This window comes from Petromyzon marinus, chromosome 24 (assembly GCF_048934315.1).
Source record: "Petromyzon marinus isolate PM22_M1 ecotype Great Lakes invasive population chromosome 24, UKy_Petmar_22M1.pri1.0, whole genome shotgun sequence".
NCBI classification, from domain to species: Eukaryota; Metazoa; Chordata; class Hyperoartia; order Petromyzontiformes; family Petromyzontidae; genus Petromyzon; species Petromyzon marinus.
Genome location: NC_133690.1, coordinates 5,088,477 through 5,160,047, shown reverse-complemented (window position 1 = coordinate 5,160,047; position 71,571 = coordinate 5,088,477). Strand labels below are relative to the sequence as shown.

Here is a 71,571-nt window from a genome sequence, read left to right as displayed (position 1 = left end):
TGTGAGTGCTGGGTGAGGGTTTGGGGCTGGCTGTGTGAGTTCAGGGTGAATGTTTGGGGCTGGCTGTGTGAGTTCTGGGTGAGTGTTTGGGGCTAAGGATTTGATACTCATTTCAGGTCTTAATTGATTGTTCACGCTTACAGTGGCTTTCAGACAGCATACATTAATTTTTCGTGTCCCCCCTCCTCTTTTCAGAACATAGATGGACTAGTCCTTCTAAATAAACTGCCAAATCACTGTGCATGGCGCTGACGGTTTTTTTTATAAATAAATACACCTTTTTAAAATAAATAAATTAATGCAAACCGACGCACCTGATGACGACCGTTTGTGTTATGGTCGAAACGTCGTGAGAATTTTTATTGTTTTATGTATATTTTATTATTTTATTGTTTCCCTTCAACGTGACTTTACCGAAAGAGCTAAGAATATGAGGGAGGGGGGTGTTTGAGAAATGTGACGTCACATCAAAATGGGCAACTTTATAAATAATTATAGACAACACGTTCTGCTTAATTAAATAGACTTTTTTATACATTTTTTCTCCTACAACATCAGAGTGCAGCGCCACATTAAATACGCACTACAATGACAATAGTTTAAAGCGATTTGAAGCATGTTTTATATTTTTATATTTTTGTGACGTCATGTTTGAGGGGGGGGTCTGACTTTTTGCGACGCCGTGTGACGAGGGGGGGTCAAAAATCGTCCAAAATCGCGTGACGTCATTTATGGACAGCCCCTTTTAACTTTATATATATTTTAATTCTCATCGTCGTCGTGTGTGTGGAAATGTATAGCAGCCAAATGCTCTAAACGCGTTTTTCTACGGAATCTTCGAGACCCATAGACCCACAGCGACCCACAGAGACCCATAGAGACCCATAGAGACCCACAGAGACCCACAGAGACCCGCAGAGACCCACAGAGACCAATATACCCATAGAGACCCACAGAAACCCATAGAAACCCACAGAACCACATAGAGACCCATAGAGACCCACAGAGACCCCATAGACCGATAGAGAACCGTAGACCCATACCCATAGAGACCCATAGACCCGCAGAGACCCACAGAGACCCATAGACTCACAGAAACCCTTCGACCCACAGAGACCTACAGACCCACAGAGACCCAGAGACTCGTATAGACCCGCAGAGACCCACAGAAATGCATAGCAGCATCGAAATAATTTAAACGCACTGACATTTTAAATGGACCCGGACCAAATCCACCACGTGGAGAGAGACGCAGACTCGGAATATACAGCAGCAGCAGGCAGGGTCGGGATCGAACCCACGACCTCCTGCACACCTGGCGAGGTAGTCAACATCTCATAGCCACCGTGGTGATGATGAGAGAGACGCAATTTGTACCTCCACACACATGGCACGGTTGACTACGTACGGTGCGAAAACAAGTTCAAGCCAAAGACAAAGATCCCCCGTATAGCCTTAACTGACTGTTGGGGCAATTGCTATTAGCGAGTAGCACCTATGTTGTAGTGGGTTTAACTCTCCAACACACAGTAACCGGTTAGTGCTGTACTAGTAACGAATTGTAAATGTTGTAGTGGGTTTAACTCTCCAACACACAGCAACCCGTTAGTGCTGTACTAGTAACGAATTGTAAATGTTGCAGTGGGTTTAACTCTCCAACACACAGCAACCGGTTAGTGCTGTACTAGTAACGAATTGTGAATGTTGCAGTGGGTTTAACTCTCCAACACACAGCAACCGGTTAGTGCTGTACTAGTAACGAATTGTAAATGTTGTAGTGGGTTTAACTCTCCAACACACAGCAACCGGTTTGCGCTGTACTAGTAACGAATTGTAAATGTTGTAGAGGGTTTAACTCTCAAACACACAGCAACCGGTTAGTGCTGTACTAGTAACGAATTGTAAATGTTGTAGTGGGTTTAACTCTCCAACACACAGCAACCGGTTAGTGCTGTACTAGTAACGAATTGTAAATGTAGTAGTGGGTTTAACTCTCCAACACACAACTTAGTGCTGTACTAGTAACGAATTGGCCACGTTCTGTTGATGTGACACAAACCCCCCATGAACATATACTGGCCTTTCACGACATGTGGCAATTTTAGATTCACCCCTCAAATGATGACTAAACCCATCGCCAGGGCAAAGCGGCGATTCCCCCACCCACAACCCACCCCTGCCCACCCACTACCCACCACTACCCACCCCTACCCACCCACTACCTACCCCGACCCACCCCCTACCCACCCACAACCAACCCCTACCCACCACCTACCCACCCACTAGCCACCCCTACCCACCCCTACCCACCCCTTACCCACCCCCTACCCACCCCCTACCCACCCACAACCCACCCTTACCCACCCACAACCCACCCCCTACCCACCCCCTACCCACCCACGCGCGCGCGACAGTGATGGAGATGCCGTCTCCTGCTCCTGCTGCTCCTGCTGCTGCTGCTGTCTCTGATGCTGGGGGTGGTGCCGATGACCCCGCGTGGCCGAGCCGAGCGGCGTGCCTGTCGCTCGCCCTCTGCGCCTTCCAGGCGCGCGCGGCCCTCGCTCTGTCGCGGGTGGTGGGAGGCCGCCTGCAGCTGCCGCCCGCAGAGCGATGGGTCGTGGCCTGGCTGCTCTATGACGCAGTGGTTCACATCACACTGGTGAGTGAGTGGGTGAGTGGGTGGTGGTGGTGGTGTAGTTACACTGCAGCGCCACACCTATTTACCATCATTAGGGGAAAGAACGGTGATCCAATCTCCGACCCCCCGCAAGGAACAGGTTTGCAGATTTTGCTGCGCATTTCTGTGAAGTCCTGGGGGTGGGGGAAATCCCTCAGCCAGGAAAACATCGTGAGGCACAAAGTGAGGATGACCCTGCTGAGGCTGCAGTGGTTAAAATATTGGAAGAAGTCACCCCCTGTGAGTGGCTGGCTGAAGAACCATCTGTTGAGGAAGTGCTGATGGCGATCCGGAGTCTGAGACCAGGAAAGGCACCGGGTAGAGATGATCTCCCAATCGAAATGCTGAGGGAGGGTGGCGTTTGTGCACAGACTGTCCTACATGACATCATAACAAACAGTCTGGACCACTGGACCAGTTCCGCAGGACTCGAAGGATGCCCTGGTGGTCCCCATATTTAAGAAGGTGAGACCACACAGACTGTAACAACTACAGAGGCATCTCACTCCTCAGTGTGCCAGGAAAGGTCCTGGCAAGAATTATTCAACATCGCCTTGCCAGGCGCGCTAAGGAGAGGCTTGTGGAGCCCCAATGCGGTTTCAGGAAAGGGCGGTCCTGCACAGATGCCATATTTTCTGTCCGTTTACTACAGCAGAGGTGTAGGGAATTCCAACAAGACCTACATCTCTGCTTTATTGACCTGGTCAAAGCCTATGATACCACCAGTATACCTGGGCTCTGGGTTGTTCTTCGCGCTTTCGGAGTCCCTAACCGCTGCTCACGATCATTAAGGACCGTCATGATGGTGAGCGGGCCCGGATAAAACTACGTGCCGGGAATCGGAGCCATTCCCTGTTCACCTTGGGGTGCGACAGGGATGTCCTCTGGCTCCAATATTATTTAACATCTATTTCGACCACGTAGTTCGTGAAGCCTTCAGTAGCTGTACCGGAGGAATTTCCATCTGGTACAGATACAATGTGAGGCTGACCGATGCCAGGGTACGGTCAAGGGATGGCTCCCTATTGGTCAACCACGTTACGTATGCCGACGACCTGGTAATTGCGGCTCACTCAGAGGAGGAGTTGGAGGCGCTGCGGCTGAAACTGGAGTGTGCCACTAAGAGGTGGCGCCTTACCATCAGCCCCACCAAAACGAAGAACCTGCCTGGGTATTTTGTACCATCGGACACTCCACCCCCACAATTCCCAATATGTGATGGGGCAGTTGTCGAGAGAGTGGAAAGTTTCCCATACCTGGGCAGTGTGCTCATGACCGGCTCCGGTTTAACAGCAGAGGTCTCACTCCGAATCAGTCGAGCGGCAATATCTTTTAATTGGATGCGTAACGCTGTGTGGAAGCTACGTGGTCTGTCGCTCCGCACGAAGCTTCGGGTCTTCTCAGCCACAGTCATTCCCTGTGTTCTCTACGCTTGCGAAACGTGGACCCCCCTAATGGAACATCTTCGTCGGTTAGAAACATTTAGACTGGCCTGCCTACGATCAATCTTGGGTTTAACCAGGCTGGATTGTGTGAGGAGCTCACAAATCCTCGAAAGATCTGGACAAAGTCCCATCGGTGAGCACCTCCGGCAAGCAAGGCTGCGTTGGCTGGGCCATGTTGCCCGCATGTCCAGCCACCGCATGCCTAAACAGCTTTTGTTCTGCTGGATCGAGGGGGCTAAACGGGCGCGGCATGGGCTAGAGAAGAGATGGAGTGATGTGGTACAGGAGGATGTGGAGCTGGTACCAGCGGTGTCAAGATCGGCCTCTGTGGAGGAGGCTCGTGAAGGACGCTACTGGGCAGTTGGAGGCAGTCGCTCACAACAACGAGCGGAGCGCCGGGTGGCTAAAGCACAGCAAGTTGGCACAGTAGGGGGCACAGGTGGTGCATGAGCCAGTCATCTCGGTCATCTCAGTCAGTATACCCGTGGCACCTGCTGGGTATGCCTCATTACATCCTGCCAGCGGGCGTTCGACACTTCACGTGGTAGCCTCAAGGTGCACATAGCCTGGCACAAGCGTCGTGGTGACGTCACCGCCACTGAGTGGCGAATGGCGGTTGTCGTTATTGATGATGGTAATGGTGGTGCTGATGGTGGTGCTGATGGTGGTGATGGTGGTGGTGATGATGGTGGTGGTGGTGATGGTGAGTGATGGTGTAGCTACGCTGGGTGAGTGATGGTGTTGCTACGCTGGTGATGGTGTAGCTACGCTGGTGATGGTGTGGCTATGCTGGGTGAGTGATGGTGTAGCTACACTGGGTAATGGTGTAGCTACACTTGTGATGGTGTAGCTACACTGGGTGAGTGATGGTGTAGCTACACTGGGTTATGGTGTAGCTACGCTGGTGATGGTGTAGCTACACTGGGTGAGTGATGGTGTAGCTACACTGGGTGATGGTGTAGCTACACTGGGTGAGTGATGGTGTAGCTACGCTGGTAATGGTGTAGCTACACTGGGTGGGTGATGCTGTAGCTACACTGGTGATGGTGTAGCTACACTGGGTGAGTGATGGTGTAGCTATGCTGGTGATGGTGTAGCTACACTGGTGGTGGTGTAGATACACTGGGTGAGTGATGGTGTAGCTACACTGGGTGAGTGAAGGTGTAGCTACACTGGGTGAGTGATGGTGTAGCTACACTGGGTGAGTGATGGTGTAGCTACACTGGGTGATGGTGTAGCTACACTGGGTGAGTGATGGTGTAGCTGCGCTGGTGATGTTGTAGCTACACTGGGTGAGTGATGGTGTAGCTATGCTGGTGATGGTGTAGCTACACTGGGTGAGTGATGGTGTAGCTACGCTGGTGATGGTGTAGCTACACTGGGTGAGTGATGGTGTAGCTACACTGGTGATGGTGTAGCTACACTGGGTGAGTGATGGTGTTGCTACGCTGGTGATGGTGTAGCTACGCTGGTGATGGTGTGGCTATGCTGGGTGAGTGATGGTGTAGCTACACTGGGTAATGGTGTAGCTACACTTGTGATGGTGTAGCTACACTGGGTGAGTGATGGTGTAGCTACACTGGGTGATGGTGTAGCTACACTGGGTGAGTGATGATGTAGATATGCTGGTGATGGTGTAGCTACACTGGTGGTGGTGTAGATACACTGGGTGAGTGATGGTGTAGCTACACTGGGTCAGTGAAGGTGTAGCTACACTGGGTGAGTGATGGTGTAGCTACACTGGGTGAGTGATGGTGTAGCTACACTGGGTGAGTGATGGTGTAGCTACACTGGGTGATGGTGTAGCTACACTGGGTGAGTGATGGTGTAGCTACGCTGGTGATGTTGTAGCTACACTGGGTGAGTGATGGTGTAGCTACACTGGTGATGGTGTAGCTACACTGGGTGAGTGATGGTGTAGCTACACTGGTGATGGTGTAGCTATGCTGGTGATGGTGTAGCTACACTGGGTGAGTGATGGTGTAGCTACGCTGGTGATGGTGTAGCTACACTGGGTGAGTGATGGTGTAGCTACACTAGGTGAGTGATGGTGTAGCTACGCTGGTGATGGTGTAGCTACACTGGGTGAGTGATGGTGTAGCTACACTAGGTGAGTGATGGTGTAGCTACGCTGGTGATGGTGTAGCTACACTAGGTGAATGATGGTGTAGCTACACTGGTGATGGTGTAGCTACACTGGGTGAGTGATGGTGTAGCTACACTGGTGATGGTGTAGCTACACTGGGTGGGTGATGCTGTAGCTACACTGGGTGATGGTGTAGCTTTGCTGGTGATGGTGTAGCTACACTGGGTGAGTGATGGTGTAGCTACGCTGGTGATGGTGTAGCTACACTGGGTGAGTGATGGTGTAGCTACGCTGGTGATGGTGTAGCTACACTGGGTGAGTGATGGTGTAGCTACACTGGGTGATGGTGTAGCTACACTAGGTGAGTGATGGTGTAGCTACACTGGTGATGGTGTAGCTACACTGGGTGAGTGATGGTCTAGCTACGCTGGTGATGGTGTAGCTACACTGGGTGAGTGATGGTGTAGCTACACTGGTGATGGTGTAGCTACACTGGGTGATGGTGTAGCTACACTGGGTGAGTGATGGTGTAGCTACACTGGTGATGGTGTAGCTACACTGGGTGAGTGATGGTGTAGCTACACTGGTGATGGTGTAGCTACACTGGGTTGGTGATGCTGTAGCTACACTGGGTGATGGTGTAGCTATGCTGGTGATGGTGTAGCTACACTGGGTGGGTGATGGTGTAGCTACACTGGTGATGGTGTAGCTACACTGGGTGGGTGATGCTGTAGCTTCACTGGGTGATGGTGTAGCTATGCTGGTGATGGTGTAGCTACACTGGGTGAGTGATGGTGTAGCTACACTGGTGATGGTGTAGCTACACTGGGTGAGTGATGGTGTAGCTACACTGGGTGAGTGATGGTGTAGCTACACTGATTGGGTGATGGTGTAGCTACGCTGGTGATGGTGTAGCTACACTGGGTGAGTGATGGTGTAGCTACACTGGGTGAGTGATGGTGTAGCTACACTGGTGATGGTGTAGCTACACTGGGTGATGGTGTAAATACACTGGGTGAGTGATGGTGTAGCTACGCTGGTGATGGTGTAGCTACACTGGGTGAGTGATTGTGTAGCTACACTGGTGATGGTGTAGCTACACTTGTGATGGTGTAGCTACACTGATTGGGTGATGGTCTAGGTACACTGGTGATGGTGTAGCTACACTGGGTGAGTGATGGTGTAGCTACACTGGTGATGGTGTAGCTACACTGGGTGATGGTGTAGCTACACTGGGTGAGTGATGGTGTAGCTACGCTGGTGATGTTGTAGCTACACTGGGTGAGTGATGGTGTAGCTACACTGGTGATGGTGTAGCTACACTTGTGATGGTGTAGCTACACTGGTGATTGTGTAGCTATGCTGGTGATGGTGTAGCTACACTGGGTGGGTGATGGTGTAGCTACACTGGTGATGGTGTAGCTACACTGGGTGAGTGATGGTGTAGCTACGCTGGTGATGGTGTAGCTACACTGGGTGAGTGATGGTGTAGCTACACTGGGTGAGTGATGGTGTAGCTACGCTGGTGATGGTGTAGCTACACTGGGTGAGTGATGGTGTAGCTACACTGGTGATGGTGTAGCTACACTGGGTGAGTGATGGTGTAGCTACGCTGGTGATGGTGTAGCTACACTGGGTGAGTGATCGTCTAGCTACACTGGGTGAGTGTTGGTGTAGCTACACTGGTGATGGTGTAGCCACACTGGGTGATGGTGTAGCTACACTGGGTGAGTGATGGTGTAGCTACGCTGGTGATGGTGTAGCTACACTGGGTGAGTGATGGTGTAGCTACACTGGTGATGGTGTAGCTACACTTGTGATGGTGTAGCTACACTGGTGATGGTGTAGCTATGCTGGTGATGGTGTAGCTACACTGGGTGGGTGATGGTGTAGCTACACTGGTGATGGTGTAGCTACACTGGGTGAGTGATGGTGTTGCTACGTTGGTGATGGTGTAGCTACGCTGGTGATGGTGTGGCTATGCTGGGTGAGTGAAGGTGTAGCTACACTGGGTGAGTGATGGTGTAGCTACACTGGGTGAGTGATGGTGTAGCTACACTGGGTGATGGTGTAGCTACACTGGGTGAGTGATGGTGTAGCTACGCTGGTGATGTTGTAGCTACACTGGGTGAGTGATGGTGTAGCTATGCTGGTGATGGTGTAGCTACACTGGGTGAGTGATGGTGTAGCTACGCTGGTGATGGTGTAGCTACACTGGGTGAGTGATGGTGTAGCTACACTGGTGATGGTGTAGCTACACTGGGTGAGTGATGGTGTAGCTACACTGGTGATGTTGTAGCTACACTGGGTTGGTGATGCTGTAGCTACACTGGGTGATGGTGTAGCTATGCTGGTGATGGTGTAGCTACACTGGGTGGGTGATGGTGTAGCTACACTGGTGATGGTGTAGCTACACTGGGTGGGTGATGCTGTAGCTTCACTGGGTGATGGTGTAGCTATGCTGGTGATGGTGTAGCTACACTGGGTGAGTGATGGTGTAGCTACACTGGTGATGGTGTAGCTACACTGGGTGAGTGATGGTGTAGCTACACTGGGTGAGTGATGGTGTAGCTACACTGATTGGGTGATGGTGTAGCTACGCTGGTGATGGTGTAGCTACACTGGGTGAGTGATGGTGTAGCTACACTGGGTGAGTGATGGTGTAGCTACACTGGTGATGGTGTAGCTACACTGGGTGATGGTGTAAATACACTGGGTGAGTGATGGTGTAGCTACGCTGGTGATGGTGTAGCTACACTGGGTGAGTGATTGTGTAGCTACACTGGTGATGGTGTAGCTACACTTGTGATGGTGTAGCTACACTGATTGGGTGATGGTCTAGGTACACTGGTGATGGTGTAGCTACACTGGGTGAGTGATGGTGTAGCTACACTGGTGATGGTGTAGCTACACTGGGTGATGGTGTAGCTACACTGGGTGAGTGATGGTGTAGCTACGCTGGTGATGTTGTAGCTACACTGGGTGAGTGATGGTGTAGCTACACTGGTGATGGTGTAGCTACACTTGTGATGGTGTAGCTACACTGGTGATTGTGTAGCTATGCTGGTGATGGTGTAGCTACACTGGGTGGGTGATGGTGTAGCTACACTGGTGATGGTGTAGCTACACTGGGTGAGTGATGGTGTAGCTACGCTGGTGATGGTGTAGCTACACTGGGTGAGTGATGGTGTAGCTACACTGGGTGAGTGATGGTGTAGCTACGCTGGTGATGGTGTAGCTACACTGGGTGAGTGATGGTGTAGCTACACTGGTGATGGTGTAGCTACACTGGGTGAGTGATGGTGTAGCTACGCTGGTGATGGTGTAGCTACACTGGGTGAGTGATCGTCTAGCTACACTGGGTGAGTGTTGGTGTAGCTACACTGGTGATGGTGTAGCCACACTGGGTGATGGTGTAGCTACACTGGGTGAGTGATGGTGTAGCTACGCTGGTGATGGTGTAGCTACACTGGGTGAGTGATGGTGTAGCTACACTGGTGATGGTGTAGCTACACTTGTGATGGTGTAGCTACACTGGTGATGGTGTAGCTATGCTGGTGATGGTGTAGCTACACTGGGTGGGTGATGGTGTAGCTACACTGGTGATGGTGTAGCTACACTGGGTGAGTGATGGTGTTGCTACGTTGGTGATGGTGTAGCTACGCTGGTGATGGTGTGGCTATGCTGGGTGAGTGAAGGTGTAGCTACACTGGGTGAGTGATGGTGTAGCTACACTGGGTGAGTGATGGTGTAGCTACACTGGGTGATGGTGTAGCTACACTGGGTGAGTGATGGTGTAGCTACGCTGGTGATGTTGTAGCTACACTGGGTGAGTGATGGTGTAGCTATGCTGGTGATGGTGTAGCTACACTGGGTGAGTGATGGTGTAGCTACGCTGGTGATGGTGTAGCTACACTGGGTGAGTGATGGTGTAGCTACACTGGTGATGGTGTAGCTACACTGGGTGAGTGATGGTGTTGCTACGCTGGTGATGGTGTAGCTACGCTGGTGATGGTGTGGCTATGCTGGGTGAGTGATGGTGTAGCTACACTGGGTAATGGTGTAGCTACACTTGTGATGGTGTAGCTACACTGGGTGAGTGATGGTGTAGCTACACTGGGTTATGGTGTAGCTACGCTGGTGATGGTGTAGCTACACTGGGTGAGTGATGGTGTAGCTACACTGGGTGATGGTGTAGCTACACTGGGTGAGTGATGATGTAGCTATGCTGGTGATGGTTTAGCTACACTGGTGGTGGTGTAGATACACTGGGTGAGTGATGGTGTAGCTACACTGGGTCAGTGAAGGTGTAGCTACACTGGGTGAGTGATGGTGTAGCTACACTGGGTGAGTGATGGTGTAGCTACACTGGGTGAGTGATGGTGTAGCTACACTGGGTGATGGTGTAGCTACACTGGGTGAGTGATGGTGTAGCTACGCTGGTGATGTTGTAGCTACACTGGGTGAGTGATGGTGTAGCTACACTGGTGATGGTGTAGCTACACTTGTGATGGTGTAGCTACACTGGTGATTGTGTAGCTATGCTGGTGATGGTGTAGCTACACTGGGTGGGTGATGGTGTAGCTACACTGGTGATGGTGTAGCTACACTGGGTGAGTGATGGTGTAGCTACGCTGGTGATGGTGTAGCTACACTGGGTGAGTGATGGTGTAGCTACACTGGGTGAGTGATGGTGTAGCTACGCTGGTGATGGTGTAGCTACACTGGGTGAGTGATGGTGTAGCTACACTGGTGATGGTGTAGCTACACTGGGTGAGTGATGGTGTAGCTACGCTGGTGATGGTGTAGCTACACTGGGTGAGTGATCGTCTAGCTACACTGGGTGAGTGTTGGTGTAGCTACACTGGTGATGGTGTAGCCACACTGGGTGATGGTGTAGCTACACTGGGTGAGTGATGGTGTAGCTACGCTGGTGATGGTGTAGCTACACTGGGTGAGTGATGGTGTAGCTACACTGGTGATGGTGTAGCTACACTTGTGATGGTGTAGCTACACTGGTGATGGTGTAGCTATGCTGGTGATGGTGTAGCTACACTGGGTGGGTGATGGTGTAGCTACACTGGTGATGGTGTAGCTACACTGGGTGAGTGATGGTGTTGCTACGTTGGTGATGGTGTAGCTACGCTGGTGATGGTGTGGCTATGCTGGGTGAGTGAAGGTGTAGCTACACTGGGTGAGTGATGGTGTAGCTACACTGGGTGAGTGATGGTGTAGCTACACTGGGTGATGGTGTAGCTACACTGGGTGAGTGATGGTGTAGCTACGCTGGTGATGTTGTAGCTACACTGGGTGAGTGATGGTGTAGCTATGCTGGTGATGGTGTAGCTACACTGGGTGAGTGATGGTGTAGCTACGCTGGTGATGGTGTAGCTACACTGGGTGAGTGATGGTGTAGCTACACTGGTGATGGTGTAGCTACACTGGGTGAGTGATGGTGTAGCTACACTGGTGATGTTGTAGCTACACTGGGTTGGTGATGCTGTAGCTACACTGGGTGATGGTGTAGCTATGCTGGTGATGGTGTAGCTACACTGGGTGGGTGATGGTGTAGCTACACTGGTGATGGTGTAGCTACACTGGGTGGGTGATGCTGTAGCTTCACTGGGTGATGGTGTAGCTATGCTGGTGATGGTGTAGCTACACTGGGTGAGTGATGGTGTAGCTACACTGGTGATGGTGTAGCTACACTGGGTGAGTGATGGTGTAGCTACACTGGGTGAGTGATGGTGTAGCTACACTGATTGGGTGATGGTGTAGCTACGCTGGTGATGGTGTAGCTACACTGGGTGAGTGATGGTGTAGCTACACTGGGTGAGTGATGGTGTAGCTACACTGGTGATGGTGTAGCTACACTGGGTGATGGTGTAAATACACTGGGTGAGTGATGGTGTAGCTACGCTGGTGATGGTGTAGCTACACTGGGTGAGTGATTGTGTAGCTACACTGGTGATGGTGTAGCTACACTTGTGATGGTGTAGCTACACTGATTGGGTGATGGTCTAGGTACACTGGTGATGGTGTAGCTACACTGGGTGAGTGATGGTGTAGCTACACTGGTGATGGTGTAGCTACACTGGGTGATGGTGTAGCTACACTGGGTGAGTGATGGTGTAGCTACGCTGGTGATGTTGTAGCTACACTGGGTGAGTGATGGTGTAGCTACACTGGTGATGGTGTAGCTACACTTGTGATGGTGTAGCTACACTGGTGATTGTGTAGCTATGCTGGTGATGGTGTAGCTACACTGGGTGGGTGATGGTGTAGCTACACTGGTGATGGTGTAGCTACACTGGGTGAGTGATGGTGTAGCTACGCTGGTGATGGTGTAGCTACACTGGGTGAGTGATGGTGTAGCTACACTGGGTGAGTGATGGTGTAGCTACGCTGGTGATGGTGTAGCTACACTGGGTGAGTGATGGTGTAGCTACACTGGTGATGGTGTAGCTACACTGGGTGAGTGATGGTGTAGCTACGCTGGTGATGGTGTAGCTACACTGGGTGAGTGATCGTCTAGCAACACTGGGTGAGTGTTGGTGTAGCTACACTGGTGATGGTGTAGCCACACTGGGTGATGGTGTAGCTACACTGTGTGAGTGATGGTGTAGCTACGCTGGTGATGGTGTAGCTACACTGGGTGAGTGATGGTGTAGCTACACTGGTGATGGTGTAGCTACACTTGTGATGGTGTAGCTACACTGGTGATGGTGTAGCTATGCTGGTGATGGTGTAGCTACACTGGGTGGGTGATGGTGTAGCTACACTGGTGATGGTGTAGCTACACTGGGTGAGTGATGGTGTTGCTACGTTGGTGATGGTGTAGCTACGCTGGTGATGGTGTGGCTATGCTGGGTGAGTGATGGTGTAGCTACACTGGGTAATGGTGTAGCTACACTGGTGATGGTGTAGCTACACTGAGTGAGTGATGGTGTAGCTACACTGGTGATGGTGTAGCTACACTGGGTGAGTGATGGTGTGGCTATGCTGGGTGAGTGATGGTGTAGCTACACTGGTGATGGTGTAGCTACACTGGTGATGGTGTAGCTACACTGGTGATGGTGTAGCTACACTGGGTGAGTGATGGTGTAGCTACACTGGTGATGGTGTAGCTACACTGGGTGGGTGATGCTGTAGCTTCACTGGGTGATGGTGTATCTTTGCTGGTGATGGTGTAGCTACACTGGGTGAGTGATGGTGTAGCTACGCTGGTGATGGTGTAGCTACACTGGGTGAGTGATGGTGTAGCTACGCTGGTGATGGTGTAGCTACACTGGGTGAGTGATGGTGTAGCTACACTGGTGATGGTGTAGCTACACTGGGTGATGGTGTAGCTACACTAGGTGAGTGATGGTGTAGCTACACTGGTGATGGTGTAGCTACACTGGGTGAGTGATGGTGTAGCTACGCTGGTGATGGTGTAGCTACACTGGGTGAGTGATGGTGTAGCTACACTGGTGATGGTGTAGCTACACTGGGTGATGGTGTAGCTACACTGGGTGAGTGATGGTGTAGCTACACTGGTGATGGTGTAGCTACACTGGGTGAGTGATGGTGTAGCTACACTGGTGATGGTGTAGCTACACTGGGTTGGTGATGCTGTAGCTACACTGGGTGATGGTGTAGCTATGCTGGTGATGGTGTAGCTACACTGGGTGGGTGATGGTGTAGCTACACTGGTGATGGTGTAGCTACACTGGGTGGGTGATGCTGTAGCTTCACTGGGTGATGGTGTAGCTATGCTGGTGATGGTGTAGCTACACTGGGTGAGTGATGGTGTAGCTACACTGGTGATGGTGTAGCTACACTGGGTGAGTGATGGTGTAGCTACACTGGGTGAGTGATGGTGTAGCTACACTGATTGGGTGATGGTGTAGCTACGCTGGTGATGGTGTAGCTACACTGGGTGAGTGATGGTGTAGCTACACTGGGTGAGTGATGGTGTAGCTACACTGGTGATGGTGTAGCTACACTGGGTGATGGTGTAAATACACTGGGTGAGTGATGGTGTAGCTACGCTGGTGATGGTGTAGCTACACTGGGTGAGTGATTGTGTAGCTACACTGGTGATGGTGTAGCTACACTTGTGATGGTGTAGCTACACTGATTGGGTGATGGTCTAGGTACACTGGTGATGGTGTAGCTACACTGGGTGAGTGATGGTGTAGCTACACTGGTGATGGTGTAGCTACACTGGGTGATGGTGTAGCTACACTGGGTGAGTGATGGTGTAGCTACGCTGGTGATGTTGTAGCTACACTGGGTGAGTGATGGTGTAGCTACACTGGTGATGGTGTAGCTACACTTGTGATGGTGTAGCTACACTGGTGATTGTGTAGCTATGCTGGTGATGGTGTAGCTACACTGGGTGGGTGATGGTGTAGCTACACTGGTGATGGTGTAGCTACACTGGGTGAGTGATGGTGTAGCTACGCTGGTGATGGTGTAGCTACACTGGGTGAGTGATGGTGTAGCTACACTGGGTGAGTGATGGTGTAGCTACGCTGGTGATGGTGTAGCTACACTGGGTGAGTGATGGTGTAGCTACACTGGTGATGGTGTAGCTACACTGGGTGAGTGATGGTGTAGCTACGCTGGTGATGGTGTAGCTACACTGGGTGAGTGATCGTCTAGCTACACTGGGTGAGTGTTGGTGTAGCTACACTGGTGATGGTGTAGCCACACTGGGTGATGGTGTAGCTACACTGGGTGAGTGATGGTGTAGCTACGCTGGTGATGGTGTAGCTACACTGGGTGAGTGATGGTGTAGCTACACTGGTGATGGTGTAGCTACACTTGTGATGGTGTAGCTACACTGGTGATGGTGTAGCTATGCTGGTGATGGTGTAGCTACACTGGGTGGGTGATGGTGTAGCTACACTGGTGAACGTGTAGCTACACTGGGTGAGTGATGGTGTTGCTACGTTGGTGATGGTGTAGCTACGCTGGTGATGGTGTGGCTATGCTGGGTGAGTGATGGTGTAGCTACACTGGGTAATGGTGTAGCTACACTGGTGATGGTGTAGCTACACTGAGTGAGTGATGGTGTAGCTACACTGGTGATGGTGTAGCTACACTGGGTGAGTGATGGTGTGGCTATGCTGGGTGAGTGATGGTGTAGCTACACTGGTGATGGTGTAGCTACACTGGTGATGGTGTAGCTACACTGGTGATGGTGTAGCTACACTGGGTGAGTGATGGTGTAGCTACACTGGTGATGGTGTAGCTACACTGGGTGGGTGATGCTGTAGCTTCACTGGGTGATGGTGTAGCTTTGCTGGTGATGGTGTAGCTACACTGGGTGAGTGATGGTGTAGCTACGCTGGTGATGGTGTAGCTACACTGGGTGAGTGATGGTGTAGCTACACTGGGTGATGGTGTAGCTACACTAGGTGAGTGATGGTGTAGCTACACTGGGTGAGTGATGGTGTAGCTACGCTGGTGATGGTGTAGCAACACTGGTGATGGTGTAGCTACACTGGGTGAGTGATGGTGTAGCTACACTGGTGATGGTGTAGCTACACTTGTGATGGTGTAGCTACACTGGTGATGGTGTAGCTATGCTGGTGATGGTGTAGCTACACTGGGTGGGTGATGGTGTAGCTACACTGGTGATGGTGTAGCTACACTGGGTGAGTGATGGTGTTGCTACGTTGGTGATGGTGTAGCTACGCTGGTGATGGTGTGGCTATGCTGGGTGAGTGATGGTGTAGCTACACTGGGTAATGGTGTAGCTACACTGGTGATGGTGTAGCTACACTGAGTGAGTGATGGTGTAGCTACACTGGTGATGGTGTAGCTACACTGGGTGAGTGATGGTGTGGCTATGCTGGGTGAGTGATGGTGTAGCTACACTGGTGATGGTGTAGCTACACTAGGTGATGGTGTAGCTACACTGGTGATGGTGTAGCTACACTGGGTGAGTGATGGTGTAGCTACACTGGTGATGGTGTAGCTACACTGGGTGGGTGATGCTGTAGCTTCACTGGGTGATGGTGTAGCTTTGCTGGTGATGGTGTAGCTACACTGGGTGAGTGATGGTGTAGCTACGCTGGTGATGGTGTAGCTACACTGGGTGAGTGATGGTGTAGCTACACTGGGTGATGGTGTAGCTACACTAGGTGAGTGATGGTGTAGCTACACTGGGTGAGTGATGGTGCAGCTACGCTGGTGATGGTGTAGCAACACTGGTGATGGTGTAGCTACACTGGGTGAGTGATGGTGTAGCTACACTGGTGATGGTGTAGCTACACTTGTGATGGTGTAGCTACACTGGGTGAGTGATGGTGTAGCTACACTGGGTGAGTGATGGTGTAGCTACACTGGTGATGGTGTAGCTACACTGGGTTGGTGATGCTGTAGCTACACTGGGTGATGGTGTAGCTATGCTGGTGATGGTGTAGCTACACTGGGTGGGTGATGGTGTAGCTACACTGGTGATGGTGTAGCTACACTGGGTGGGTGATGCTGTAGCTACACTGGGTGATGGTGTAGCTATGCTGGTGATGGTGTAGCTACACTGGGTGAGTGATGGTGTAGCTACGCTGGTGATGGTGTAGCTACACTGGGTGAGTGATGGTGTAGCTACACTGGGTGAGTGATGGTGTAGCTACACTGGTGATGGTGTAGCTACACTTGTGATGGTGTAGCTACACTGATTGGGTGATGGTGTAGGTACACTGGTGATGGTGTAGCTACACTGGGTGAGTGATGGTGTAGCTACACTGGTGATGGTGTAGCTACGCTCTTGATGGTGTAGCTACACTGGGTGAGTGATGGTGTAGCTACACTGGTGATGGTGTAGCTACACTGGGTGAGTGATGGTGTAGCTACACTGGTGATGGTGTAGCTACGCTGGTGATGGTGTAGCTACACTGGGTGAGTGATGGTGTAGCTACACTGGTGATGGTGTAGCTACACTGGGTGAGTGATGGTGTAGCTACACTGGGTGAGTGATGGTGTAGCTACACTGGGTGAGTGATGGTGTAGCTACACTGGGTGATGGTGTAGATACACTGGGTGAGTGATGGTGTAGCTACGCTGGTGATGGTGTAGCTACACTGGGTGAGTGATGGTGTAGCTACACTGGTGATGGTGTAGCTACACTTGTGATGGTGTAGCTACACTGATTGGGTGATGGTGTAGGTACACTGGTGATGGTGTAGCTACACTGGGTGAGTGATGGTGTAGCTACACTGGTGATGGTGTAGCTACACTGGGTGGGTGATGGTGTAGCTACACTGGTGATGGTTTAGCTACTCTGGTGATGGTGTAGCTACACTGGGTGGGTGATGGTGTAGCTACACTGGTGATGGTGTAGCTACACTGGTGATGGTGTAGCTACACTGGGTGAGTCATGGCGTAGCTACACTGGGTGAGTGATGGTGTAGCTACACTGGGTGAGTGATGGTGTAGCTACGCTCTTGATGGTGTAGCTACACTGAGTGAGTGATGGTGTAGCTACACTGGTGATGGTGTAGCTACACTGGGTGGGTGATGGTGTAGCTACACTGGTGATGGTTTAGCTACTCTGGTGATGGTGTAGCTACACTGGGTGAGTGATGGTGTAGCTACACTGAGTGGGTGATGGTGTAGCTACACTGGTGATGGTGTAGCTACACTGGGTGGGTGATGGTGTAGCTACACTGGTGATGGTTTAGCTACTCTGGTGATGGTGTAGCTACACTGGGTGAGTGATGGTGTAGCTACACTGAGTGGGTGATGGTGTAGCTACGCTCTTGATGGTGTAGCTACACTGAGTGAGTGATGGTGTAGCTACACTGGGTGAGTGATGGTGTAGCTACACTGGTGATGGTGTAGCTACACTGGGTGAGTGATGGTGTAGCTACACTGGTGATGGTGTAGCTACGCTGGTGATGGTGTAGCTACACTGGGTGAGTGATGGTGTAGCTACACTGATTGGGTGATGGTGTAGCTACGCTGGTGATGGTGTAGCTACACTGGGTGAGTGATGGTGTAGCTACACTGGTGATGGTGTAGCTACACTTGTGATGGTGTAGCTACACTGGGTGAGTGATGGTGTAGCTACACTGGGTGAGTGATGGTGTAGCTACACTGATTGGGTGATGGTGTAGCTACACTGGTGATGGTGTAGCTACACTGGGTGAGTGATGGTGTAGCTACACTGGTGATGGTTTAGCTACTCTGGTGATGGTGTAGCTACACTGGGTGAGTGATGGTGTAGCTACACTGGTGATGGTGTAGCTACGCTGGTGATGGTGTAGCTACACTGGGTGAGTGATGGTGTAGCTACGCTGGTGATGGTGTAGCTACACTGGGTGAGTGATGGTGTAGCTACACTGGGTGATTGATGGTGTAGCTACACTGAGTGAGTGATGGTGTAGCTACGCTGGTGATGGTGTAGCTACACTGGGTGAGTGATGGTGTAGCTACACTGGGTGAGTGATGGTGTAGCTACACTGGTGATGGTGTAGCTACACTGGTGATGGTGTAGCTACACTGGGTGAGTGATGGTGTAGCTACTCTGGTGATGGTGTAGCTACACTGGGTGAGTGATGGTGTAGCTACACTGGTGATGGTGTAGCTACACTGGGTTATGGTGTAGCTACACTGGGTGAGTGATGGTGTAGCTACACTGGGTGAGTGATGGTGTAGTTACGCTGGTGATGGTGTAGCTACACTGAGTGAGTGATGGTGTAGCTACACTGGGTGAGTGATGGTGTAGATACACTGGTGATGGTGTAGCTACACTCTGTGAGTGATGGTGTAGCTACACTCTGTGAGTGATGGTGTAGCTACACCGGCCTGCGATGTTGGTGTTGCTACACAGCACTTGCCCCAACAGTCTGTCTGAGGCTACACGGTGGGGGTGGGGGGGACCTTTGTCTTTGTGCCTGCAGGAGGGTCCCTTCGTCTGCATCTCGCTGGTGAGCTCTGTGGCGGAGTCGGACAGCGTCCACTCCATGCTGTGTAAGCCAACTGCTCACCGGGGTTCACGTCCACGCCAGCTCTCTGTGTTGTGTTGCATTGTGTTTCTAAGTTTACTGTGTGCTTGTTTTCTCGTTCACTCTTACCTGATGACGGTTGCTTGTGTTGCAATCGAAACGTCGGATACTATTATTATTGTTTGATTTTATTTCCTACGTGAATTTACCGAAAGAATCACGGAGCAAAAATTGTTTAGTTTTGTAGATGAGATGTAGGGAGGTCAGTGGGACCTTACCTAGTACGATAAAAATAGTTTAGTTTGTAGATGAGATGTTGAGACCTCAGTGGGACCTTACCTGGTTACAATAAAAATAGTTTATATTCATATTCTTATTTATTTCCGTAAAGTCACGTTATTGTTTCCCTTCAACGTGACTTAACCGAAAAAGAATATGAATTACTGCAGTCACGAAAGCTTTAAATAAAAAAAATAGTTTAGTTTGTAGATGAGATGTAGAGACCTCAGTGGGACCTTACCTGGTACAATAAAAATGACATCTGAAACGGCGCCTTGCGGCGACCGTGCCGACGCCATGCCCCGGTGTGCCGCAGGGAAGGAGTACGGTCGCGCCGACAGCCGCTGGCTTCACTCGGACCCCACCGTGGTGGCGCTCGAGATCCTGACGGTGGCGGTTGCGGGGCCCCTGGCGCTGCTGCTGGTGTTCGCCATCGTCCAGGACAAGCACTACCGGTAGGGGTCATGCCGCTCTACCGGTAGGGGTCACGCCACACTACCGGTATGGGTCACGCCGCTCTACCGGTAGGGGTCACGCCACACTACCGGTATGGGTCACGCCGCTCTACCGGTATGGGTCACGCCGCTCTACCGGTAGGGGGTCACGCCGCTCTACCGGTAGGGGTCATGCCGCACTACCGGTAGGGGTCACGCCACTCTACCGGTAGGGGGTCACGCCGCACTACCGGTAGGGGTCACGCCACACTACCGGTAGGGGTCACGCCACACTACCAGTAGGGGTCACGCCGCTCTACGGGTAGGGGTCACGCCGCACTACCGGTAGGGGTCACGCCACTCTACCGGTAGGGGTCACGCCGCTCTACCGGTAGGGGTCACGCCGCTCTACCGGTAGGGGGTCACGCCGCTCTACCGGTAGGGGTCACGCCGCTCTACCGGTAGGGGTCATGCCGCACTACCGGTAGGGGTCACGCCACTCTACCGGTAGGGGGTCACGCCGCACTACCGGTAGGGGTCACGCCACACTACCGGTAGGGGTCACGCCACACTACCAGTAGGGGTCACGCCTCACTACCGGTAGGGGGTCACGCAGCTCTACCGCTGGGGGGGCGCTGTGGGTGTCACCGTATCCGTGACGACGCTGTGGGGTGTCCATGTAACGACGCATCTCCACCAACACCACTAACCACGTTGTCTCCACCGCGCACTCACTCACCCACACCACCATCACCACCTCCGCCCACACCACTAACCCGCATCACCACTTCCGCCCACACCACCACCACCATCACCGCCTCCGCTCACACCACCACCACCACCACCGCCTCCGCTCACACCACCACCACCACCACCACCGCCTCCACCCACACCACCTCCACCGCCACGCTCCCCCCTCCCCTCCCCCGCCCGCCCGTAGCCACTTTGTACAGGTGTGCCTGTGCGTGTGCGAGCTGTACGTAGCCACTTTGTACAGGTGTGCCTGTGGGTGTGCGAGCTGTACGTAGCCACTTTGTACAGGTGTGCCTGTGCGTGTGCGAGCTGTACGTAGCCACTTTGTACAGGTGTGCCTGTGTGTGTGCGAGCTGTATGTAGCCACTTTGTACAGGTGTGCCTGTGCGTGTGCGAGCTGTACGTAGCCACTTTGTACAGGTGTGCCTGTGCGTGTGCGAGCTGTACGTAGCCACTTTGTACAGGTGTGCCTGTGCGTGTGCGAGCTGTACGTAGCCACTTTGTACAGGTGTGCCTGTGCGTGTGCGAGCTGTACGTAGACACTTTGTACAGGTGTGCCTGTGCGTGTGCGAGCTGTACGTAGCCACTTTGTACAGGTGTGCCTGTGCGTGTGCGAGCTGTACGTAGCCACTTTGTACAGGTGTGCCTGTGCGTGTGCGAGCTGTACGTAGCCACTTTGTACAGGTGTGCCTGTGCGTGAGCGAGCTGTACGTAGACACTTTGTACAGGTGTGCCTGTGCGTGTGCGAGCTGTACGTAGCCACTTTGTACAGGTGTGCCTGTGCGTGTGCGAGCTGTACGTAGCCACTTTGTACAGGTGTGCCTGTGCGTGTGCGAGCTGTACGTAGCCACTTTGTACAGGTGTGCCTGTGCGTGTGCGAGCTGTACGTAGCCACTTTGTACAAGTGTGCCTGTGCGTGTGCGAGCTGTACGTAGCCACTTTGTACAGGTGTGCCTGTGCGTGTGCGAGCTGTACGTAGCCACTTTGTACAGGTGTGCCTGTGCGTGTGCGAGCTGTACGTAGCCACTTTGTACAGGTGTGCCTGTGCGTGTGCGAGCTGTACGTAGCCACAGTGTACAGGTGTGCCTGTGCGTGTGCGAGCTGTACGTAGCCACAGTGTACAGGTGTGCCTGTGCGTGTGCGAGCTGTACGTAGCCACAGTGTACAGGTGTGCCTGTGCGTGTGCGAGCTGTACGTAGCCACTTTGTACAGGTGTGCCTGTGCGTGTGCGAGCTGTACGGCGGCTGGATGACGTCCGCCCCCGAGTGGCTGGCGGGCAGCGCCAGCCTGCGCACCGACAGCGCCGACCTCCTCTGGCTCTACCTCGTCTTCTTCGACGGCCTCTGGGTGCTGCTGCCCATTGTGCTGCTCGCCCAGTCCTGGGGGGCGCTCGCCGTCGCTCACCGGCCGCACGTGGCCAAGGCCGCCGGTGACGGCGGCGGCGGCAAGCGGAAGTGGCGATGAGCCGAGCCGGAAGCCGGTGCTGGCGCGACCGTTGGAGGAGATTTCCCGTAGTCCGTCCGCCCGCCCAATTTTTTTTTGATTGGCGCGAGAGAAATGAAAATTTAAAAAAAGTAAAAAAAACGAGCGATCGAATGCCGACGGGTACCAACCACCCTTCGTCTCCCCAATCGAAACATTTCCCCGCCCCCCCTCCCCCCACCCCAGTGGTGCCCTCGCCAAAATGCACATCGGAAGAGCTGTGGTGAAAGAGAGGAGGGCGGGGAGAGAGGAGAGAGGAGAGAGAGAGAGAGAGACGATTTTGCTGAAAATAACGTGCGCGTTACGCCGTGCCGCATTGCCGCGAGTAAAAAACGCCCGACGTGAATCGCCTCGACATCGTGATGGGACTGTTGTGCTCTTTGTGGTTCTTTCGGTAAAAGTTCACGCAGGTAGGATAAAAAAATTGAAATAGATCTCGACGTAAATCGCTCGCGACAAATTTGTGAGCCACGGCCCTCGCCGAGCTCACGTTTAATGTCGGCTGCCCCGCCCACATTTAATGTCGGCTGCCCCGCCCACATTTAATGTCGGCTGCCCCGCCCACATTTAATGTCGGCTGCCCCACCCACATTTAATGTCGGCTGCCCCGCCCACATTTAATGTCGGCTGCCCCGCCCACATTTAATGTCAGCTGCCCCGCCCACATTTAATGTCGGCTGCCCCACCCACATTTAATGTCAGCTGCCCCGCTCATCTCTAAACCTTCATAAACAGGCGGCCTCAGCAGATTTCCCCCTCTCGGCCCCCCCTGAAATTTTGGGAAAGTCGGTAATCGGGATAACCGGATATCCGGCTGCTGCAAAATGCTGCAGGCTGCCACCTTGTGCTGCCCTGCAGACTGCCACCTTGTGTGCTGCCCTGCAGGCTGCCACCTTGTGCTGCCCTGCAGGCTGCCACCTTGTGCTGCCCTGCAGGCTGCCACCTCGTGCTGGCCTGCAGGCTGCCATCTTGTGCTGCCCTGCAGGCTGCTTGAGCGGCAGCCTTTCGAACTCATCGAACTTATCAGCCACATCAGCGGCTCCGACCTATTAATAAACTCCGAGTTCAAATCCAAGACAATTTGTTTTACGCATTTTGTGGCGCCCACTGGAAAACATTACACTGGATATCTCAGAATATTGAAGTCAACCCCCCCCCGCTCCCCCCCCCCCCCAAAGTCAACATCCTGGCTCCGCCCCTGATCACCGGGCCCCGCTAGCTCGACAGCCTGTCAACTGTACTAGCTAGGTAGTGCCGCTGAGAGTAGGCACGGCTGTGTGTGAGATATACATAAAGAGTGTGCACCCACGTAGGGTGCGTGCAGTCCCCTTCGCGTGCAAGAGTAAAGAAGGCGCCTCCAATGATTCCTGTCTCCGAACTGCGTCACGACACTGACGTAATGACGACTCGACACACTTCCCTTGAGATGGCATCTCATTGAAGACACGTTCACTTGGCATCAGGCGGAGACCTCCACCGCAACAGCCCCGAGTCTCCCGCGCATCTCCCTTATATACCAACACGAGGCCACGCCCCTTTTCTCGATCATTCTCGCCGACTCTGGACGCTCCATCTACCGGGGGACTCCACCGTTCACTTCAGTCACATGACCATGCCCCCCTTCCCGAACCTTCTCGCTGACTCTGGACGCTCGCTCTCCCGGTAGACTCCACCGTTCTCTTCCGTCACATGACCACGCCCCCCCTCATCGATGATTCCCGTAGCTACCGGTCCCTTCGTACACCACGACTGGTTCACTTCACAAGGGCCAATTAACTTCCACAAGCTCGACCGATCCCCACCACGGACGGTGCAACTTAGGCGATGTCTGCAGCTGCACCCGCGGACAATGCCCCGACAGCCCAGAGAGGCACGTGCTGGCACCGCTTTGCGCCCCACTCATTAGCGGCCCGTGGCCCCCGGCCGGTGATTTCCCTCGCCGCAGCACGTGCCTTCGACACCCGCCCCGAGCGCAACCTGCCGCATTTGTTTTCCTCGAAGCCACAACCAGTTCAGCGCTATGGGTGCTCCCGCGCGCACATCGGAGAGGGGACGAAGGAAAGAAACTCGACAACGCATCCAAAGACTCGCCCACACGCGGAAGTGGCATGCGCCGGCCACCGTCACCCCGTTCAGTTTACGGAAGCCGACACAGATGCCCCAGGACTATCGTCTGACTTCTCCATCAGCACCACGGGGGGCATTCCCGCGGAACGGTCGACGGCGGAATTGTGTCCGCCGTCGACAGCGTGCCCACCGCCTGTTCACACGTCCCTCCTCATCCGATGTGAGTTCCGCGAGCAGGGCTGCGGACCCGTATCAATGTGGTGCAGCGATATTTGAATGTGGGTGAAAGGACGGCTGTGGCCCCGGCGGGTACCGTGTTGGCCCATGTGATGTCCGCGGGTCAGATGGAACGTGGGCAGAGGCCCTTCATAACGAGAATCCCGATTTGGCTAAGGCACAACCGGGCGAATTGAAGTCGCAGTCGCTGCAATTTCAGATGTCCCGGCAAGAGCAAGTTCGACATCGGTCGCACTTCGGAAACGGCTCTTGGCCCGCTTTTAGGATCGTCTGTGCCAGGCTAGGTGCAGGAAGAGGTCACGTGACAGACCCAGCAGGTGTCCTGGGTTGACTGCTGTGCCAGGCTAGGTGCAGGAAGAGGTCACGGGGCAGATCCAGCAGGTGCCCATGGGTTGACTGCTGTGCCAGGATAGGTGCAGGAGGAGGTCACGGGACAGACCCAGCAGGTGCCGTGGGTTGACTGCTGTGCCAGGCTAGGTGCAGGAGGAGGTCACGGGACAGACCCTGCAGGTGCCCGTGGTTGACTGCTGTGCCAGGCTAGGTGCAGGAGGAGGTTACGGGACAGACCCTGTAGGTGCCGTGGGTTGACTGCTGTGGCAGGCTAGGTGCAGGAGGAGGTCACGGGACAGACCCTGTAGGTGCCAGTGGGTTGACTGCTGTGCCAGGCTAGGTGCAGGAGGAGGTCACGGAACAGACCATGCAGGTGCCCGTGGGTTGACTGCTGTGCCAGGCTAGGTGCAGGAGGATGTCACGGGACAGACCCTGCAGGTGCCCGTGGGTTGACTGCTGTGCCAGGCTAGGTGCAGGAGGAGGTCACTGGACAGACCCAGCAGGTGCCGTGGGTTGACTGCTGTGCCAGTCTAGGTGCAGGAGGAGGTCACGGAACAGACCCTGCAGGTGCCCGTGGGTTGACTGCTGTGCCAGGCTAGGTGCAGGACGAGGTCACGGGACAGACCCTGCAGGTGCTGTGGGTTGGCTGCTGTGCCAGGCTAGGTGCAGGACGAGGTCACGGGACAGACCCAGCAGGTGCCCATGGGTTGACTGCTGTGCCAGGCTAGGTGCAGGAGGAGGTCACGGGGCAGATCCAGCAGGTGCTGTGGGTTGACTGCTGTGCCAGGCTAGGTGCAGGAGGAGGTCGCGGGACAGATCCTGCAGGTGCCGTGGGTTGACTGCTGTGCAAGTCTAGGTGCAGGAGGAGGTCACTGGACAGACCCAGCAGGTGCCGTGGGTTGACTGCTGTGCCAGTCTAGGTGCAGGAGGAGGTCACGGAACAGACCCTGCAGGTGCCCGTGGGTTGACTGCTGTGCCAGGCTAGGTGCAGGACGAAGTCACGGGACAGACCCTGCAGGTGCTGTGGGTTGGCTGCTGTGCCAGGCTAGGTGCAGGACGAGGTCACGGGACAGACCCAGCAGGTGCCCATGGGTTGACTGCTGTGCCAGGCTAGGTGCAGGAGGAGGTCACGGGGCAGATCCAGCAGGTGCTGTGGGTTGACTGCTGTGCCAGGCTAGGTGCAGGAGGAGGTCGCGGGACAGATCCTGCAGGTGCCGTGGGTTGACTGCTGTGCAAGTCTAGGTGCAGGAGGAGGTCACGGGCAGACCCTGCAGGTGCCAGTGGGTTGACTGCTGTGCGAGGCTAGGTGCAGGAGGAGGTTACGGGACAGACCCTGTAGGTGCCGTGGGTTGACTGCTGTGGCAGGATAGGTGCAGGAGGAGGTCACGGGACAGACCCTGCAGGTGCCAGTGGGTTGACAGCGTGCCAGGCTAGGTGCAGGAGGATGTCACGGGACAGACCCTGCAGGTGCCCGTGGGTTGACTGCTGTGCCAGGTTAGGTGCAGGAGGAGGTCACTGGACAGACCCAGCAGGTGCCGTGGGTTGACTGCTGTGCCAGTCTAGGTGCAGGAGGAGGTCACGGGACAGACCCTGCAGGTGCCCGTGGGTTGACTGCTGTGCCAGGCTAGGTGCAGGAGGAGGTCACGGGACAGACCCTGCAGGTGCCGTGGGTTGGCTGCTGTGCCAGGCTAGGTGCAGGAGGAGGTCACGGGACAGACCCTGCAGGTGCCGTGGGTTGTCTGCTGTGCCAGGCAAGGTGCAGGACGAGGTCACGGGACAGACCCAGCAGGTGCTCATGGGTTGACTGCTGTGCCAGGCTAGGTGCAGGAGGAGGTTGCGGGACAGATCCTGCAGGTGCCGTGGGTTGACTGCTATGCCAGTCTAGGTGCAGGAGGAGGTCACGGGACAGACCCTGCAGGTGCCCGTGGGTTGACTGCTGTGCCAGGCTAGGTGCAGGAGGAGGTTACGGGACAAACCCTGTAGGTGCCGTGGGTTGACTGCTGTGGCAGGCTAGGTGCAGGAAGAGGTCACGGGACAGACCCTGTAGGTGCCGTGGGTTGACTGCTGTGGCAGGCTAGGTGCAGGAGGAGGTCACGGGACAGACCCTGCAGGTGCCAGTGGGTTGACTGCGTGCCAGGCTAGGTGCAGGAGGAGGTCACGGGACAGACCATGCAGGTGCCCGTGGGTTGACTGCTGTGCCAGGCTAGGTGCAGGAGGATGTCACGGGACAGACCCTGCAGGTGCCCGTGGGTTGACTGCTGTGCCAGGCTAGGTGCAGGAGGAGGTCACTGGACAGACCCAGCAGGTGCCGTGGGTTGATTTCTGTGCCAGGCTAGGTGCAGGAGGAGGTCACGGGACAGACCCTGCAGGTGCCGTGGGTTGGCTGCTGTGCCAGGCTAGGTGCAGGACGAGGTCATGGGACAGACCCAGCAGGTGCCCATGGGTTGACTGCTGTGCCAGGCTAGGTGCAGGAGGAGGTCACGGGGCAGATCCAGCAGGTGCTGTGGGTTGACTGCTGTGCCAGGCTAGGTGCAGGAGGAGGTCGCGGGACAGATCCTGCAGGTGCCCGTGGGTTGACTGCTGTTCCAGGCTAGGTGCAGGAGGAGGTCACGGGGCAGATCCTGCAGGTGCCCGTGGGTTGACTGCTGTGCCAGGCTAGGTGCCTGAGGAGGTCACGGGACAGACCCAGCAGGTGCCGTGGGTTTACTGCTGTGCCAGGCTAGGTGCAGGAGGAGGTCACGGGACAGACCCAGCAGGTGCCCATGGGTTGACTGCTGTGCCAGGCTAGGTGCAGGAGGAGGTCACGGGACAGACCCAGCAACTGCCGTTGGTTGACTGCTGTGCCAGGCTAGGTGCAGGAGGAGGTCACGGGACAGACCGAGCAGGTGCCGTGGGTTGACTGCTGTGCCAGGCTAGGTGCAGGAGGAGGTCACTGGACAGACCCAGCAGGTGCTGTGGGTTGACTGTTGTGCCAGGCTAGGTGCAGGAGGAGGTCACGGGACAGACCCAGCAGGTGCCCATGGGTTGACTGCTGTGCCAGGCTAGGTGCAGGAAGAGGTCACGGGACAGACCCAGCAGGTGCCTTGGGTTGACTGCTGTGCCAGGCTAGGTGCAAGAGGAGGTCACGGGACAGACCCAGCAGCTGCCGAGCATATTCACGGGAACGCGTGCGTGTGTGTGCCTGTGTGTGTGTCTGTGTCTGTGTGTGTCTGTGTGTCTGTGTGTGTCTGTGAGTGTGTGTGTCTGTGTGTATGTCTGTGTGTGTGTGTCTGTGTGAGTCAAGGCCTATGCTACCATCAGTAGGCCTGGGCTCTGGGTTGTTCTTCGTGCTTTCGGAGTCCTTGACCCTCTGCTCATGCTCATTAAGGACCTTCATGATGGTGAGCGGGCCTGGGTAAAACTACGTGGTCGGCGTCAGAGCCATTGCCTGTACACCTTGGGGTGCGACAGGGATGTCCTCTGGCTCCAACATTATTTAACATCTATTTCGATCACGTAGTTCGTGAAGCCTTCAGTAGCTGTACCCGATGAATTTCCATCTGGTACAGATACAATGGGAGGCTGATCGATGCCCGGGTGCGGTCAAGGGATGGCTCCCTATTGGTCAACCACGTTACGTATGCCGGAGACTTGGTAATTTCGGCATACTCAGAGGAGGAGATGAGATGCTGCTGCTGAGACTGGAGTGTGCCACTAAGAGGTGCGGCCTTACCATCAACCCCACCAAAACTAAGCAACTGCCTGGGTATTTTGTACAATCGGGCACTCTACCCCCACAACTCCCAATTGGTGATGGGGCAGTTGTGGAGAGAGTGGAGAGTTTCCCATACCTGGGTAGTGTGCTTATGACCGGCTCCAGTTTAACAGCAGAGGTCTCACTCCGAAACAGTCGAGCGGCAATATCTTTTCATCGGTTGCGTAACGCTGTGTGGAAGCTACCTAGTCTGTCGCTCCGCACTAAGCTTCAGGTCTTCTCGGCCACGGTCATTCCCTCCCTTCTCTACCCTTGCGAAACGTGGACCCCCCTAATGGAACATCTTCGACGGTTAGAAACATTTAGGCTGGCCTGCCTACGATCCATCCTGGGTTTAACCAGGCTGGATTGTGTGAGGAGCTCACAAATCCTTGAAAGATCTGGGCAAGGTCCCATCGGTGAGCGCCTCCGGCAGGCAAGGCTGCGTTGGCTGGGTCATGTAGCCCGCATGCCCAGCCACCGCATGCCGAAACAGCTTTTGTTCGGCCGGATTGAGGGGGCTAAACGGGCGCGGCACGGGCTAGATAAGAGATGGAGTGATCTGGTACAGGAGGACGTGGAGCTGAGTGGACTTGCCGATGACTGGTCCCAGTGGTGTCAAGATCGGCCTCTGTGTAGGAGGCTCGTGAAGGACGCAACTGGGCAGTTGGAGGTAGTCACCCTCCAACAACAACGGAGTGCGGAGGAGCGACGCTCACAACGAGTGGAGCGCCGGGTGGCTAAAGCACAGCAGGTTGGCACAGTAGGGGGCACAGGTGGTGCATCAGTCAGTCATCTCAGTCATCTCAGTCGACCCGTGGCACCTGGGTCTGCCCCGTGACCTCCTGCCAGTGGGCGTTCGACACTTCACGTGGCCTCTAGGTGCACATGGCCTGGCACAAGTGTCGTGGTGACGTCACCGCCACTTAGTGGCGAATGGCGGTTGTTGTTGTTGTGTGTGTCTGTGTGTCAGTGTGTGTGTGTCTGTGGGGAGCGATAGTGTAGCGGTTAGCGCGCTGCACTATGAACCTGGCCACCCGGGTTCGATTCCCGCTCACGGCTAACACCAGTGACGATTATCTGAACCGACTCAGCCTCAAATGAGTACCTGGTGCGGTGTGTAAGCATTGCCACTAGGGAGACAAAGGCGGTCGGGCGTGGTGCTGGCCACCCACCCCTTCGTGTACCGTTCCGGCCTTCATAGGTGCTCGCTAACAGCACTTGCCCCTACAGTCTGGTAAGGCTATATGGGGGATCTTTATCTTTGTGTGGTGCGTGTGTGTCAGTGTAGCTGTTAGCGCTACGCTGTGCTACGAACCCGGCGACCCGAATTCGATTCCCGCTCACTGCCAACACCGCCAGTGACGATTATCTGAACCGGTCCAGGGCCTCCCCCTAGCCTCAAATGAGTACCTGCTGCGATGTGCAGTAAACATCGCCACTGGGGAGACAAAGGCGGTCGGGCCTGGTGCTGGCCACCCACCCCCTCGTGTGCCACAGTGCCGGTAGCCTTCACAGGTGCTGCTACTCGCTAACAGCACTTGCCCCTACAGCCTGTTAGAGGCTACACGGGGGACCTTTGTCTGTGTGTCTATAGGTACCGCTCGCTACTCACAGCACTTGCCCCTACAGCCCTGTTAGAGGCTACACGGGGGACCTTTGCCTGTGTGTCTATAGCTGCTGCTCGCTACACACAGCCACTTGACCCTACAGCCCTGTTAGAGGCTACACGGGGGACCTTTGTCTGTGTGTCTACAGCTGCTGCTCGCTACACACAGCCACTTGACCCTACAGCCCTGTTATGTCTGTAGGGGCAGTTTAACGCGAACGAGAGGACAACAACAACAACAATCACAAAGCCAACGGCGACTCGAACGATGCTTTATTAATCCGCGGGGCCGCCCTCAGTCATCCCAGAGCAGGACCAGCTCCTCGTCGTCCTCGTCCCACGGGAAGGGTTCCATCCAGCGCAGGTCGCCGGCGTTCTGCTGGAAGCGCACCAAGTCGCCAAAGTCGCGGTCGGGGTGGACGACCATGCCACCACCACCACGCTCCTCTTGCTCCCCCTGCTCCTCCTCGTCGAGAAAGACGAAGATTCCGTCGCCGTGCCCGCCGTGGTGGAAGAAGTGGCGCTCTGGTGGTGTTGGGAAGGTAGAGGGAGAGGAGGGGAGAGGGAGGTGAGGGGGGAGGAGGAGGAGGGGGGAGGAAGAGGTGGACGTGGAGGAAAGTAGGGGTGGGAAGGAGGAGGTCAAACACGTGTCGTTACACAGAGACACACAGAGACCCATAGATACACAGAGACCCATAGAGACACACAGAGACCCATAGATACACAGAGACCCATAGATACACAGAGACACACAGAGACCCATAGAGATACACAGAGACCCATAGAGACACACAGAGACCCATAGAGATACAGAAAAACAGAGACATACAGAGACCCATAGAGACACACAGAGACCCATAGAGATACAGAAAAAACAGAGACATACAGAGACCCATAGAGACACACAGAGACCCATAGAGACACACAGAGACCCATAGAGATACACAGAGACCCATAGATACACACAGATCCATAGAGACACACAGAGACACACAGAGACCCACAGAGACCCATAGAGACACAGAAAAACAGAGACATACAGAGACCCATAGAGACACACAGAGACCCATAGAGATACACAGAGACCCATAGATACACAGAGACCCATAGAGAAACACTGAGACCCATAGATACACAGAGACACATAGAGACACACAGAGACCCATAGAGACACACATAGACCCATAGAGACACACAGAGAACCATAGAGATACAGAAAAACAGAGACATACAGAGATCCATAGAGACACACAGAGACCCATAGAGATACAGAAAAACAGAGACATACAGAGACCCATAGAGACACACAGAGACCCATAGAGACACACAGAGACCCACAGAGATACACAGAGACCCATAGATACACACAGATCCATAGAGACACACAGAGACACACAGAGACCCACAGAGACCCATAGAGACACAGAAAAACAGAGACATACAGAGACCCATAGAGACACACAGAGACCCAAAGAGATACACAGAGACACACAGAGACCCATAGAGATACACAGAGACCCATAGATACACAGAGACCCATAGAGAAACACTGAGACCCATAGATACACAGAGACCCATAGATACACAGAGACACATAGAGGCACACAGAGACCCATAGAGACACACAGAGACCCATAGAGACACACAGAGAACCATAGAGATACAGAAAAACAGAGACATACAGAGACCCATAGAGACACACAGAGACCCATAGATACAGAAAAACAGAGACATACAGAGACCCATAGAGACACACAGAGGCCCATAGAGACACACAGATACCCATAGAGATACACAGAGACCCATAGATACACAGATCCATAGAGACACACAGAGACACACAGAGACCCACAGAGACCCAAATAGAGAAACACAGAGACCCAGAGAGATACACAGAGACCCATAGATACACACAGATCCATAGAGACACACAGAGACCCATAGAGACCCACAGAGACCCATAGAGACACGGAAAAACAGAGACATACAGAGACCCATAGAGACCCACAGAGACCCATAGAGCCACACAGAGACCCATAGAGACATACAGAGACCCATAGATTCACACAGATCCATAGAGACACACAGAGACACAGAGACCCACAGAGACCCATAGAGATATAGAAAAACAGAGACATACAGAGACCCATAGAGACACACAGAGACTCATAGAGATACACAGAGACCTATAGATACACACAGATCCATAGAGACACACAGAGACCCACAGAGACCCATAGAGACAGAAAAACAGAGACATACAGAGACCCATAGAGACACACAGAGACCCATAGAGACACACAGAGATCCATAGATACACACAGATCCATAGAGACACACAGAGACCCACAGAGACCCACAGAGACCCATAGTGACACGGAAAAACAGAGACATAGAGAGACCTATAGAGACACACAGAGACCCATAGAGATACACAGGGACCCATAGATACACACAGATCCATAGAGGCACACAGAGACCCATAGAGACACACAGAGACACGTAGATACACACAGATCCATAGAGACACACAGAGACCCACAGAGACACACAGAGACCCATAGAGACACACAGAAAAACAGAGACATACAGAGACTCATAGAGACACACAGAGACCCATAGAGATACACAGAGACCCAGAGATACACACAGATCCATAGAGACACACAGAGACCCATTGAGACACACAGAGACCCATAGATACACACAGATCCATAGAGATACACAGAGACCCCTAGAGACACACAGAAAAACAGAGACATACAGAGACCCATAGAGACATACAGAGACCCATAGAGATATAGAGACCCATAGATACACACAGATCCATAGAGACACACAGAGACACACAGAGACCCATAGATACACACAGATCCATAGAGACACACAGAGACCCATAGAGACACACAGAGACCCATAGAGATACACAGGGACCCATAGATACACACAGATCCATAGAGACACACAGAGACCCACAGAGACACACAGAAAAACAGAGACATACAGAGACTCATAGAGACACACAGAGATCCAGAGATACACAGAGACCCAGAGATACACACAAATCCATAGAGACACACAGAGACCCATAGATACACACAGATCCATAGAGACACACAGAGACACACAGAAACCCACAGAGACCCATAGAGACACAGAAAAACAGAGACATACAGGGACCCATAGAGACACACAGAGACCCATAGAGATACACAGAGACCCATAGATACACACAGATCCATAGAGACACACAAAGACCCACAGAGACCCACAGAGATCCATTGAGACACAGAAAAGCAGAGACATCCAGAGACCCATAGAGACACACAGAGGCCCATAGAGACCCACAGAGACCCACAGAGACCCATAGTGACACGGAAAAACAGAGACATAGAGAGACCTATAGAGACACACAGAGACCCATAGAGATACACAGGGACCCATAGATACACACAGATCCATAGAGACACACAGAGACCCATAGAGACACACAGAGACACGTAGATACACACAGATCCATAGAGACACACAGAGACCCACAGAGACACACAGAGACCCATAGAGACACACAGAAAAACAGAGACATACAGAGACTCATAGAGACACACAGAGACCCATAGAGATACACAGAGACCCAGAGATACACACAGATCCATAGAGACACACAGAGACCCATTGAGACACACAGAGACCCATAGATACACACAGATCCATAGAGATACACAGAGACCCCTAGAGACACACAGAAAAACAGAGACATACAGAGACCCATAGAGACATACAGAGACCCATAGAGATATAGAGACCCATAGATACACACATATCCATAGAGACACACAGAGACACACAGAGACCCACAGAGACCCATAGAGACACAGAAAAACAGAGACATACAGAGACCCATAGAGACACACAGAGACCCATAGATACACACAGATCCATAGAGACACACAGAGACCCATAGAGACACACAGAGACCCATAGAGATACACAGGGACCCATAGATACACACAGATCCATAGAGACACACAGAGACCCACAGAGACACACAGAAAAACAGAGACATACAGAGACTCATAGAGACACACAGAGATCCATAGAGATACACAGAGACCCAGAGATACACACAAATCCATAGAGACACACAGAGACCCATAGATACACAGAGATCCATAGAGACACACAGAGACACACAGAAACCCACAGAGACCCATAGAGACACAGAAAAACAGAGACATACAGGGACCCATAGAGACACACAGAGACCCATAGAGATACACAGAGACCCATAGATACACACAGATCCATAGAGACACACAAAGACCCACAGAGACCCACAGAGATCCATTGAGACACAGAAAAGCAGAGACATACAGAGACCCATAGAGACACACAGAGGCCCATAGAGATACACAGGGACCCATAGATACACACAGATCCATAGAGACACACAGAGACCCATAGAGACACACAGAAAAACAGAGACATACAGAGACTCATAGAGACACACAGAGAACCATAGAGATACACAGAGACCCAGAGATACACACAGATCCATAGAGACACACAGAGACCCATAGAGACACACAGAGACCCATAGATACACACAGACCCACAGAGACCCACAGAGACCCACAGAGACCCATTGAGACACAGAAAAACAGAGACATACAGAGACCCATAGAGACACACAGAGACCCATAGAGATACACAGAGACCCATAGATAAACACAGATCCATAGAGACACACAGAGACCCATAGAGACACGGAAAAACAGAGACCCATGGAGATCCATGGAGATCTATGGAGCCCGTGAAGGCATTCCTGCCGTAGGCCGTGAGACCAAAACGTCGCTTACCCTGCATGAGCACCATGGGATCTGGCACCGTCCGTCTCTGGAGGAAGTAGAGGCAGCAGGCGAGCTACAGGCAGACAGGAACTCTCACACACACAGACACACACACACACAGACACACACACAGAGACACACACAGACACACACAGACACACACACAGACACACACACACACACAGACACACACACACAGACACACACAGAGACACACACACAGACACACACACAGACACACAGACACACACACAGACACACACACAGACACACACACAGACACACAGACACACACACAGACACACACAGACACACACAGACACACACACAGACACACAGACACACACAGACACACACACAGTGGGGGGTGAGTTTGTGTGGTGAGTGAGGAAGTGAGTGGCTGAGTGAGTGAGCGAGTGCTGAGTGAGCGGTGAGTGAATGAGCGAGTGGTGAGTGAGCGAGTGGGAGAGTGGGTGAGTGATCAAGTGGTGAGCGAGTGGTGAGCGAGTGGTGAGCGAGTGTGCGATTGGTGAGCGATTGAGCGAGTGGGTGAGTGGGCAAGCGGCCGAGTGAGCGAGTGGTGAGCGAGTGTACGAGTGGTGAGCGGGCGGGCGAGTTTGCTGTTCGCGTGCATTACCCACCAATCCAAGGGAAATCCCGGCGAGTGACGTCACAAAGACGATGCCGTTGCATGACCTGGTGCAGGATGCGCAGTGAGACACGGTCAGCCACAGGTGGAAGTCCTGGGGCAGAACGCGGAGGCAAAGACAAAGACGAAGGTCGATTCCAAACGTGTTCTACGGCATGTACTGTACTACACTACATTATACACTACTATATACTACACTACATTATACACTACGACAGTACATTATATACTACTACACTACATTATACACTACAATATACTACACTACATTATACACTACTACACTACATTATACACTACCATATACTACACTACATTATACACTACTACACTACATTATATACTACTACACTACATTATATACTACTACACTACATTATATACTACTACACTACATTATATACTACTACTACTACTACATAACATTATATACTACTACACTACATTATATACTACTACACTACACTATATACTACTACACTACATTATATACTACTACTACACTACATTCTACACTACTACACTACATTATATACTGCTACACTACTATATACTACTACACTACAATATATACTACTACTACACTACATTCTATACTACTACACTACATTATATACTGCTACACTACTATATACTACTACACTACTATATACTACTACACTACTATATACTACAATACATTATATACTGCTACACTACATTATACACCACTACACTACATTATAAACTACTACACTACATCATATACTACTACATTATATACTACTACACTACATTATGTACTACTACACTACATTATATACTACTACACTATACACTACTACACTACATTATATACTACTACATTATATACTACTACACTGCATTATGTACTACTACACCACATTAAATACTACTACACTACATTATACACTGCTACACTACATTATATACTACTACACTACATTATATACTACTACACTATACACTACTACACTACATTATACACTACTATATACTAAACTACATTATACACTACTACACTACATTATATACTACTACACTACATTATATACTACTACACTATACACTACTACACTACATTATATACTACTACACTACATTATACACTACTCCACTACTATATACTACACTACATTACACACTACTACACTACATTATACACTACTATACACGTAATACACTACTATATACTACACTACATTATACACTACCATACAGATTATACACTACTATATACTACACTACATTATACACTACTATACACAGTATACACTACTACACTACATTATATACTACTACTACACTACATTATATACTACTACACTATACACTACTACACTACATTATATACTACTACACTACATTATATACTACTACACTACATTATACACTACTACACTTAATTATATACTACACTACATTATATACTACTACACTACATTATACACTACTACACAACATTATATACTTCTATGCTACATTATATACTACACTACATTATATACTACTACACTACATTATACACTACTACACAACATTATATACTACTACACTACGTCAGGGCCTGGGACAGACAAAGAGACACAGAGACACGGCATGCGACAGACAGAGAGACACAGAGAGACACAGAGACACGACATGGGACAGACAGAGAGACACAGAGAGACAGACAGAGAGACACAGAGACACGACATGGGACATACAGAGAGATGCAGAGACACGACATGGGACAGAGAGACACGGCCTGGGAGAGACAGAGAGACACAGAGACATACAGAGAGACACAGAGACACGGCATGGAACAGAGAGATACGGCCTGGGACAGACAGAGAGACACAGAGACAGAGAGACACAGAGACACTGCATGGGACAGAGAGATACGGCCTGGGACAGAGAAAGAGAGACACAGAGACAACAGAGAGACACAGAGACATACAGAGAGACACAGAGACACGGCATTGGACAGAGAGACACGGCCTGGAACAAACAGAGAGACACAGAGACAAAAAGAGAGACACAGAGACACGGCCTGGGACAGTCAGAGAGACACGACATGGGACAGACAGAGACACACAGAGACACGGCCTGGGACAGACAGAGAGACACAGAGACGCGGCATGGGACAGAGATACACGGCCTGGGACAGACAGAGAGACACAGAGACAGACACAGAGAGACACAGAGACAGACACAGAGAGACACAGATACAGGCACAGAGAGACACGACATGGGACAGAAACAGACACAGAGAGATACGGCATGGGACAGATAGACAGACACAAAGACAAACAGAGAGACATAGAGACAGACACAGAGAGACACGGCATGGGACAGAGACAGACACAGAGAGACACGGCATGGGACAAAGGCAGACAGAAAGACACAGAGACAGACACAGAGAGATACAGAGACAGACACAGAGAGACACGGCATGGGACAGAGACAGACACAGAGAGACACGGCATGGGACAAAGACAGACAGAAAGACACAGAGACGGACACAGAGAGATACAGAAACAGACACAGAGAGACACGGCATGGGACAGAGACAGACACAGAGAGACACGGGACGGGACAGAGACAGACACAGAGAGACACGACATGGGACAGAGACAGAAATACAGAGAGAAACGGGACGGGACAGAGACAGACACAGAGAGACACAGAGACAGACACAGAGAGACACGGGACGGGATAGAGACAGACACAGAGAGACACGACATGGGACAGAGACAGACACAGAGAGACACGGGACGGGACAGAGACAGAAACACAGAGAGACACAGAGACAGACACAGAGAGATGCAGAGACATACAGAGAGAAACAGAGACACGGCATGGGACAGAGACAGACACAGAGAGACACGGCCTGCGACAGACAGACAGACACAGAGACAAACAGAGAGACACAGAGACAGACACAGAGAGACACGGGACGGGACGGACAAAGAGACACAGAGACATACAGAGAGACACAGAGAGACACGGCATGGGACAGAGACAGACACAGAGAGACACGGCTTGGGACAGAGACAGAAACAGAGACAAACAGAGAGACACAGAGACAGACACAGAGAGACACAGAGACAAACAGAGAGACACAGAGAGACACGGCCTGGGACAGACAGAGAGACACAAAGACAAACAGAGACAGACACAGAGAGACACGGCATGGGACAGAGACAGAAACACAGAGACAGACAGAGAGATACAGAGACAGACACAGAGAGACACAGAGACAGATACAGAGAGACACAGAGACAGACACAGAGAGACACGGCATGGGACAGAGACAGAAACACAGAGACAGACACAGAGAGATACAGAGACAGACACAGAGAGACACAGAGACAGATACAGAGAGACACAGAGACAGACACAGAGAGACACGACATGGGACAGAGACATACACAGAGAGACACGGCATGGGACAGAGACATACACATAGAGACACGGCCTGGGACAGACAGAGAGACACAGAGACACAGAGACAGACACAGAGAGACACGGCATGGGACAGAGACAGAAACACAGAGACAGCCACAGAGAGATACAGAGACAGACACAGAGAGACACAGAGACAGACACAGAGAGACACGACATGGAACAGAGACATACACAGAGAGATACGGCATGGGACAGACAGAGAGACACAGAGACAAACAGAGAGACACAGAGACAGACACAGAGAGACACGGCCTGGGACAAACAGAGAGACACAGAGACACAGAGACAGACACAGAGAGACACGACATAGGACAGAGAGAGACACAGAGACAGACACAGAGAGACACAGAGACATACAGAGAGACACAGAGACACGGCATGGGACAGAGACAGAGAGACACAGAGACAGACACAGAGAGACACGGCATGGGACAGAGACAGAGACAGAGAGACACGGGACGGGACAGAGACAGACAGAGAGAGACACGGCATGGGACAGAGACAGACACAGAGACATACAGAGAGACACAGAGACAGACAGAGAGACACAGAGACAGACACAGAGAGACACAGAGAGACACAGAGACAGATACAGAGATACACAGAGACAGACAGAGACACGGCCTGGGACAGAGACAGACACAGAGAGATACAGAGACAGAGAGACACAGAGACAGACACAGAGACATACAGAGAGAAACAGAGAGACACGGGACGGGACAGAGACAGACACAGAGAGACACGGGACGGGACAGAGACAGACACAGAGAGACACAGAGAGACACAGAGACAGACACAGAGAGACACAGAGACAGAGAGACAGAGACAGAGAGACACAGAGACAGAGAGACACGGGACGGGACAGAGACAGACACAGAGAGACATAGAGACAGAGAGACACAGAGACAGACACAGAAACAGAGACACAGAGACAGAGAGACACGGGACGGGAGTCTCACCTGAATTGTCACGCTGAGCCATGACAGCCACGCCGTGGAGCTTCCCCTGAAACACAGAGGGGGGGGGAGACGTGGGGGGAGGGGTGGGGGGAGGGGTGGGGGGAGGGGTGGGGGGACGTGGTTGGAGGGGTGGGGGGCGACGTGGGGGGAGGGGTGGGGGGAGACGTGGGGGGAGGGGTGGGGGGAGGGGTGGGAGGGAGAGGTGGGGGGAGTGGTGTCGGGATGACCAACGCAATGATTATAATATATATGATTATAATATATATGATTATAATATATATGATTATAATATATCAATAATTAAGGTTTGTTTGATGTTAGATCGCGTTAATATGAATTACTGTGTCGTTAAAGCCGCCACCACCCGACATGGCCAATTATTTAAGGGGTTTGCGTTACGTAAACAGAACGTGGCCAATTCGTTACTAGTACAGCACTAACCGGTTGCTGTGTGTTGCAGAGTTAAATCCACTACAATATTTACAATTCGTTACTAGTACAGCACTAACCAGTTACTGTGTGTTGGAAAGGTAAACCCACTACAACATTTACAATTCGTTACTAATACAGTACTAACCGGTTGCTGTGTGTTGGAGAGTTAAACCCACTGCAACATTTACAATTCGTTACTAGTACAGCACTAACCGGTTGCTGTGTGTTGGAGAGTTAAACCCACTGCAACATTTACAATTCGTTACTAGTACAGCACTAACCGGTTGCTGTGTGTTGGAGAGTTAAACCCACTGCAACATTTAGAATGTGTTACTAGTACAGCACTAACCGGTTGCTGTGTGTTGGAGGGTTAAACCCACTACAACATTTACAATTCGTTACTAGTACAGCACTAACCGGTTGCTGTGTGTTGGAGAGTTAAACCCACTGCAACATTTACAATTCGTTACTAGTACAGCACTAACCGGTTGCTGTGTGTTGGAGAGTTAAACCCACTGCAACATTTACAATTCGTTACTAGTACAGCACTAACCGGTTGCTGTGTGTTGGAGAGTTAAACCCACTGCAACATTTACAATTCGTTACTGGTACAGCACTAACCGGTTGCTGTGTGTTGGAGAGTTAAACCCACTACGACATTTACAATTCGTTACTAGTACAGCACTAACCGGTTGCTGTGTGTTGCAGAGTCAAACCAACTACTACATTTACAATTCGTTACTAGTACAGCACTAACCGGTTGTTGTGTGTTGGAAAGTTAAACCTACTACGACATTTACTATTCATTACTAGTACAGCACTAACCCGTTGCTGTGTGTTGGAGAGTTAAACCCACTACAACATTATCAATTCGTTACTAGTACCGCACTAACCGGTTGCTGTGTGTTGGAGAGTTAAACCCACTACTACTTTTACAATTCGTTACTAGTACAGCATTAACCGGTTGCTGTGTGTTGGAGAGTTAAACCCACTACTACATTTACAATTCGTTACTAGTACAGCACTAACCGGTTGCTGTGTGTTGGAGAGTTAAACCCACTGCAACATTTACAATTCGTTACTAGTACAGCACTAACCGGTTGCTGTGTGTTGGATAGTTAAACCCACTACAACATTTACAATTCGTTACTAGTACAGCACTAACCGGTTGTTGTGTGTTGGAAAGTTAAACCTACTACGACATTTACTATTCATTACTAGTACAGCACTAACCGGTTGCTGTGTGTTGGAGAGCTAAACCCACTACGACATTTACAATTCCTTACTTTTACAGCACTAACCCGTTGCTGTGTGTTTGAGAGTTAAACCCACTACAACATTATCAATTCGTTACTAGTACCGCACTAACCGGTTGCTGTGTGTTGGAGAGTTAAACCCACTACTACATTTACAATTCGTTACTAGTACAGCACTAACCGGTTGCTGTGTGTTGGAGAGTTAAACCCACTGCAACATTTACAATTCGTTACTAGTACAGCACTAACCGGTTGCTGTGTGTTGGAGAGTTAAACCCACTGCAACATTTACAATTCGTTAATAGTACAGCACTAACCGGTTGCTGTGTGTTGGAGAGTTAAACCCACTGCAACATTTACAATTCATTACTAGTACAGCACTAACCGGTTGCTGTGTGTTGGAGAGTTAAACCCACTGTGACATTTACAATTCGTTACTAGTACAGCACTAACCGGTTGCTGTTTGTTGGAGAGTTAAACCCACTACAACATTTACAATTCGTTACTAGTACAGCACTAACCGGTTGCTGTGTGTTGGAGAGTTAACCACTACAACATTTACAATTCGTTACTAGTACAGCACTAACCGGTTGCTGTGTGTTGGAGAGTTAAACCCACTACAACATTTACAATTCGTTACTAGTACAGCACTAACCGGTTGCTGTGTGTTGGAGTTTTAAATCCACTACTACTTTTACAATTCGTTACTAGTACAGCACTAACCGGTTGCTGTGTGTTGGAGAGTTAAACCCACTACAACATTCACAATTCGTTACTAGTACAGTGCTAACCGGTTGCTGTGTGTTGGAGAGTTAAACCCACTGCTACATTTACAATTCGTTACTAGTACAGCACTAACTGGTTGCTGTGTGTTGGAGAGTTAAACCCACTACAACATTCACAATTCGTTACTAGTACAGCACTAACCGGTTGCTGTGTGTTGGAGAGTTTAACCCACTACAACATTCACAATTCGTTACTAGTACTGCACTAACCGGTTGCTGTGTGTTGGAGAGTTAAACCCACTACAACATTATCAATTCGTTACTAGTACCGCACTGACCGGTTGCTGTGTGTTGGAGAGTTAAACCCACTACTACTTTTACAATTCGTTACTAGTACAGCATTAACCGGTTGCTGTGTGTTGGGAGAGTTAAACCCACTACTACATTTACAATTCGTTACTAGTACAGCACTAACCGGTTGCTGTGTGTTGGAGAGTTAAACCCACTGCAACATTTACAATTCGTTACTAGTACAGCACTAACCGGTTGCTGTGTGTTGGATAGTTAAACCCACTACAACATTTACAATTCGTTACTAGTACAGCACTAACCGGTTGTTGTGTGTTGGAAAGTTAAACCTTCTACGACATTTACTATTCATTACTAGTACAGCACTAACCGGTTGCTGTGTGTTGGAGAGCTAAACCCACTACGACATTTACAATTCCTTACTTTTACAGCACTAACCCGTTGCTGTGTGTTTGAGAGTTAAACCCACTACAACATTATCAATTCGTTACTAGTACCGCACTAACCGGTTGCTGTGTGTTGGAGAGTTAAACCCACTACTACATTTACAATTCGTTACTAGTACAGCACTAACCGGTTGCTGTGTGTTGGAGAGTTAAACCCACTGCAACATTTACAATTCGTTACTAGTACAGCACTAACCGGTTGCTGTGTGTTGGAGAGTTAAACCCACTGCAACATTAACAATTCGTTAATAGTACAGCACTAACCGGTTGCTGTGTGTTGGAGAGTTAAACCCACTGCAACATTTACAATTCATTACTAGTACAGCACTAACCGGTTGCTGTGTGTTGGAGAGTTAAACCCACTGTGACATTTACAATTCGTTACTAGTACAGCACTAACCGGTTGCTGTTTGTTGGAGAGTTAAACCCACTACAACATTTACAATTCGTTACTAGTACAGCACTAACCGGTTGCTGTGTGTTAGAGAGTTAACCACTACAACATTTACAATTCGTTACTAGTACAGCACTAACCGGTTGCTGTGTGTTGGAGAGTTAAACCCACTACAACATTTACAATTCGTTACTAGTACAGCACTAACCGGTTGCTGTGTGTTGGAGTTTTAAATCCACTACTACTTTTACAATTCGTTACTAGTACAGCACTAACCGGTTGCTGTGTGTTGGAGAGTTAAACCCACTACAACATTCACAATTCGTTACTAGTACAGTGCTAACCGGTTGCTGTGTGTTGGAGAGTTAAACCCACTGCTACATTTACAATTCGTTACTAGTACAGTGCTAACCGGTTGCTGTGTGTTGGAGAGTTAAACCCACTGCTACATTTACAATTCGTTACTAGTACAGCACTAACTGGTTGCTGTGTGTTGGAGAGTTAAACCCACTACAACATTCACAATTCGTTACTAGTACAGCACTAACCGGTTGCTGTGTGTTGGAGAGTTTAACCCACTACAACATTCACAATTCGTTACTAGTACTGCACTAACCGGTTGCTGTGTGTTGGAGAGCTTAACCCACTACAACATTTACAATTCGTTACTAGTACAGCACTAACCGGTTTGCTGTGTGTTGTGTTTTTTTTGTTTATTTTGACTAATTTTGAACCTATCAAGGTGACTTTACCGAAAGACCCAAACAATTTGAATTCCTGCAGTCACGACAACAAGAAGCACTTTCGCAGAAATGAGTTTGTCGATCTCGGTGATGATTTCAAAGTGGCATCAAAGCTCCCAGCGGCTTCCTAATAACGGAAGGAAGACAGCGTTCCAGACAGCCACGGAAGCGCGCCTTACCCGGCTAAAACATTTTAGATGAATATATAACAAAAAAGTTAAAAGGGGCCGTCCATAAATGACGTCACACGGCGTCACAAAAAGTCAGACCCCCCCTCAAATATGACGTCACAAAGCTCTGCCCCCCCCCCCCCACAAAAATATTTCCAATTTTAAAATAAAACATGCTTCAAATCGCTTTAAACTATTGTCATTGTAGTGTGTATTTAATGTGGCGCTGCACTCTGATGTTGTAGGAGAAAACATGTATTTAAAAATATATATCTATTTAATTAAGTAGAACGTTTTGATTTAAAGCTTTCGTGACTGCAGGGATTCATATTCTTGGTTCTTTCGGTAAAGTCACCACCACGTGGAAGGGAAACAATAAAATAATACAAATATAAAACAATAAAATTCTCACGACGTTTCAACTGCAACACAAGCAGCAATCATCATCAGGTGTGAAAACCACATCAAGCAAATTTTAAAAAAAGTTGCGGGTTATTTTTAACGTTAGCACCACGGAGAGCGATTTGGCAGTTATTCAGATGGACGAGTCCATCTATTTTGATTTAAAGCTTTCGTGACTGCAATAATTATTATTCTTAACTCTTTCGGTAAAGTCACATTGAAGGGAAACAATAGAATAATAAAATATATATAAAACAATAAACATTCTCACGACGTTTCGACCATAACACACGTCGTGAGATTTTTTATTGTTTTATATATATTTTATTATTTTATTGTTTCCCTTCAACGTGACTTTACCGAAAGAGCTAAGAATATGAGTCCATCTATGTTCGGAAAAGAGTAGGGGGGGAGACGAAAATAATGGATGCGGTCTGAAAGCCACCATAAGCGTGAACAATCATTTATGGACGACCCCTTAACACAACTCGTCCATATGAATAACTGCCAAATCGCTCTCCGTGGTGCTAACGTTAAAATAAAACGCCACTTTTTTACAATTATTTCCTGCTGTGGTTTTCACACCTGATGATGATTGCTCGTGTTGCAGTCGAAACGTCGTGATAATTTTATTGTTTGATATTTTTATTATTTTATTGTTTCCCTTCTACGTGGTGACTTGACCGAAAGAACTAACAATATAAGCAGAACGTGTTGTCTATATTTATTTAAAGTTGCGCATTTTGATGCGACGTCACATTTCTCAAACCCTCCCACCCCTCCTCCTCGTCACACATCGTCACAAATGTCTGACCCATCCTCCACCCCCACCCCCACCTAGGCGCGTGACGTCATTTATGGACGGCCCCAAGTCGTTTCAGGTTTGCTTACCAGCGCCAAATCGCCGTGAGCAGAGAATGCGGCCTCCAAACGCCCGACGCTACGAGCGGCGGTGGCATTGTAACGGGGAGCGAGGCCAACGGAGGGTCCACCTCCATGCCTGGGCTCAGCAGCAGCAGAAGCAGCAGCAGCAGCAGGCAGACGAGCCACGTGCGCTGAGATAGTATGGCGGATCTTCTCCCTCTGAAGCAACCTCACCCTCCTTATCCCTCCGCTCGGCGTCAATGAAGGGAATGAGCCGTGTGGGTGAGCGTTGCGAGATAGCGTGTCAGTGTTTTCGAGGTAGTGTGTGAGAGTGTGGGAGCGTGTATGTGTGTGAGAGAGTATGGGAGCGTGTGTGTGTGTGTGAGAGTGTGTGTGTGTGTGTGAGAGAGTGTGTGAGAGTGTGTGTGTGTGAGAATGAGTGTGTGAGAGAGTGTGTGTGTGTGAGAGTGTGTGTGAGAGTGTGAGAGAGAGTGTGTGTGTGAGTGTGTGAGAGAGTGTGTGTGAGAGTGTGTGTATGTGAGAGTGAGTGTGTGAGAGAGTGAGAGGGAGTGTGAGAGTGTGTGTGAGACTCTGAGAGAGTGTGTGTGTGAGTGTGTGTGAGAGAGTGTGTGTGTGTGAGTGTGTGTGAGAGAGTGTGTGTGTGTGAGAGTGTGAAAGAGAGTGTGTGTGTGAGAGTGTGTGTGTGTGAGAGTGTGTGTGTGAGAGTGTGTGTGAGACTCTGAGAGAGTGTGTGTGTGTGTGAGTGTGTGTGAGAGAGTGTGTGTGTGTGAGTGTGTGTGAAAGAGTGTGTGTGTGTGAGAGTGTGAAAGAGAGTGTGTGTGTGAGAGTGTGTGTGTGTGTGTGAGAGTGTGTGTGAGACTCTGAGAGAGTGTGTGTGTGAGTGTGTGTGTGAGGGTGTGTGTGAGAGTGTATGTGAGAGTGTGTGTGTGAGAGTGTGTGTGTGAGAGTGTGTGTGTGAGAGAGTGTGTGTGAGAGAGTGTGTGTGTGTGAGAGAGAGTGAGTGTGTGAGAGTGTGTGAGAGTGTGAGAGAGTGTGTGAGAGTGTGTGTGTGAGAGAGAGAGTGAGAGAGTGTATTTAGATTTTTTTTAGAGCGTGTGAAAAAGCGTGCGTCCTTGTCAGAGTTCGTCTCATAATGACGTAGCTAGTCACGTGTCAGTTCTACGCGCGTCACGAAGAGCGTTACGTAACCAACGCACCACGTGACCGCCGCGCCAACGCGCGCGTGCGCACTGGCCGTTTCCGTTTCAACGGCTCGGCGAACACTGCCCATAGACTCAGCACTGCCCATAGACTCAACACTGCCCATAGACTCAACACTGCCCATAGACTCAGCACTGCCCATAGACTCAGCACTGCCCATAGACTCAACACTGCCCATAGACTCAGCACTGCCCATAGACTCAGCACTGCCCATAGACTCAACACTGCCCATAGACTCAGCACTGCCCATAGACTCAACACTGCCCATAGACTTCATAATAAAGGTTTTTGGGTTAGATCGCGTTTATTTATAAATGTGTCGTAACCCTCCACCACCCGACACGGCCAATCAGCAAAAAAAGTGTCACGTTGACAAAAGACAAATAATTCACCACTTCAGCTCACCGGTGTGTTGAAGAGTTAATCCACATTTACAGTTTGAGTACGACGTTTCGCTGGTAAATACTTCCAGCATCATCGGGCAATTCGCCAGAATGGTAAAGCCCTCGCTTGCTCCCGGTTTTATATAGAGCAGCAGGGTGACGACATCACTTAACTCATCAGGTGCAGTGATTAGAGGCGGAGGGGGGGGGTAATGTAATTATATAATCGATTAGTAATCAGTCATTGGTTATGATTAGTAATGAGTTGTAGATTAGTAATTCTTTAAATCAAAATGTAATGTGTATTATTTAATAATACGCTTCCAGGCCGCACTAAGCCGGTAGCTGTCAGAGCGATTAAAGTTATTCTTGTTCCTCTCAATTTCAATGGATTCTCTAATTAGTCTTTGCCAGTAATAATTAGTTTTACACACCACTGCAACATTGTCAAAATCAATTGAGTGTCCTTGTTGACAAGCATGTTCTGCCACTGCCGACAGTTGTGTTTGAGATAATTTAATATTTCTCTGATGTTCTTTTAGTCTTACGCTGATGTTACGTCCCGTCTGCCCAATGTAGCAGCTGCCACATGAACAATTAATCCGATATACACCTTCTGTTGATAGTTTAGGTAATGCGTCTTTAGTGGAAGATACTAGTTTTTGAATTTTGTGTACTGTACCAAATCTTACTGTAATGTTTTGCTTTTGCAAAACGCGGGCTAATTTGTCAGTTACTCCTGAGATATATGGGATTTTTATTGTTTTAACAATCTGGTCGCTTTCAGTAGTATTGCTTTGCGATCGTGATTTGGCATTCAGTGCTCTGTTAATTTGAGCATTATTGTAGCCATTCTGTCGTAGTGCGTCTTTAACGTGTTTAATCTCTCTCACTAGACTCTCACCATCTGACACCGTTTTCGCCCGATGTACGAGCGTCTTGATAAGAGAGGATTTTTGAGCTGGATGATGATGTGATTCTGCATTCAGATAGGCATCAGTGTGCGTTTGCTTTCTGTAAACGCTGTGTGTTATTTTACCGTTTAGGCCATGTCCAAGCAAAATATCTAGGAATGGGAGTGTGTTATTCACCTCCATTTCCATGGTGAACTGGATGGCCGGGTTTTGTGCATTGAGATGATTTAGAAAATCATTAAGTGTATCTTTACCATGTGGCCAGACAACCAAAGTGTCATCCACATACCTAAACCAAAAGGATGGTTTTAATGTGCTCGAGGCAAGTGCTCTTATTTCAAAGTTTTCCATGTACAAATTTGCTATAGCAGGGGATAAAGGAGAACCCATTGCTGCTCCTTCCTTTTGTTTAAAGAAATCCCCGCTCCATAAGAAGTAAGTGTTATTTAAACAATGGCCAGCAAGTTTCGGAATATCTTTTTGTAAACCGGTATTCTTTACTAGTGTATCAAGTAATTTAAGCGATTCGTCCACTGGAACCTTAGTGAATAGAGAAATAACATCAAAACTTACCAGAATATCATCAGGAGTAAGTTTAATATCTTTAATCACATTCACAAGATGTTCTGAATTTTTTATGAATGAAGATGTCTTACCGATGTAGGGCTGTATTTGTTTGGTTATATATTTTGCTAATTGATATGTGGCAGAGCCAATTGTACTGACTATGGGTCGTAATGGGATGCCGATTTTATGAATCTTTGGTAGCCCATAGAGTCTAGGTGGTTTTGAGGCCCTTGGCTTAATTAGGTATTGCTCATTTTTAGGGATTAATGAATTTGCAATTATTGCAGAGGTCTTACGTTCTAAAGTATTAGTTGGATCTCGTTTAATTTTAATGTAGGTACTTTCCTCTAGTAAATTTCTAATTTTATTATCATAATCGACTCGTGACATCACTACAGTAGTGCGGCCTTTATCAGCTGCTAGGATTTGGATATCCTTATTTACACGCAGCTCTCTTAAGGCTTTTGCCTCGTTAGAGCTAATATTTACTTTTGGAACTTTGCTATTCTCAATTATTTTAGCAACCTCATGTCTAGTCATCTCTGCCTCATTATGTGGAAGGAGTCTAACTGCTGATTCTACCTCAGCAATGATCTCATCCACTGGAATTATGCTTGGGGTAACGGCAAAGTTAAGGCCTTTAGAAAGGATAGAGACCATGTCACCGGTTAATACAGTGTTGGTCAAGTTCAGTACAGTTTTGTTTTTACATTTTTGGTTTTCAGTAGGGATTTGTTTATTTTGTAGTCTAGAAAATTTATTAATTTGGTTAGTTTTTGTTAGTTTAAACACATTATCAGCCGATTGTTGTGTTATGTTATCGATTATATTCCAATAATGCATAGATACACTATTGCTTATATCTAAGTGTAACTGCTTTAGCGATTCCGAAATGTAAGATAATTCACTCCTATTGTGCTGTATTCTCTCTATTAATAATAATTCGCTAGCTTTGTGTAGTATTTGGTTAGCTTTAGAAGACTTTATGTGATGTGTTATTTTAACTGCGTTTGGTATTACCTTTGAATCTCTGCACCTTTTGAGGAACGCCAGTGAAGATATCAATTTCATCCGCTTAATGCAAAGCTTCTCCAATTTTCTGGTTTTAAGAAAAGTATCCTCCCCATAGAGGTTAGTCAGTTTAACACGTAGGCTTTCGCGACCAATATTATTCATAATAAAGGTTTTTGGGTTAGATCGCGTTTATTTATAAATGTGTCGTAACCCTCCACCACCCGACACGGCCAATCAGCAAAAAAAAGTGTCACGTTGACAAAAGACAAATAATTCACCACTTCAGCTCACCGGTGTGTTGAAGAGTTAATCCACATTTACAGTTTGAGTACGACGTTTCGCTTGGACATGGCCTAAACGGTAAAATAACACACAGCGTTTACAGAAAGCAAACGCACACTGATGCCTATCTGAATGCAGAATCACATCATCATCCAGCTCAAAAATCCTCTCTTATCAAGACGCTCGTACATCGGGCGAAAACGGTGTCAGATGGTGAGAGTCTAGTGAGAGAGATTAAACACGTTAAAGACGCACTACGACAGAATGGCTACAATAATGCTCAAATTAACAGAGCACTGAATGCCAAATCACGATCGCAAAGCAATACTACTGAAAGCGACCAGATTGTTAAAACAATAAAAATCCCATATATCTCAGGAGTAACTGACAAATTAGCCCGCGTTTTGCAAAAGCAAAACATTACAGTAAGATTTGGTACAGTACACAAAATTCAAAAACTAGTATCTTGCACTAAAGACGCATTACCTAAACTATCAACAGAAGGTGTATATCGGATTAATTGTTCATGTGGCAGCTGCTACATTGGGCAGACGGGACGTAACATCAGCGTAAGACTAAAAGAACATCAGAGAAATATTAAATTATCTCAAACACAACTGTCGGCAGTGGCAGAACATGCTTGTCAACAAGGACACTCAATTGATTTTGACAATGTTGCAGTGGTGTGTAAAACTAATTATTACTGGCAAAGACTAATTAGAGAATCCATTGAAATTGAGAGGAACAAGAATAACTTTAATCGCTCTGACAGCTACCGGCTTAGTGCGGCCTGGAAGCGTATTATTAAATAATACACATTACATTTTGATTTAAAGAATTACTAATCTACAACTCATTACTAATCATAACCAATGACTGATTACTAATCGATTATATAATTACATTACCCCCCCCCTCCGCCTCTAATCACTGCACCTGATGAGTTAAGTGATGTCGTCACCCTGCTGCTCTATATAAAACCGGGAGCAAGCGAGGGCTTTACCATTCTGGCGAATTGCCCGATGATGCTGGAAGTATTTACCAGCGAAACGTCGTACTCAAACTGTAAATGTGGATTAACTCTTCAACACACCGGTGAGCTGAAGTGGTGAATTATTTGTCTTTTGTCAACGTGACACTTTTTTTGCTGATTGGCCGTGTCGGGTGGTGGAGGGTTACGACACATTTATAAATAAACGCGATCTAACCCAAAAACCTTTATTATGAATAATATTGGTCGCGAAAGCCTACGTGTTAAACTGACTGCCCATAGACTCAACACTGCCCATAGACTCAGCACTGCCCATAGACTCAACACTGCCCATAGACTCAACCCTGCCCATAGACTCAACACTGCCCTTAGACTCAGCACTGCCCATAGACTCAGCACTGCCCATAGACTCAACACTGCCCATAGACTCAGCACTGCCCATAGACTCAACACTGCCCATAGACTCAGCACTGCCCATAGACTAACATTGCCCATAGACTCAGCACTGCCCATAGACTCAGCACTGCCCATAGACTCAACACTGCCCATAGACTCAGCACTGCCTATAGACTAACACTGCCCATAAACTCAGCACTGCCCATAGACTCAGCACTGCCCATAGACTCAGCACTGCCCATAGACTCAACACTGCCCCATAGACTCAGCACTGCCCATAGACTCAACACTGCTCATAGACTCAACACTGCCCATAGACTCAGCACTGCCCATAGACTCAACACTGCCCATAGACTGAACACTGCCCCTTCGACTTAATACTGCACCATAGACTCAGCACTGCCCATAGACTTCTTCATGGTTTGAGTGATAGCTTTGCGAATTGTATAGTCGGAGTAACCATTAGCTTTAAGAGCTTGGTGTACCTGCTTGAGTTCACTGCCTATGTGTTCCTGGTCGGATATGCATTGGGCTCTAAGGTACAGAGTCTTGATGAGAGAATTCTTCTGTGATGGATGGTGGTGGGAATCCGGTTTCAGATAAGCATCCGTATGGGTAGCTTTCCTGTAGACAGAGTGGCTCATTGAACCATCAGGTCTCTTTTTTATTAGGACATCCAAAAAAGGTAGCTTGCCATCTTTTCGACTTCCATGGTAAATCTGATGGCTGGGTGTATGGAATTGATGTGGTCGAAGAATTGGTCTAGAGCTGGCCGGCCATGTGGCCAGATGACAAAAGTGTCATCCACTTACCTCTTCCATAAGGTGAGGCACAGAGTGGCAGTCTGGATGGCGTCAGTCTCAAATTTCTCCATGAAAATGTTAGCTATAACCGGAGATAGGGGGAGCCCATTGGGGTGACCTCACTTTGTTTGTAGAAAGTTCCATTCCAAGTGAAGTATGTATTGGTTAAACAGTGTCTCACCAGGGGGGGTACCTAAGTGTTTAGTCCTTGATGAACCAAGTCTTCAATCATTCGCGATGGTGTCAGGTACAGGAACCTTGGTGAATAAGGAAACTACATCAAAACTGACAAGCAGGTCGTCTGGGGAAAGGGAAATACCCTTGATTGTCGATTCCAGGTGAGTAGAATTTTGTACCGCAGAGGTGGTTTTTCCAGTGAAAGGACGCAGGATTTCAGACAAAAAACGAGCTAGTTTGTAGGTGGGGGAGTTGATAGTAGAGACGATGGGACGAAGGGGTGTATCTACTTTATGTTTTTTTTGGTAAGCCGTATAATCTTGGTGGCCTGGCAGCAGAAGTTTTCAATGAAAACTGTTTAGATTGATCCATTAATGCGGTTGAATCAGCCTCATCACACAAACCAACAGTACCCTGGTGTCTACAAACTAAGTTGCCTCTGTGGTAGTAGTTACATTGGAGAAACCAAACGCCATGTCTCGGACCGCATTCGTGAACACAAAGCAGACCTTAAACACAGTAGGACCAACACCTCAGCCGTGGTAGATCATTGTTATAATTCAGTAGGCTCACATGACATTGACTTTTCCAAGACAGAGGTTCTTTGTAAGCCATCTGGCTACCATAAGAGATTCGTTCATGAGGCTATCCACATATACAAGCACAGAGACAATTTCAACCGAGAAGATGGATTCTGGCTTAGCAATCATTGGAAGGATTTGATAAACCATTTCAGGTCTTAATTGATTGTTCACGCTTACAGTGGTTTTCAGACAGCATACAATAATTTTTCGTCTCCCCCCTCCTCTTTTCAGAACATAGATGGACTAGTCCTTCTAAATAAACTGCCAAATCGCTGCGCGTGGCGCTGACGCTTTTAAGTAAATAAATAAATACACCGTTTACAAATAAATTAATTAATGCAACCTGACACACCTGATGACGACCGTTTGTGTTATGGTCGAAACGTCGTGAGAATTTTTATTGTTTTATATATATTTTATTATTTATTGTTTCCCTTCAACGTGACTTTACCGAAAGAGCTAAGAATATGAGGGAGGGGGGTGTTTGAGAAATGTGACGTCAAATCAAAATGGGCAACTTTAAATAATTATAGACAACACGTTCTGCTTAATTAAATAGACTTTTTTAAAAATAAATGTTCTCTCCTACAACATCAGAGTGCAGCGCCACATTAAATACGCACTACAATGACAATAGTTTAAAGCGATTTGAAGCATGTTTTATATATATTTGCGTGACGTCATGTTTGGGGGGGGGGTCTGACTTTTTGTGACGCCGTGTGACGAGGGGGGGGGGTCAAAAATCGTTCAAAATCGCGTGACGTCATTTATGGACGGCCCCATACGCTGTGTAACAAAAATATATATTTTAATTATCATCGTCGTCGTGTCTGTGGAAATATATAGCAGCCAAATACTCTAAACGCGTTTTTATACAGAATCTTCGAGACCCATAGACCCACAGAGACCCATAGAGACCCATATAGACCCGCAGAGACCCACAGAGACCCACAGAGACCCATAGAGACCCACAGAACCCCATAGAGACCCATAGAGACACACAGAGACCCCATAGACCTATAGAGACCCGTAGACCCATACTCATAGAGACCCATAGACCCCATAGACTCATAGAAACCCATAGACCCATACTCATAGAGACCCATAGACCCGCAGAGACCCACAGAGACCCATAGACTCACAGAAACCCTTCAACCCACAGAGACCTACAGACCCACAGAGACTCAGAGACTCGTATAGACCCGCAGAGACCCACAGAAATGCATAGCAGCATCGAAATAATTTAAACGCACTGACATTTTAAATGGATCCGGACAAAATGGAGAGAGACGCAGACTCGGAATATACAGCAGCAGCAGGCAGGGTCGGGATCGAACCCACGACCTCCTGCACACCTGGCGAGGTAGTCAACATCTCATAGCCACCGTGGTGATGATGAGAGAGACGCAATTGGTACCTCAACACACATGGCACGGTTGACTACGTACGGTGCGAAAAAAAGTTCAAGCCAAAGACAAAGACAAAGATCCTCCGTATAGCCTTAACAGACTGTTGGGACAAGTGCTATTAGCGAGTAGCACCTATGTTGTAGTGGGTTTAACTCTCCAACACACAGCAACAGGTTAGTGCTGCACTAGTAACGAATTGTAAATGTTGTAGTGGGTTTAACTCTCCAACACAGAGAAACCGGTTAATGCTGTACTAGTAACGAATTGGCCACGTTCTGTTGATGTGACACAAACCCCCCATGAACATATACTGGCCTTTCACGATATGTGGCAATTTTAGATTCACCCCTCAAATGATGAATAAACCCATCCCCAGGGCAAAGCGGCGATTCTCCCTCCCACAACCCACCCCTGCCCACCCACTACCCACCCACTACCCACCCCTACCCACCCACTACCCACCCACTACCAACCCCCAACCACTCCCTACTCACCTACAACCCACCCCCTACCCACCCACTACCCACCCTTACCCACCCACTACCCACCCCAACCCACCCACTACCCACTCACTAGCCACCCCCTACCCACCTACAACCCACCCCCTACCCACCCACTACCCACCCCCTACCAACCCACTACCCACCCCCTACCCACAACCACTCCCTACCCACCTACAACCCACCCCCTACCCACCCACAACCCACCCCTACCCACCCCTTACCCACCCCCTACCCACCCCCTACCCACCCACAACCCACCCTTACCCACCCACAACCCACCCCCTACTCACCCACAACCCACCCCTACCCACCCCTTACCCACCCCCTACCCACCCCCTACCCACCTACAACCCACCCCCTACCCACCCACAACCCACCCCTACCCACCCCTTACCCACCCCCTACCCACCCCCTACCCACCCACAACCCACCCTTACCCACCCACAACCCACCCCCTAATCACCCACAACCCACCCCCTACCCACCCCCTACCCACCCACGCGCGCGCGACAGTGATGGAGATGCCGTCTTCTGCTCCTGCTGCTCCTGCTGCTGCTGTCTCTGATGCTGGGGGTGGTGCCGATGACCCCGCGTGGCCGAGCCGAGCGGCGTGCCTGTCGCTCGCCCTCTGCGCCTTCCAGGCCGCCGCGGCCCTCGCTGTGTCGCGGGTGGTGGGAGGCCGCTGGCAGCTGCCACCCACAGAGCGATGGGTCGTGGCCTGGCTGCTCTATGACGCAGTGGTTCACATCACACTGGTGAGTGAGTGAGTGGGTGGTGGTGTAGTTACACTGCAGCGCCACACCTATTTACCATCATTAGGGGAAAGAACGGTGATCCAATCTCCGACCCCCCGCAAGGAACAGGTTTGCAGATTCTTCTGCGCGTTTCTGTGAAGTCCAGGGGGTGGGGGAAATCCCTCAGCCAGGAAAACATCGTGGCACAAAGTGAGGATGACCCTGCTGAGGCTGCGGTGCCTCAAATATTGGAGGAAGAAGTCACCCCCTGTGAGTGGCTGGCTGAGGTGCCATCTGTTGAGGAAGTACTGAAGGCGATCCGGAGTCTGAGACCAGGAAAGGCACCGGGTAGAGACGATCTCCCAAGCGAAATGCTGAGGGAGGGTGGCGTTTGTGCACAGACTGCCCTATAGGACATCATATCAACAGTCTGGACCACTGGACGGGTTCCGCAGGACTGGAAGGATGCCCTGGTGGTCCCCCTCTTTAAGAAGGGGGACCGCACAGACTGTAACAACTACAGGGGCATCTCACTCCTCAGTGTGCCTTGAAAGGTCCTGGCAAAGATTATTCAACATCGCCTTGCTAGACACGCTGAGGAGAGGCTTGCGGAGCCCCAATGCGGTTTCAGGAAAGGGCGGTCCTGCACAGATGCCGTATTTTCTGTCCATTTACTACAGGAGAGGTGTAGGGAATTCCAACAAGACCTACATCTCTGCTTTATTGACCTGGTCAAGGCCTATGATACCATCAGTATACCTGGGCTCTGGGTTGTTCTTCGTGCTTTCGGAGTCCCTGACCCGCTGCTCATGATCATTAAGGACCTTCATGATGGTGAGCGGGCCTGGGTAAAACTACATGGCCGGCGTCAGAGCCATTGCCTGTACACCTTGGGGTGCGACAGGTATGTCCTCTGGCTCCAACATTATTTAACATCTATTTCGACCACGTAGTTCGCGAAGCCTTCAGTAGCTGTACCGGAGGAATTTCCATCTGGTACAGATACAATGGGAGGCTGATCGATGCCCGGGTGCGGTCAAAGGATGGCTCCCTATTGCTCAACAACGTTATGTATGCCGATGATTTGGTAATAGCTGCTCATTCAGAGGAGGAGTTGGAGACGCAGCTGCTGAAACTGGAGTGTGCCACTGAGAGATAGGGCCTTACCATCAGCCCTACCAAAACGAAGCACCTGCCTGGGTATTTTGTATCATCAGGTACTCCACCCCCACAACTCCTAATCGGTGATTGGGCAGTTGTGGAGAGAGTGGAGAGTTTCCCATACCTGGGCAATGTGCTCATGACCAGCTCCGGTTTAAGAGCAGAGGTCTCACTCTGAATCAGTCGAGCGGCAATATCTTTTCATCGGTTGCGTAACGCTGTGTGGAAGCTACCTGGTCTGTCGCTCCGCACAAAGCTTCGGGTCTTCTCGGCCACAGTCATTCCCTCCCTTCTCTACGCTTGCGAAACGTGGACCCCCTAATGGAACATCTTCGCCGGTTAAAAACATTTAGACTGGCCTGCCTACGATCAATCTTGGGTTTAACCAGGCTGGATTGTGTGAGGAGCTCACAAATCCTCAAAAGATCTGGACAAAGTCCCATCGGCGAGCTCCTCCGGCAAGTAAGGCTGCGTTGGCTGGGCCATGTTGCCCGCATGCCAAGCCACCGCATGCCTAAACAGCTTTTGTTCTGCGACTGTGTGAGTTCTGGGTGAGGGTTTGGGGTTGGCTGTGTGAATTCTGGGTGAGTGTTTGGGGCTGGCTGTGTGAGTGCTGGGTGAGGGTTTGGAGCTGGCTGTGTGAATTCTGGGTGAGGGTTTGGGGATGGCTGTGTGAGTTCTGGGTGAGTGTTTGGGGCTGGCTGTGTGAATGCTGGGTTAGGGTTTGGGGCTGGCTGTGTGAGTTCTGGGTGAGTGTTTGGTGCTGGCCATGTGAGTTCTGGGTGAGTATTTGGGGCTGGCTGTGTGAGTTCTGGGTGAGGGTTTGGGGCTTGCTGTGTGAGTTCTGGGTGAGTGTTTGGGGCTGGCTGTGTGAATGCTGGGTGAGGGTTTGGGGCTGGCTGTGTGAGTGCTGGGTGAGTGTTTGGGGCTGGCTGTGTGAGTTCTGGGTGAGTGTTTGGGGCTGGCTGTGTGAGTTCAGGGTGAGTGTTTGGGGCTGGCTGTGTGAGTTCTGGGTGAGTGTTTGGGGCTGGCTGTGTGAGTTCTGCGTGAGTGTTTGGGACTGGCTGTGTGAGTTCTGGGTGAGGGATAGGGGCTGGCTGTGTGAGTTCTGGGTGAGTGTTTGGGGCTGGCTGTGTGAGTTCTGGGTGAGGGTTTGTCGCTGGCTGTGTGAGTTCTGGGTGAGTGTTTGGTGCTGGCCGTGTGAGTTCTGGGTGAGTGTTTGGGGCTGGTTGTGTGAGTTCTGGGTGAGTGTTTGGGGGTGGCTGTGTGAGTTCTGGGTGAGTATTTGGTGCTGGCCATGTGAGTTCTGGGAAAGTGTTTGGGGATGGCTGTGTGAGTTCTGGGCGAGTGTTTGGGGCTGGCTGTGTTAGTTCTGGGTGAGTGTTTGGTGCTGGCCGTGTGAGTTCTGGGTGAGTGTTTGGGGCTGGCTGTGTGAGTTCTGGGTGAGTGTTTGGGGCTGGCTGTGTGAGTTTCTGGGTGAGTGTTAGGGGCTGGCTGTGTGAGTTATGGGTGAGTGTTTGGGGCTGGCTGTGTGAGTTCTGGATGAGTGTTTGGGGCTGGCTGTGTGAGTTCTGGGTGAGTGTTTGGGGCTGGATGTGTGAGTTCTGGGTGAGTGTTTGGGGCTGGATGTGTGAGTTCTGGGTGAGGGATTGGGGCTGGCTGTGTGAGTTCTGAGTGAGGGATTAGGGCTGGCGGTGTGAGTTCTGGGTGAGTGTTTGGGGCTGGTTGTGTGAGTTCTGGGTGAGTGTTTGGGGCTGGCTGTGTGAGTTCTGGGTGAGTGTTTGGGGCTGGCTGTGTGAGTTCTGGGTGAGTACTGGGGCTGGCTGTGTGAGTTCTGGGTGAGTGTTTGGGGCTGGCTGTGTGAGTTCTCGGTGAGTGTTTGGGGCTGGCTGTGTGAGTTCTGGGTGAGTGTTTGGGGCTGGATGTGTGAGTTCTGGGTGAGGGATTGGGGCTGGCTGTGTGAGTTCTGAGTGAGGGATTAGGGCTGGCGGTGTGAGTTCTGGGTGAGTGTTTGGGGCTGGCTGTGTGAATTCTGGGTGAGTGTTTGGGGCTCCCTGTGTGAGTTCTGGGTGAGTGTTTGGGGCTGGCTGTGTGAGTTTTAGGTGACGATTTGGGGCTGGCTGTGTGAGTTCTGGGTGAGTGTTTGGAGCTGACTGTGTGATTTCTGGGTGAGTGTTTGGGGCTGGCTGTGTGAGTTCTGGGTGAGAGTTTGGAGCTGGCTGTGTGAGTTCTGGGTGAGGGTTTGGGGCTGGCTGTGTGAGTTCTGGGTGAGGGTTTGGGGCTGGCTGTGTGAGTTCTGGTTGACTGTTTGGGGCTGGTTGTGTGAGTTCTGGGTGAGTGTTTGAGCCTGGCTGTGTGAGTTCTGGGTGAGGGTTTGGAGCTGGCTGTGTGAGTTCTGGGTGAGTGTTTGGGGCTGGCTGTGTGAGTGCTGAGTGAGGGTCTGGGGCTGGCTGTGGGAGTTCTGGGTGAGGGTTTGGGGCTGGCTGTGTGAGTTCTGGGTGACTGTTTGGGGCTGGTTGTGTGAGTTCTGGGTGAGTGTTTGAGCCTGGCTGTGTGAGTTCTGGGTGAGGGTTTGGAGCTGGCTGTGTGAGTTCTGGGTGAGTGTTTGGGGCTGGCTGTGTGAGTTCTGGGTGAGTGTTTGGGGCTGGCTGTGTGAGTGCTGGGTGAGGGTTTGGAGCTGGCTGTGTGAGTTCTGGGTGAGTGTTTGGGGCTGCCGTTGTGAGTTCTGGGTGAGTGTTTGGGGCTGGCTGTGTGAGTTCTGGGTGAGTGTTTGGGGCTAGCTGTGTGAGTTCTGGGTGAGTGTTTGGGGATGGCTGTGTGAGTTTTGGGTGAGTGTTTGGGGCTGGCTGTGTGAGTCCTGGGTGAGTGTTTGGGGCTGGCTGTGTGAGTTCTGGTGATGGTTTGGGGCTGGCTGTGTGAGTTCTGGGTGAGTGTTTGGGGGTGGCAGTGAGATCTGGGTGAGTGTTTGGTGCTGGCCTTGTGAGTTCTGGGTGAGTGTTTGGGGCTGGCTGTGTGAGTTCTGCATGAGTGTTTTGGGGGTGGCTGTGTGAGTTCCTGGTGAGTGTTTGGTGCAGGCCGTGTGAGTTCTGGGTGAGTGTTTGGGGCTGGCTGTGTGAGTTCTGGGTGAGTGTTTGGGGCTGGCTGTGTGAGTTCTGGGTGAGTGTTTGGGGCTGGCTGTGTGAGTTCTGGGTGAGTGTTTGGGGCTTGCTGTGTGAGTTCTGGGTGAGGGATTGGGGCTGGCTGTGTGAGTTCTGGGTGAGGGATTGGGGCTGGCTGTGTGAGTTCTGAGTGAGGGATTAGGGCTGGCGGTGTGAGTTCTGGGTGAGTGTTTGGGGCTGGCTGTGTGAATTCTGGGTGAGTGTTTGGGGCTCCCTGTGTGAGTTCTGGGTGAGTGTTTGGGGCTGGCTGTGTGAGTTTTAGGTGAGGATTTGGGGCTGGCTGTGTGAGTTCTGGGTGAGTGTTTGGAGCTGACTGTGTGATTTCTGGGTGAGTGTTTGGGGCTGGCTGTGTGAGTTCTGGGTGAGAGTTTGGAGCTGGCTGTGTGAGTTCTGGGTGAGGGTTTGGGGCTGGCTGTGTGAGTTCTGGGTGAGGGTTTGGGGCTGGCTGTGTGAGTTCTGGGTGACTGTTTGGGGCTGGTTGTGTGAGTTCTGGGTGAGTGTTTGAGCCTGGCTGTGTGAGTTCTGGGTGAGGGTTTGGAGCTGGCTGTGTGAGTTCTGGGTGAGTGTTTGGGGCTGGCTGTGTGAGTGCTGAGTGAGGGTTTGGGGCTGGCTGTGGGAGTTCTGGGTGAGGGTTTGGGGCTGGCTGTGTGAGTTCTGGGTGACTGTTTGGGGCTGGTTGTGTGAGTTCTGGGTGAGTGTTTGAGCCTGGCTGTGTGAGTTCTGGGTGAGGGTTTGGAGCTGGCTGTGTGAGTTCTGGGTGAGTGTTTGGGGCTGGCTGTGTGAGTTCTGGGTGAGTGTTTGGGGCTGGCTGTGTGAGTGCTGGGTGAGGGTTTGGAGCTGGCTGTGTGAGTTCTGGGTGAGTGTTTGGGGCTGCCTGTGTGAGTTCTGGGTGAGTGTTTGGGGCTGGCTGTGTGAGTTCTGGGTGAGTGTTTGGGGCTAGCTGTGTGAGTTCTGGGTGAGTGTTTGGGGCTGGCTGTGTGAGTCCTGGGTGAGTGTTTGGGGCTGGCTGTGTGAGTTCTGGTGATGGTTTGGGGCTGGCTGTGTGAGTTCTGGGTGAGTGTTTGGGGGTGGCAGTGAGATCTGGGTGAGTGTTTGGTGCTGGCCTTGTGAGTTCTGGGTGAGTGTTTGGGGCTGGCTGTGTGAGTTCTGCATGAGTGTTTTGGGGGTGGCTGTGTGAGTTCCTGGTGAGTGTTTGGTGCAGGCCGTGTGAGTTCTGGGTGAGTGTTTGGGGCTGGCTGTGTGAGTTCTGGGTGAGTGTTTGGGGCTGGCTGTGTGAGTTCTGGGTGAGTGTTTGGGGCTGGCTGTGTGAGTTCTGGGTGAGTGTTTGGGGCTTGCTGTGTGAGTTCTGGGTGAGGGATTGGGGCTGGCTGTGTGAGTTCTGGGTGAGGGATTGGGGCTGGCTGTGTGAGTTCTGGGTGAGGGATTGGGGCTGGCTGTGTGAGTTCTGGTTGAGTGTGTGGGGCTGGCTGTGTGAGTTCTGGTTGAGTGTGTGGGGCTGGCTGTGTGAGTTCTGGGTGAGTGTTTGGGGCTGGCTGTGTGAGTTCTGGGTGAGTGTTTGGGGCTGGTTGTGTGAGTTCTGGGTGAGTGTTTGGGGCTGGCTGTGTGAGTTCTGGGTGAGTGTTTGGGGCTGGCTGTGTGAGTTCTGGGTGAGTGCTGGGGCTGGCTGTGTGAGTTCTGGGTTAGTGTTTGGGGCTGGTTGTGTGAGTTCTGGGTGAGTGTTTGGGGCTGGCTGTGTGAGTTCTGCGTGAGTGTTTGGGGCTGGCTGTGTGAGTTCTGGGTGAGGGATAGGGGCTGGCTGTGTGAGTTCTGGGTGAGTGTTTGGGGCTGGCTGTGTGAGTTCTGGGTGAGGGTTTGTCGCTGGCTGTGTGAGTTCTGGGTGAGTGTTTGGTGCTGGCCGTGTGAGTTCTGGGTGAGTGGTTGGGGATGGTTGTGTGAGTTCTGGGTGAGTGTTTGGGGGTGGCTGTGTGAGTTCTGGGTGAGTATTTGGTGCTGGCCATGTGAGTTCTGGGTGAGTGTTTGGGGGTGGCAGTGAGATCTGGGTGAGTGTTTGGTGCTGGCCTTGTGAGTTCTGGGTGAGTGTTTGGGGCTGGCTGTGTGAGTTCTGCATGAGTGTTTTGGGGGTGGCTGTGTGAGTTCCTGGTGAGTGTTTGGTGCAGGCCGTGTGAGTTCTGGGTGAGTGTTTGGGGATGGCTGTGTGAGTTCTGGGTGAGTGTTTGGGGCTGGCTGTGTGAGTTCTGGGTGAGTGTTTGGGGCTGGCTGTGTGAGTTCTGGGTGAGGGATTGGGGCTGGCTGTGTGAGTTCTGGGTGAGGGATTGGGGCTGGCTGTGTGAGTTCTGGGTGAGGGATTGGGGCTGGCTGTGTGAGTTCTGGTTGAGTGTGTGGGGCTGGCTGTGTGAGTTCTGGGTGAGTGTTTGGTCCTGGCCATGTGAGTTCTGGGAGAGTGTTAGGGCAGGCTGTGTGAGTTCTGGGTGAGTGTTTGGGGAAGGTTGTGTGAGTTCTGGGTGAGTGTTTGGGGCTGGCTGTGTGAGTTCTGGGTGAGTGTTTGGGGCTGGCTGTGTGAGTTCTGGGTGAGTGCTGGGGCTGGCTGTGTGAGTTCTGGGTTAGTGTTTGGGGCTGGTTGTGTGAGTTCTGGGTGAGTGTTTGGGGCTGGCTGTGTGAGTTCTGCGTGAGTGTTTGGGGCTGGCTGTGTGAGTTCTGGGTGAGGGATAGGGGCTGGCTGTGTGAGTTCTGGGTGAGTGTTTGGGGCTGGCTGTGTGAGTTCTGGGTGAGGGTTTGTCGCTGGCTGTGTGAGTTCTGGGTGAGTGTTTGGTGCTGGCCGTGTGAGTTCTGGGTGAGTGGTTGGGGATGGTTGTGTGAGTTCTGGGTGAGTGTTTGGGGGTGGCTGTGTGAGTTCTGGGTTAGTATTTGGTGCTGGCCATGTGAGTTCTGGGAAAGTGTTTGGGGATGGCTGTGTGAGTTCTGGGCGAGTGTTTGGGGCTGGCTGTGTTAGTTCTGGGTGAGTGTTTGGTGCTGGCCGTGTGAGTTCTGGGTGAGTGTTTGGGGCTGGCTGTGTGAGTTCTGGGTGAGTGTTTGGGGCTCGTTGTGTGAGTTTCTGGGTGAGTGTTTGGGGCTGGCTGTGTGAGTTATGGGTGAGTGTTTGGGGCTGGCTGTGTGAGTTCTGGGTGAGTGTTTGGGGCTGGCTGTGTGAGTTCTGGGTGAGTGTTTGGGGCTTGATGTGTGTGTTCTGGGTGAGTGTTTGAGGCTGGATGTGTGAGTTCTGGGTGAGGGATTGGGGCTGGCTGTGTGAGTTCTGAGTGAGGGATTAGGGCTGGCGGTGTGAGTTCTGGGTGAGTGTTTGGGGCTAGTTGTGTGAGTTCTGGGTGAGTGTTTGGGGCTGGCTGTGTGAGTTCTGGGTGAGTGTTTGGGGCTGGCTGTGTGAGTTCTGGGTGAGTGCTGGGGCTGGCTGTGTGAGTTCTGGGTGAGTGTTTGGGGCTGGCTGTGTGAGTTCTCGGTGAGTGTTTGGGGCTGGCTGTGTGAGTTCTGGGTGAGTGTTTGGGGCTGGATGTGTGAGTTCTGGGTGAGGGATTGGGGCTGGCCGTGTGAGTTCTGAGTGAGGGATTAGGGATGGGGGTGTGAGTTCTGGGTGAGTGTTTGGGGCTGGTTGTGTGAGTTCTGGGTGAGTGTTTGGGGCTGGCTGTGTGAGTTCTGGGTGAGTGTTTGGGGCTGGCTGTGTGAGTTCTGGGTGAGTGTTTGGGGCTCCCTGTGTGAGTTCTGGGTGAGTGTTTGGGGCTGGCTGTGTGAGTTTTAGGTGAGGATTTGGGGCTGGCTGTGTGAGTTCTGGTGATGGTTTGGGGCTGGCTGTGTGAGTTCTGGGTGAGTGTTTGGGGGTGGCAGTGAGATCTGGGTGAGTGTTTGGTGCTGGCCTTGTGAGTTCTGGGTGAGTGTTTGGGGCTGGCTGTGTGAGTTCTGCATGAGTGTTTTGGGGGTGGCTGTGTGAGTTCCTGGTGAGTGTTTGGTGCAGGCCGTGTGAGTTCTGGGTGAGTGTTTGGGGCTGGCTGTGTGAGTTCTGGGTGAGTGTTTGGGGCTGGCTGTGTGAGTTCTGGGTGAGTGTTTGGGGCTGGCTGTGTGAGTTCTGGGTGAGTGTTTGGGGCTTGCTGTGTGAGTTCTGGGTGAGGGATTGGGGCTGGCTGTGTGAGTTCTGGGTGAGGGATTGGGGCTGGCTGTGTGAGTTCTGAGTGAGGGATTAGGGCTGGCGGTGTGAGTTCTGGGTGAGTGTTTGGGGCTGGCTGTGTGAATTCTGGGTGAGTGTTTGGGGCTCCCTGTGTGAGTTCTGGGTGAGTGTTTGGGGCTGGCTGTGTGAGTTTTAGGTGAGGATTTGGGGCTGGCTGTGTGAGTTCTGGGTGAGTGTTTGGAGCTGACTGTGTGATTTCTGGGTGAGTGTTTGGGGCTGGCTGTGTGAGTTCTGGGTGAGAGTTTGGAGCTGGCTGTGTGAGTTCTGGGTGAGGGTTTGGGGCTGGCTGTGTGAGTTCTGGGTGAGGGTTTGGGGCTGGCTGTGTGAGTTCTGGGTGACTGTTTGGGGCTGGTTGTGTGAGTTCTGGGTGAGTGTTTGAGCCTGGCTGTGTGAGTTCTGGGTGAGGGTTTGGAGCTGGCTGTGTGAGTTCTGGGTGAGTGTTTGGGGCTGGCTGTGTGAGTGCTGAGTGAGGGTTTGGGGCTGGCTGTGGGAGTTCTGGGTGAGGGTTTGGGGCTGGCTGTGTGAGTTCTGGGTGACTGTTTGGGGCTGGTTGTGTGAGTTCTGGGTGAGTGTTTGAGCCTGGCTGTGTGAGTTCTGGGTGAGGGTTTGGAGCTGGCTGTGTGAGTTCTGGGTGAGTGTTTGGGGCTGGCTGTGTGAGTTCTGGGTGAGTGTTTGGGGCTGGCTGTGTGAGTGCTGGGTGAGGGTTTGGAGCTGGCTGTGTGAGTTCTGGGTGAGTGTTTGGGGCTGCCTGTGTGAGTTCTGGGTGAGTGTTTGGGGCTGGCTGTGTGAGTTCTGGGTGAGTGTTTGGGGCTAGCTGTGTGAGTTCTGGGTGAGTGTTTGGGGCTGGCTGTGTGAGTCCTGGGTGAGTGTTTGGGGCTGGCTGTGTGAGTTCTGGTGATGGTTTGGGGCTGGCTGTGTGAGTTCTGGGTGAGTGTTTGGGGGTGGCAGTGAGATCTGGGTGAGTGTTTGGTGCTGGCCTTGTGAGTTCTGGGTGAGTGTTTGGGGCTGGCTGTGTGAGTTCTGCATGAGTGTTTTGGGGGTGGCTGTGTGAGTTCCTGGTGAGTGTTTGGTGCAGGCCGTGTGAGTTCTGGGTGAGTGTTTGGGGCTGGCTGTGTGAGTTCTGGGTGAGTGTTTGGGGCTGGCTGTGTGAGTTCTGGGTGAGTGTTTGGGGCTGGCTGTGTGAGTTCTGGGTGAGTGTTTGGGGCTTGCTGTGTGAGTTCTGGGTGAGGGATTGGGGCTGGCTGTGTGAGTTCTGGGTGAGGGATTGGGGCTGGCTGTGTGAGTTCTGGGTGAGGGATTGGGGCTGGCTGTGTGAGTTCTGGTTGAGTGTGTGGGGCTGGCTGTGTGAGTTCTGGTTGAGTGTGTGGGGCTGGCTGTGTGAGTTCTGGGTGAGTGTTTGGGGCTGGCTGTGTGAGTTCTGGGTGAGTGTTTGGGGCTGGTTGTGTGAGTTCTGGGTGAGTGTTTGGGGCTGGCTGTGTGAGTTCTGGGTGAGTGTTTGGGGCTGGCTGTCTGAGTTCTGGGTGAGTGCTGGGGCTGGCTGTGTGAGTTCTGGGTTAGTGTTTGGGGCTGGTTGTGTGAGTTCTGGGTGAGTGTTTGGGGCTGGCTGTGTGAGTTCTGCGTGAGTGTTTGGGGCTGGCTGTGTGAGTTCTGGGTGAGGGATAGGGGCTGGCTGTGTGAGTTCTGGGTGAGTGTTTGGGGCTGGCTGTGTGAGTTCTGGGTGAGGGTTTGTCGCTGGCTGTGTGAGTTCTGGGTGAGTGTTTGGTGCTGGCCGTGTGAGTTCTGGGTGAGTGGTTGGGGATGGTTGTGTGAGTTCTGGGTGAGTGTTTGGGGGTGGCTGTGTGAGTTCTGGGTGAGTATTTGGTGCTGGCCATGTGAGTTCTGGGTGAGTGTTTGGGGGTGGCAGTGAGATCTGGGTGAGTGTTTGGTGCTGGCCTTGTGAGTTCTGGGTGAGTGTTTGGGGCTGGCTGTGTGAGTTCTGCATGAGTGTTTTGGGGGTGGCTGTGTGAGTTCCTGGTGAGTGTTTGGTGCAGGCCGTGTGAGTTCTGGGTGAGTGTTTGGGGATGGCTGTGTGAGTTCTGGGTGAGTGTTTGGGGCTGGCTGTGTGAGTTCTGGGTGAGTGTTTGGGGCTGGCTGTGTGAGTTCTGGGTGAGGGATTGGGGCTGGCTGTGTGAGTTCTGGGTGAGGGATTGGGGCTGGCTGTGTGAGTTCTGGGTGAGGGATTGGGGCTGGCTGTGTGAGTTCTGGTTGAGTGTGTGGGGCTGGCTGTGTGAGTTCTGGGTGAGTGTTTGGTCCTGGCCATGTGAGTTCTGGGAGAGTGTTAGGGCTGGCTGTGTGAGTTCTGGGTGAGTGTTTGGGGAAGGTTGTGTGAGTTCTGGGTGAGTGTTTGGGGCTGGCTGTGTGAGTTCTGGGTGAGTGTTTGGGGCTGGCTGTGTGAGTTCTGGGTGAGTGCTGGGGCTGGCTGTGTGAGTTCTGGGTTAGTGTTTGGGGCTGGTTGTGTGAGTTCTGGGTGAGTGTTTGGGGCTGGCTGTGTGAGTTCTGCGTGAGTGTTTGGGGCTGGCTGTGTGAGTTCTGGGTGAGGGATAGGGGCTGGCTGTGTGAGTTCTGGGTGAGTGTTTGGGGCTGGCTGTGTGAGTTCTGGGTGAGGGTTTGTCGCTGGCTGTGTGAGTTCTGGGTGAGTGTTTGGTGCTGGCCGTGTGAGTTCTGGGTGAGTGGTTGGGGATGGTTGTGTGAGTTCTGGGTGAGTGTTTGGGGGTGGCTGTGTGAGTTCTGGGTTAGTATTTGGTGCTGGCCATGTGAGTTCTGGGAAAGTGTTTGGGGATGGCTGTGTGAGTTCTGGGCGAGTGTTTGGGGCTGGCTGTGTTAGTTCTGGGTGAGTGTTTGGTGCTGGCCGTGTGAGTTCTGGGTGAGTGTTTGGGGCTGGCTGTGTGAGTTCTGGGTGAGTGTTTGGGGCTCGTTGTGTGAGTTTCTGGGTGAGTGTTTGGGGCTGGCTGTGTGAGTTATGGGTGAGTGTTTGGGGCTGGCTGTGTGAGTTCTGGGTGAGTGTTTGGGGCTGGCTGTGTGAGTTCTGGGTGAGTGTTTGGGGCTTGATGTGTGTGTTCTGGGTGAGTGTTTGAGGCTGGATGTGTGAGTTCTGGGTGAGGGATTGGGGCTGGCTGTGTGAGTTCTGAGTGAGGGATTAGGGCTGGCGGTGTGAGTTCTGGGTGAGTGTTTGGGGCTAGTTGTGTGAGTTCTGGGTGAGTGTTTGGGGCTGGCTGTGTGAGTTCTGGGTGAGTGTTTGGGGCTGGCTGTGTGAGTTCTGGGTGAGTGCTGGGGCTGGCTGTGTGAGTTCTGGGTGAGTGTTTGGGGCTGGCTGTGTGAGTTCTCGGTGAGTGTTTGGGGCTGGCTGTGTGAGTTCTGGGTGAGTGTTTGGGGCTGGATGTGTGAGTTCTGGGTGAGGGATTGGGGCTGGCCGTGTGAGTTCTGAGTGAGGGATTAGGGATGGGGGTGTGAGTTCTGGGTGAGTGTTTGGGGCTGGTTGTGTGAGTTCTGGGTGAGTGTTTGGGGCTGGCTGTGTGAGTTCTGGGTGAGTGTTTGGGGCTGGCTGTGTGAGTTCTGGGTGAGTGTTTGGGGCTCCCTGTGTGAGTTCTGGGTGAGTGTTTGGGGCTGGCTGTGTGAGTTTTAGGTGAGGATTTGGGGCTGGCTGTGTGAGTTCTGGTGATGGTTTGGGGCTGGCTGTGTGAGTTCTGGGTGAGTGTTTGGGGGTGGCAGTGAGATCTGGGTGAGTGTTTGGTGCTGGCCTTGTGAGTTCTGGGTGAGTGTTTGGGGCTGGCTGTGTGAGTTCTGCATGAGTGTTTTGGGGGTGGCTGTGTGAGTTCCTGGTGAGTGTTTGGTGCAGGCCGTGTGAGTTCTGGGTGAGTGTTTGGGGCTGGCTGTGTGAGTTCTGGGTGAGTGTTTGGGGCTGGCTGTGTGAGTTCTGGGTGAGTGTTTGGGGCTGGCTGTGTGAGTTCTGGGTGAGTGTTTGGGGCTTGCTGTGTGAGTTCTGGGTGAGGGATTGGGGCTGGCTGTGTGAGTTCTGGGTGAGGGATTGGGGCTGGCTGTGTGAGTTCTGGGTGAGGGATTGGGGCTGGCTGTGTGAGTTCTGGTTGAGTGTGTGGGGCTGGCTGTGTGAGTTCTGGGTGAGTGTTTGGTGCTGGCCATGTGAGTTCTGGGAGAGTGTTTGGGGCTGGCTGTGTGAGTTCTGGGTGAGTGTTTGGGGCTGGTTGTGTGAGTTCTGGGTGAGTGTTTGGGGCTGGCTGTGTGAGTTCTGGGTGAGTGTTTGGGGCTGGCTGTGTGAGTTCTGGGTGAGTGCTGGGGCTGGCTGTGTGAGTTCTGGGTTAGTGTTTGGGGCTGGTTGTGTGAGTTCTGGGTGAGTGTTTGGGGCTGGCTGTGTGAGTTCTGCGTGAGTGTTTGGGGCTGGCTGTGTGAGTTCTGGGTGAGGGATAGGGGCTGGCTGTGTGAGTTCTGGGTGAGTGTTTGGGGCTGGCTGTGTGAGTTCTGGGTGAGGGTTTGTCGCTGGCTGTGTGAGTTCTGGGTGAGTGTTTGGTGCTGGCCATGTGAGTTCTGGGAAAGTGTTTGGGGATGGCTGTGTGAGTTCTGGGCGAGTGTTTGGGGCTGGCTGTGTTAGTTCTGGGTGAGTGTTTGGTGCTGGCCGTGTGAGTTCTGGGTGAGTGTTTGGGGCTGGCTGTGTGAGTTCTGGGTGAGTGTTTGGGGCTCGCTGTGTGAGTTTCTGGGTGAGTGTTTGGGGCTGGCTGTGTAAGTTATGGGTGAGTGTTTGGGGCTGGCTGTGTGAGTTCTGGGTGAGTGTTTGGGGCTGGCTGTGTGAGTTCTGGGTGAGTGTTTGGGGCTTGATGTGTGAGTTCTGGGTGAGTGTTTGGGGCTGGATGTGTGAGTTCTGGGTGAGGGATTGGGGCTGGCTGTGTGAGTTCTGAGTGAGGGATTAGGGCTGGCGGTGTGAGTTCTGGGTGAGTGTTTGGGGCTGGTTGTGTGAGTTCTGGGTGAGTGTTTGGGGCTGGCTGTGTGAGTTCTGGGTGAGTGTTTGGGGCTGGCTGTGTGAGTTCTGGGTGAGTGTTTGGGGGTGGCAGTGAGTTCTGGGTGAGTGTTTGGTGCTGGCCTTGTGAGTTCTGGGTGAGTGTTTGGGGCTGGCTGTGTGAGTTCTGCATGAGTGTTTTGGGGGTGGCTGTGTGAGTTCTGGGTGAGTGTTTGGTGCAGGCCGTGTGAGTTCTGGGTGAGTGTTTGGGGCTGGCTGTGTGAGTTCTGGGTGAGTGTTTGGGGCTGGCTGTGTGAGTTCTGGGTGAGTGTTTGGGGCTGGCTGTGTGAGTTCTGGGTGAGTGTTTGGGGCTTGCTGTGTGAGTTCTGGGTGAGGGATTGGGGCTGGCTGTGTGAGTTCTGGGTGAGGGATTGGGGCTGGCTGTGTGAGTTCTGGTTGAGTGTGTGGGGCTGGCTGTGTGAGTTCTGGGTGAGTGTTTGGTGCTGGCCATGTGAGTTCTGGGAGAGTGTTTGGGGCTGGCTGTGTGAGTTCTGGGTGAGTGTTTGAGGCTGGCTGTGTGAGTTCTGGGTGAGGGTTTGGACCAGGCTGTGTGAGTTCTGGGTGAGGGTTTGGGGCTGGCTGTGTGAGTGCTGAGTGAGGGTTTGGGGCTGGCTGTGTGAGTTCTGGGTGAGGGTTTGGGGCTGGCTGTGTGAGTTCTGGGTGACTGTTTGGGGCTGGTTGTGTGAGTTCTGGGTGAGTGTTTGAGCCTGGCTGTGTGAGTTCTGGGTGAGGGTTTGGAGCTGGCTGTGTGAGTTCTGGGTGAGTGTTTCAGGCTGGCTGTGTGAGTTCTGGGTGAGTGTTTGGGGCTGGCTGTGTGAGTGCTGGGTGAGGGTTTGGAGCTGGCTGTGTTAGTTCTGGGTGAGTGTTTGGGGCTGGCTGTGTGAGTTCTGGGTGATGGTTTGGGGCTGGCTGTGTGAGTTCTGGGTGAGTGTTTGGGGGTGGCAGTGAGTTCTGGGTGAGTGTTTGGTGCTGGCCTTGTGAGTTCTGGGTGAGTGGTTGGGGCTGGCTGTGTGAGTTCTGGGTGAGTGTTTGGGGCTGGCTGTGTGAGTTCTGGGTGAGTGTTTGGGGCTGGCTGTGTGAGTTCTGGGTGAGTGTTTGGGGCTGGCTGTGTGAGTTCTGGGTGAGTGTTTGGGGCTGGCTGTGTGAGTCCTGGGTGAGTGTTTGGGGCTGGCTGTGTGAGTTCTGGTGATGGTTTGGGGCTGGCTGTGTGAGTTCTGGGTGAGTGTTTGGGGGTTGCAGTGAGTTCTGGGTGAGTGTTTGGTGCTGGCCTTGTGAGTTCTGGGTGAGTGTTTGGGGCTGGCTGTGTGAGTTCTGGGTGAGTGTTTGGGGCTGGCTGTGTGAGTTCTGGGTGAGTGTTTGGGGCTGGCTGTGTGAGTTCTGGGTGAGTGTTTGGGGCTGGCTGTGTGAGTTCTGGGTGAGTGTTTGGGGCTTGCTGTGTGAGTTCTGGGTGAGGGATTGGGGCTGGCTGTGTGAGTTCTGGGTGAGGGATTGGGGCTGGCTGTGTGAGTTCTGGGTGAGGGATTGGGGCTGGCTGTGTGAGTTCTGGTTGAGTGTGTGGGGCTGGCTGTGTGAGTTCTGGGTGAGTGTTTGGTGCTGGCCATGTGAGTTCTGGGAGAGTGTTTGGGGCTGGCTGTGTGAGTTCTGGGTGAGTGTTTGGTGCAGGCCGTGTGAGTTCTGGGTGAGTGTTTGGGGCTGGCTGTGTGAGTTCTGGGTGAGTGTTTGGGGCTGGCTGTGTGAGTTCTGGGTGAGTGTTTGGGGCTGGCTGTGTGAGTTCTGGGTGAGTGTTTGGGGCTTGCTGTGTGAGTTCTGGGTGAGGGATTGGAGCTGGCTGTGTGAGTTCTGGGTGAGGGATTGGGGCTGGCTGTGTGAGTTCTGGGTGAGGGATTGGGGCTGGCTGTGTGAGTTCTGGTTGAGTGTGTGGGGCTGGCTGTGTTAGTTCTGGGTGAGTGTTTGGTGCTGGCCATGTGAGTTCTGGGAGAGTGTTTGGGGCTGGCTGTGTGAGTTCTGGGTGAGTGTTTGGGGCTGGTTGTGTGAGTTCTGGGTGAGTGTTTGGGGCTGGCTGTGTGAGTTCTGGGTGAGTATTTGGTGCTGGCCATGTGAGTTCTGGGAAAGTGTTTGGGGATGGCTGTGTGAGTTCTGGGTGAGTGTTTGGGGCTGGCTGTGTGAGTTCTGGGTGAGTGTTTGGGGCTGGCTGTGTGAGTTCTGGGTGAGTGTTTGGGGCTGGCTGTGTGAGTTCTGGGTGAGTGTTTGGGGCTTGCTGTGTGAGTTCTGGGTGAGGGATTGGGGCTGGCTGTGTGA

At 51.5% G+C, this 71,571-nt stretch overlaps 2 protein-coding genes across 3 annotated transcripts; one reads left to right on the top strand and one right to left on the bottom strand.

The window, feature by feature from the left end:
• Positions 1–18,964: 18,964 nt before the first annotated feature.
• LOC142928898 (emopamil-binding protein-like) lies at positions 18,965–19,922 on the top strand. Its single transcript, XM_076069366.1, has 2 exons — positions 18,965–19,174; positions 19,745–19,922. Exons 1-2 carry the CDS (start codon positions 19,015–19,017, stop codon positions 19,885–19,887), a joined length of 303 nt encoding a protein of 100 aa, XP_075925481.1. The 5' UTR covers positions 18,965–19,014; the 3' UTR covers positions 19,888–19,922.
• A 10,417-nt stretch (positions 19,923–30,339) lies between these two features.
• Positions 30,340–50,630, bottom strand: LOC142928897 (uncharacterized). Of its 2 annotated transcripts, XM_076069364.1 has the most exons (6): positions 47,349–47,939; positions 45,750–45,858; positions 39,982–40,027; positions 35,565–35,666; positions 34,933–34,996; positions 30,340–30,598 (listed from the first exon to the last, which is right to left on the bottom strand). In XM_076069364.1, the coding sequence occupies exons 1-6, from the start codon at positions 47,419–47,421 to the stop codon at positions 30,369–30,371; spliced, it is 624 nt and encodes a 207-aa protein (XP_075925479.1). In that variant the 5' UTR covers positions 47,422–47,939; the 3' UTR covers positions 30,340–30,368. The 2 variants fall into 2 exon arrangements, with proteins under 2 accessions (XP_075925479.1, XP_075925480.1); XM_076069365.1 differs by lacking the exon at positions 45,750–45,858 and having other exon boundaries at positions 47,349–50,630.
• Positions 50,631–71,571: the final 20,941 nt, after the last annotated feature.

Coding starts and splice junctions, on each gene's coding strand:
- LOC142928898 (XM_076069366.1), top strand. CDS start 19,015: ATGTTGGTGTTGCTACACAGCACTTGCCCCAACAGTCTGTCTGAGGCT. Junction 19,175..19,744: donor CAGCGTCCACTCCATGCTGT/GTAAGCCAACTG, acceptor GGTGTGCCGCAG/GGAAGGAGTACGGTCGCGCC.
- LOC142928897 (XM_076069364.1), bottom strand. CDS start 47,421: ATGATGCTGGAAGTATTTACCAGCGAAACGTCGTACTCAAACTGTAAA. Junction 35,667..39,981: donor GGCTCAGCGTGACAATTCAG/GTGAGACTCCCG, acceptor GTTCTGCCCCAG/GACTTCCACCTGTGGCTGAC. Junction 34,997..35,564: donor CCGGGATTTCCCTTGGATTG/GTGGGTAATGCA, acceptor GTCTGCCTGTAG/CTCGCCTGCTGCCTCTACTT.